This window comes from Hypomesus transpacificus, unplaced genomic scaffold, assembly GCF_021917145.1.
Source record: "Hypomesus transpacificus isolate Combined female unplaced genomic scaffold, fHypTra1 scaffold_472, whole genome shotgun sequence".
Lineage (NCBI taxonomy): Eukaryota > Metazoa > Chordata > Actinopteri > Osmeriformes > Osmeridae > Hypomesus > Hypomesus transpacificus.
The window spans coordinates 1-52807 of record NW_025813988.1 but is presented as its reverse complement, the minus strand read 5'-3'; the positions used below and the strand labels follow the sequence as shown (position 1 = coordinate 52807).

At 49.8% G+C, this 52807-nt stretch overlaps 4 protein-coding genes across 7 annotated transcripts; 1 reads left to right on the top strand and 3 right to left on the bottom strand.

Moving 5' to 3' along the window:
* Positions 1–3121: 3121 nt before the first annotated feature.
* On the bottom strand, positions 3122–8180 carry sirt5 (sirtuin 5). 2 transcript variants are annotated; one of them, XM_047017048.1, is made up of 10 exons: positions 7958–8180; positions 7286–7405; positions 7159–7186; positions 5090–5195; positions 4769–4994; positions 4434–4521; positions 3911–3964; positions 3678–3801; positions 3321–3436; positions 3122–3208 (listed from the first exon to the last, which is right to left on the bottom strand). In XM_047017048.1, the coding sequence occupies exons 2-10, from the start codon at positions 7383–7385 to the stop codon at positions 3136–3138; spliced, it is 915 nt and encodes a 304-aa protein (XP_046873004.1). In that variant the 5' UTR covers positions 7386–7405; positions 7958–8180; the 3' UTR covers positions 3122–3135. The 2 variants fall into 2 exon arrangements, with proteins under 2 accessions (XP_046873004.1, XP_046873003.1); XM_047017047.1 differs by having other exon boundaries at positions 8017–8180.
* A 716-nt stretch (positions 8181–8896) lies between these two features.
* Positions 8897–27068, top strand: LOC124465327 (phosphatase and actin regulator 1-like). The gene is made up of 13 exons (XM_047017049.1): positions 8897–9047; positions 18476–18640; positions 19319–19399; positions 19735–19857; positions 19952–20155; positions 20351–20612; positions 23370–23569; positions 24057–24213; positions 25259–25314; positions 25640–25701; positions 26438–26578; positions 26788–26864; positions 26968–27068. The coding sequence occupies exons 1-13, from the start codon at positions 8936–8938 to the stop codon at positions 26981–26983; spliced, it is 1656 nt and encodes a 551-aa protein (XP_046873005.1). The 5' UTR covers positions 8897–8935; the 3' UTR covers positions 26984–27068.
* Positions 27069–29157: 2089 nt separating this feature from the next.
* tbc1d7 (TBC1 domain family, member 7) lies at positions 29158–31528 on the bottom strand. Its single transcript, XM_047017051.1, has 8 exons — positions 31414–31528; positions 31159–31281; positions 30986–31066; positions 30613–30803; positions 29975–30112; positions 29730–29875; positions 29438–29567; positions 29158–29326 (listed from the first exon to the last, which is right to left on the bottom strand). The coding sequence occupies exons 2-8, from the start codon at positions 31271–31273 to the stop codon at positions 29240–29242; spliced, it is 888 nt and encodes a 295-aa protein (XP_046873007.1). The 5' UTR covers positions 31274–31281; positions 31414–31528; the 3' UTR covers positions 29158–29239.
* Positions 31529–31996: 468 nt separating this feature from the next.
* wu:fi04e12 (desmoplakin) lies at positions 31997–48535 on the bottom strand. 3 transcript variants are annotated; one of them, XM_047017044.1, is made up of 24 exons: positions 48149–48535; positions 47220–47313; positions 46471–46589; positions 45818–45971; positions 44963–45088; positions 44723–44782; positions 44274–44441; positions 43839–43943; positions 43395–43490; positions 43058–43183; positions 42782–42934; positions 42503–42657; positions 42204–42330; positions 41913–42099; positions 41480–41742; positions 41040–41218; positions 40711–40849; positions 39968–40161; positions 39477–39639; positions 39134–39217; positions 38879–38986; positions 38674–38772; positions 36658–38484; positions 31997–35897 (listed from the first exon to the last, which is right to left on the bottom strand). In XM_047017044.1, the coding sequence occupies exons 1-24, from the start codon at positions 48352–48354 to the stop codon at positions 32580–32582; spliced, it is 8250 nt and encodes a 2749-aa protein (XP_046873000.1). In that variant the 5' UTR covers positions 48355–48535; the 3' UTR covers positions 31997–32579. The 3 variants fall into 3 exon arrangements, with proteins under 3 accessions (XP_046873000.1, XP_046873002.1, XP_046873001.1); XM_047017046.1 differs by having other exon boundaries at positions 37987–38484; XM_047017045.1 differs by having other exon boundaries at positions 48167–48535.
* Positions 48536–52807: the final 4272 nt, after the last annotated feature.

Here is a 52807-nt window from a genome sequence, read left to right as displayed (position 1 = left end):
AATACCCTGATCCGCTGTCTCTTCCTCTCCTAGCCTAGGTCTGAATTATCAATCGATAAAAGTGAGAATTGCAGGTATCCTGGAGTTCTGTGAGAAGGTATACGGGCCGCGAGGAGAGGTGTCAGTGGAATCAGGACTGCAAGGCAATTCACTTTCAGACTTTGCCGTCTTGATGAATAAAATATGACGATCTACAATTCCAAGAAGTCGAACGATTCTCTAATTGGGAGCAGAAAAGGGAAGCTTCTGGGTCGGTCGGATGTATAACCATAGACCGTGGGGGGGTTGCTGGTTCGAACATCAACAGAATCGGAAAAAGTAAAAATTATGTTATTATAACAGGGGACTGGAGGGCAAAATCTTACCAATGTCTTAAAAACCCATTCTGGTTGCACCTTTGGAAACAGCTGTTTTCATTCCGAATATATATCTCCTTTATGACACTGGCCACCAGGAAGAAAACAACAAGCCAAACATGGGAGTCGAGGTGATAATTGTCAGCAAATATTGTAGAAATATTTTGAAATGTTTGCGCACAATAAAACGGACGGGCCCTTTCCAGTAAACCAGCTATAATGCGCACAACAAGCACTGTCTGTATGTCATTCATAAGGTCACTTATGGACACGACCGTCGTAAAATCCGAGGGAGGAGGGACTTCCTGGTTTGGGACGAGGGAGGCGCTCAAATTTGACGTGACTCGATGACATTGACTGCTATTTTACAGCTACTTAAGGCAAACCTTGTCTTTGGATTCAAACGGAGTTTGTGGTACTTCTTTTCTGAAACGGGCCTAGGCCTACTTCTGCCAGCCCTAGTACCAGTCTCCCATTTAAGGCCAAATCAGGGCGATCTAATTTAGGCTGCCACCGCATGGGTGTTTATTACTGACTACCTGTCAGCTTGCTTACATTGCATGCCCATTAGCTGATTGACGGGCCAAAGGGCTGAGTGTTCACGAAGAGGAAGGCCAAGCGGGAATGGGATTTCAAAATGCGGACAATCTGATCAGATGCGAGCAGCACTTTCCTGTAACGTTTATCTCGCACTCGTTCCCTCTCACACATGGCGCCCTCATAGATGCCTACCGCCTACACGTCAGCACTCAGAAGCGAAGCACGCACACAAACACGCACACACCGGTATTTCAGCAGAACCTCACGGAGAAAAGCTGCCATGCAGAAAATGACCCTGATCACTGTCACCCATTGCTCTCGACCCTCTTCTCTCTCTCTGTTTCCTCTTCACCTCATATCTCTCTCTCCCTCTCTCTCCCTCTCTCTCTGTGTCTCTCTCTCTCTCAATGACAGGCCCAAGCAGCGCCCCTCAAGATTGGTGTGAAATCGTCGCTTAACAGGCGGGAAATGGGCTCTGTTATTTTTGGAGCAGAGTCACGGGGGGCCCGTCGCCCTCTCCCTCATGAGCAGGTGATGGAGGAAGGGGGGGGGTGGGGGGGGGGGGGGAGGGGGCACGCCGGAGCCCTCAGACAGACACACACTCGCACGCCGACACACACTCGCCCACTCGCCGGAAAGCGGGAGGGGGATAATAAGAGCGAGGTCGAGTGGAATAGAGGGGAGTCAGAGGAGGACAGACGGGGAGGGGGGGGGGGGGGGGGGGGGGTGGGGGGGCAGTTGAGGGCTCCTTCCGGTTACTAAGCAAATCTCAATTAGCCGATCTCCATGTCATTAACCTCATTCGAATCCGCGCAGCTCAAACACCTGCGAGATGAGCGTGACAGGGATAGGGCCGGGCAATGCAGAGGGAGGGCAGCCGTCAGCTACAAGAATAAGCCTGGGAATACAGGTGTGGTGCGGTGCGTGCGTGTGTGAGAGAGTCTGGAGACGGGGGCTGGGTGGAAGCGTCAAATACGATCCTATCTTCTCCCGGAGCAGTGTATCGCCTCTGACAAGAAGCTTTAGCCGACTAACGCACACAGCCTCTCCAGCCACACGCGCAGTCTCACTCTGGGTCAAACTGTACTCACACATGCGGTACCCAAACTGCAATCGAGTGCACATTGTATGGGGGGGGGGGGGGGGGGGGGGGGGGGGGGGGGGGGGGGGGGGGGGGGGGGGGGGGGAGAGAAAAAAGACTCAAAGGCGTTTCTCAGAACACAAGTTTTATTTTGTCGGATGAAACGGCTGTTCGCCCAACCAGCCGCCATTTTGCCCGCGCTCACCGCACAACAACACCTTTTTTGGTACGGCAACACAGTTGCTCGTTGCCTTTTAAGAGAGTCATCTCATCGACCAAACGATCCCAATGCGTCTCACCAAGTAGCCATGGGTTCACTTGTTCATGTACAACGTCAACCGTGAAGTATCGGTTTCGGGGGCGGTGGGTAGGCGATGTGGGACGAACCCTGGTCTTAACCCGCAGGGCCCGAAACGAGAGCGCACCGTCCAAACCCACAGTGCCTTCCAACCCTCCGAGACAACACCGTCCTCTGGAGTTAAGCTTGAACTCAAGTCTAGAGACGGAGAAGACAGCTAAGCACTGCCCCCTACTGCCGGGAAAGAACACCTGCTCCTCCAACTTGTAAACCCATCCAGCTAAGTCACGTGCAAATGGTGCTGGAATCGTGCTGATTAGGACCCTGGGGCCCTTCGTGTAACTAGTTCATTGGCCTTGTAAATGATGCACCATTGATTGGAATCTATTTCGAAGTGCACCACTCTAAGGGGAGTGTTTCGACTGACAAATGTGTTTGGCTCGGGCATACATTCACAGCGGTGCGTCCCATTGAAGGAAGTGCATCAGAGCAAAGTCTGGTCTGTGGAGAAGTGCGCTGTGCCTGACGATAGGAGACACACGGGGCTTCTGTGGGGAGGGAAGTCACTCTCTCTCTCACCCCCCTCCCTCCCTCTCCCCTCTCCCCTCCCTCCCTCTCTCTCTCCCTCCCTCCCTCCCTCCCTCCCTCCCTCCCTCCCTCCCTCCCTCCCTCCCTCCCTCCCTCCCTCCCTCCCTCCCTCCCTCCCTCCTCCCTCCCTCCCTCCCTCCCTCCCTCCCTCCCTCCCTCTCCCCTCCCTCTCCCTCCCTCCCTCCCTCCCTCCCTCCCTCCCTCCCTCCCTCCCTCCCTCCCTCCCCTCCCCTCCCTCCCTCTCCCTCCCTCCCTCCCTCCCTCCCCCTCCCTCAGATGAGCTCCGTCTCGTGTCGCTCCAGTGCCGGAGGCAGGGTGATCCCGCAGGGGCCGTGGAAGTGGAACCTGCAACCCCCCCCCAAAAACAACACACACCCCCATACTGCACGTTGCGTAGGCATTCAAATTTGTGTATTCGCTCGGGGCGGAACAACATGAGGATGTGCACGTGTCTCACTTGAAGCGCATGGTGGCGGGGGTGTTCTCCATGTTGAACTCGGCCACGGGAACGCCCCGGTGGGCCACCTGGGGGGCAAACATGGCGGCTGGATACACGACGGAGGAGGTGCCCACCTGCAGGACACAGACGGCACCACACGCTGTGTATCAGGGAGGGAGGGAGGGAGGGAGGGAGGGAGGGAGGGAGGGAGGGAGGGAGGGAGGGAGGGAGGGAGGGAGGGAGGGAGGGAGGTGAAGAGGTGGGGGCGAGAGAGAGGGGCAGAGAGGGATAAAGAGAGGGGGAAGAGAGAGGGAGGGACAGAAAGAGATAAAGGGGGGAGGGGGAAGAGATGAACACTCCTGACAGCACCCTCACCACCATGCAGAGGTCACAGCTCTCCAGCTCCTCCTCCACCTGCGTCAGGATGCTCGAATCCAGCGTCTCTCCGAACCAAACCACCGCCGGCCTGAGAAGACCACGACAGCCCTCCTGCTCACACCTGGTTTCCACACACGCCCGCAAACACACACAAACACACCCGCACACACGCTGGTATCTCTCCTGTCAACAGCAGTACTGATGATGTGTCGGTAAGATACTTGTCCCACCTGGGAAGGTCATTCACAGGAATTTGAGCGTCACTGGCGTCCGGGTCAGGAGCACTAAAGGGAAAAACACCAAATGAAGCCATGGCACAAAACATTGTGGTATTAAAATAGTTATTGTTCACCAACATATCGGGGGGGGGGGGGGGGGGGGGGTATTGTGCTATTAGAGGGGCCAGTTACAGGACATAAAAAAATGATCAGCTTATTTCGCCAAGTAAGTTTACACAAACAAGGAATTTACTGTGGCAGGATGGTGCATACAATAAACATATGAGAATCGTAAATATGAATATAGCAGCAATGAGGAGGCCAACGGTTTCGAAAATCAAAAAAACAATGTGATAACTTTAGTTATTTAATGTTGTCATATCGTCGACTTCACTGCTTTGCAGGCAAAAGACCATGTTTGTAACGATACAAACTCTACATTTAGGGGGCCACAAGGGGTTCCACGCTTGTTCTCACAGGGAAACTGCAAAATACAAGACAAATGATGTTCAAACCCCTGAGTTTGAACCCTCACCCCTTGCCCTCCAGGGCAGCACAGATTGGGCTCTTGTGATTGGCTCCTTCATGGCCACAGCTCATACAGCGGGTTCGAAACAGGCTGCCTGCAGACGGGCCAATCAGAGGACAGAAACAGGCATGGCGTGACCAAAACATACAGACACATCGACAACTAGCAAGGAAGAACTCCTGGAAACACAAAAGGAAGAATACGAGTCCTCGTGTCAAATGTTAATTCAGTCTAAAGTCTATTAAACCGAACAGTCTACAAAATAATAAACCCACAGAACGGGAAAAATAACGATAAAAGAAAAGAACAGAAAAAAAGTTGAAAGTATGAGGTCCGGTGACCGTGGATCTCGAGGACGGGGCTGGAACCGGCGCGGCGGTGAAGCTCGTCAATGTTCTGGGTGATGACGGTGACCTTCCGATCCTGCTTGCTGAGACGGGCCTGGCATTCGGCGATGGCTAAGTGGGCCGGGTTGGGGCTCTTCGTCAGCATCACTTCTCGTCGGTAGTGATAGAACTCCCAGACTCTGGACGGGTTCCGAGAGAAGGCCTCCGGAGTGGCCAGGTCCTGTCGGAGAGAGAGGAGAAAGAGATGGAAGCGCGAGGACACGTTTGAGGAGACATCCAGCTAGCGAAGGGAGAAAACCATTTGTGTTTGTTTACCTGTGCTTGCCATTTTCGCCAGTAGCCCCCCTCCCCTCTGAATGTGGGCACGCCACTCTCTGCACTGACCCCCGCGCCGGTCAGGATTGCTACATGCTTGGCTTTGCAGTAGGAGCTAAATCTTTTTTTGCGTTTTGGACGTCCATATGGACGTCCATAGACTGACGGCGATGGCTGCTGATCTTTGCATGGATGGACGGACGGCGATGCTGTTCAGAGTGCCGTCCATAGAGGGAGCATATATTTTGGACGGCGTCATAGCCGTCCATACGGACGGCGATGCTGTTCAGAGTGCCGTCCATAGAGGGAGCAGATATTTTGGACGGCGATGGATTAGCAGGGACGTCCCTCGTGCCGTCCATAGAGGGAGCAGATATTTTGGACGGCATCATAGCCGTCCATATGGACGGCGATGCTGTTCAGAGTGCTGTCCATAGAGGGAGCATATATTTTGGACGGCGATGGATTGAATGTTTAGCAGGCTGTTGAGCTAACAGAACTGCCGAAGGCTACCATAGCATGTAGCTAGCTACATTAACTTTGGATGACTCAATCTTTTGTCAAGTTAATTTGTATGAATTGCATGTTAGTGCAATATTTACGCCTTTATTCTGTTTTTTTTACATAATCAGCAGTATGATCTCATGACAATATAGACTTGAAAAACAATATGTTATGGTTTGGGTTTGCCTATAGGCTACATTTATTTTAATTATTTCGAGAATTGTTAATAAAGACTCATTTAAAATGTTAACATTGTGTTATGACCCTATGAAATACATTGCCATTTAGGTATTTTAAACCGTCAGTTTAAAGTGTTTTATGGGTGGATTTGAAGCCACCAGTCAGTAGCTCCAATCTTGCGCACGAACTTTGCGCACGGAGACAAACGCAAAACAACAAACACTCGCTTGGAGCGGAGACCAATGCAAAACACAATACGATGTGTTGAGCCAAACCAAAGCCGTCAAAGGCTACCATAAATGTAGCTACAGCAACCGTGGATGACTCAATAAGTTTTGTCACGTTATTTTGTATTAATTGCATTTAAGTGAAGGCTATATATTTACGCCTTTATTTTATTTTTAACATACAAAAGTAGGCCAATCAACAATATAATCTCATGACAATACAGACTTGAAAAACAATATGTTATGGTTAGGGTTTGCCTAGATATAGGCTACATATATTTTAAATATTTCGAGAATTGTTAATAAAGACTCAATTAAGATTTTAACATTGTGTTATGACCCTATGAAATACATTGCCCTTTAGGTCTTTGAAGCCGTCAGTTTAAAGTGTTTTATGGGTGGATTTGGAGCCACCAGTCAGTAGCTCCAATGTTGCGCACGAACCACTTTGAGCGGAGACAAATGCAAAACATAATAGCCTATGGGCCTAACACTCCAAATTTTAAAATTTTAAATGAGTCTTTATTAACAATTCTCGAAATAATTAAAATATATGTAGCCTATAGGCAAACCCAAACCATAACATATTGTTTTTCAAGTCTATATTGTCATGAGATCATACTGCTGATTATGTAAAAAAAACAGAATAAAGGCGTAAATATTGCACTAACATGCAATTCATACAAATTAACTTGACAAAAGATTGAGTCATCCAAAGTTAATGTAGCTAGCTACATGCTATGGTAGCCTTCGGCAGTTCTGTTAGCTCAACAGCCTGCTAAACATTCAATCCATCGCCGTCCAAAATATATGCTCCCTCTATGGACGGCACTCTGAACAGCATCGCCGTCCATATGGACGGCTATGATGCCGTCCAAAATATCTGCTCCCTCTATGGACGGCACGAGGGACGTCCCTGCTAATCCATCGCCGTCCAAAATATCTGCTTCCTCTATGGACGGCACTCTGAACAGCATCGCCGTCCATATGGACGGCTATGACGCCGTCCAAAATATATGCTCCCTCTATGGACGGCACTCTGAACAGCATCGCCGTCCGTCCATCCATGCAAAGATCAGCAGCCATCGCCGTCAGTCTATGGACGTCCATATGGACGTCCAAAACGCAAAAAAAGATTTAGCTGCCTCTCTGGCTTTGGAGAAAATCTCTCGAAAGGCAGCCAGATCTGTAAGCACATACACCAATACCATTTATCCAAAAATGCCTATTGGGTCACACTACAGAACAAAATGTTTCTTGACAGTGTGTGTGTGTGTGTCCGTACCTGAGCTGGGCCGAGCCATGTCTTGTGGGCTTGGTGCTCTGAGACGGGCAAATAACAGGTGTGACGTTATGCCCCTGCAGGTGAACTGGCGAACAATCATTAGGGTTAACTCAGTCAGGGCTGCATGAGAGAAAGGGCGAAAAATAACGACTTTTAATCCGTGGTGAGACATTGAATACATTATAAAATGTCTAAGATGCTACAAAAATAACGACGCTTCTTAACAGATAATAGCTATTTAGTTAGCTTTCTGGCCAACCATAGCCTACATTGTCATTGAACCCCTGAACGCGAATGGCTCTCCTGACACCAGGAATAATGATTAATAGACACTTGGGCATACATTAAAATGCGAACGCATATATTGTAATATGCGCACCAAAAACATGTGAATGTATTGTCTAGCTACGGATAGCAGTGTTAGCTAATACTACTACCTTAGAACATAAATTGGATATAGGCTACCACTGCCAGCTGCTAGTCTGTAGCTTTCTAGCTAACTTAGAGCAGTCCGTTCTTTAAGATCGCACCTAACTCCAATAACAAGCTTGCAACAATAAGCATACAGTAGGCTACACTATTGCACGTAGATCAGAATCTAGATATGTATGTTTGGTAGGTGATTCACTTTATGAGTTGCTAGCCAAATGCTGAAGCCTTACTGTGCCGTACCCTGTAAGGAAACAGAAACCACTAAAAAGTAGAGGAGGGTATTTTGAAAGATTCCACACCGTTGGGTCAGCCGAAAGAGTAGTCCAACTTGACGTTCACCTTGTGTTACTACTTTGAATTACTACCTGTCAATGACTATTTATATCGCTAGTACCGTAGTATGAAGGAACTAGCCAACCAAATGAGTGCGCTGCAAAGGGCAACATGCTAAATACTAGCTAAATTAATCGTGTTGGCCACCAGATGGAGTGGTTGGGTAATATTTTGAACCTACAGTAGGTAAGATTTAGATATTTAGAGAAAGAGATAGATCTTTTCCTTTTGGTTTTCATTTAGTAAGTCGGTAGTTCATGTCGTTCCTCAAATGTTGTCCATGTAGGCCTAATGTTAAACTTAATGTAGTTGACCTACCTTCCAAGTCAAAGTATGAAGATCTTAGCTTAGATCTAGACAGCGGCCAACAATATCTGCTAGCAAACCTGTAGTTGCATAAAATTACAAAGGCCTATTTTGAATACCAGCGTCCCACCTGAGTAAATAGGCAACTTGAAATTAAAATAGCCTACGTGATAGTATAGGTGCCAGGAGACGTAGAAAGCTGAAATATGCCTTTGGCCTACAGTACTGACTGTTTTAACTGGAGTGGAATGGGCCATACAATTTGTGTGCGCATTAGTGTCAGAGAGAAATAAAGATCGAGAAATACTCAGTTTAGTCTCTCTCCCTCTCTCTCCCCCCCCCCCCCTCTCTCTCTCTCTCTCTCTCTCTCTCTCTCTCTTTCTCTGTCTCTCTCCTCTCTCTCTGTCTCTCTCTCTCTGTCTCTCTCTGTCTCTCTCTCTCTCACACACACACTCTCTTTTCATCATCTCCCTGTCATGACCGCCCGCCCCTCCTACGCTGTCTGACCGTGCATGAGCGGCGGCGCCGAGTCTCGCGCAGTCCCGCCGGTCGCCAGTGGACTACCCGGGCGAAATATAGATGGCTGCGGCTCCAGAGAGTGAGATAGACCGTCGGCCGATCCGGAGAGCCCGGTCCAAGAGCGACACCCCTTACATAAACGAGGCACGGCTCTCTCTGCACCTGGAAACAGGTAGGCATCACGTAGCCTATTGACTCCGACATGTCTGCGTTGTCCGCTAAATGTGGATCTGCTTTGACCTGTAATGAGGCGTTTGATGGCAAATCTATATCTTGCAGAGGAAAATGGTCATTATGATTAACAGTTTAAAATAGTGCTTGCCTTATTCAAAAATGTTGCCTAGCTGACGTGATTTGGTGACCAGGATATGTATAGTGACTCATGCATTGTAACATGAGCATATCCTCAGTTCAGTGAATGGCTGTACCCTTTGGGGAATATGCGTAACTATTGAGAATGAGGTTATCTTCTTGAGTTGTAGGCTGTGACAAAGCACGTCTTTTCTGGATCTATACTGGGTCTACGACACAGCCGAGCAATCAGCGTTGCATTATATTTTGGGTTGCACATTTTTCCTGCGATTGCTTTCACCTATAGGCTGCTCACTTGTAAGGAAATACAGTTGGACTTGTTCTACGAATAGTTTTTGCATGCAGTACAGTGCTCCTGCAAGCCTACTTGGGCAAGATGGAAACAGGAAAGATAAGTTCGCCATCAGGCTTGTCGGAGAACCATGTTTCTATAGTTACCATGGTGATTTTCCCTTTTAATGATGGAAGCGAGTACGTACAACCGTTCCTTTGCCTGTCTTCGGGCTACTTGTAAATGCAAACTACGGATATTGTCACGGTGCAATTTCAATGTTTTAAACCCACGCGTTTCTATGCAGCCTAAAACCTGACAAATGCAAAGCCGCGTCCCATGCGGAGCTGTCCACCATCGAGGTGCTGAATTTGCCACTGACCAGGAACGCAGTCAGTTCAATCGCAGCAGATTTACGTGGAATTCTAGGCTGCAATCGATCGTCACATTGCTCCACACGCGTCTAATGTGTATCTATATTTGATGGTCTACATACAGGCAAGCTGTATAGCGTCTGTATCATATCCCCCACCCCGACGTGACAAATCCTAGTCACATGGTGTTGAGGGTAGACCTTATTTTCCATCTCGGACTGATGCCAACTCCGAGTCTAGAGACCTTACGCCTCCATTGTTCTGTGCCTGCACCGTCCAGGCATTTTAATGACGGATTTTATTATAATGACATCTGCATTGCTGAAGACATGGAGCTAACAGCCAGGTATATGTTTCTCATGGACATGTTCATGGACTCGGTCTTTCCGTGTAGCTTTAGAGATCGCTTCTTTTTCATGGTTAAGAGCCGTTAATTACCGGCGGTCGGCGGGCCCACTGTCTGGATCTTGTTCGTATGTTTATGTTTCCTTTTGCCTGAACCCACATCTTCCTTTGATGTCCCAGTGCACGGTTAGCTCTAATGACCGTGCAATCCCCCACACTAAGCGTGTTTGTGTGTGTGCGGGTTTGGGATTGGTCGCATCAAGAAGCAAAGCAAATCTCAATACGGTTTGGCCATCTGATCATCTTTGTCCATGGTGAATTTCATACTTACGTATGGCATTGACTCTCTTCTTTTTTTTTTTTTACTCTCCAGCTCAATGTTGAACGCAGCTGGAAACAAGGTCAATTGGGTGAGAGCTTAGCATTGTCCCCGAAGACCAATATCTCTCAACACAGTCATTATCCTCCTCTCAGAGTAAACAGAATGAGACTTCAATAAGAGCAGGAGAGAAGGAAAGAGAGAGAGAGTGTCTTAGTTAAATAAGCCTCTCAAACAGCATCGTGAGATGGTGATAATGAAATGAAAACGGCAGCCTCTTTTCTACGATATTGATAGTCGACCAGAGCTGATGTTATTAGGAAACCACAACATGAGACGAGCAGTGATCTGTTGAGCGTGCTTGCTTTGTGGGGGACGTCCAGACTGTTTTGTTTTCCGGCTTCTTGAACATTCTATTTGAGAGGGAGTTGCTGCGTTTGAACACAAGGGCCACTCCAGCAAGCACCTCACACAACTGGCACGCGCACGCAAACACACACACACCTATTGTCCCGTCGACACGTCGACAATTTGCCCGACTTTGAGGCGCATGCATCGACTGTGTCGACCTGGGCCGAATATAATAGCAAAAAACAGGAAGTGCAACTCTCGCCCGCAAGGCATAGGAACACGTCCACCGCTCCGATCGCCACTCCTTCCCAGAACCTAAAAAGACCCCCCTCTCTCCAAACTCCGAGACCCCCATCTCACAGAACACACCCAGACCCCCAAAACCATCGCTGAGACAAACGCTTCACCGATACAGGATTTATGAACCCCGCACACCCAAAATTCGACTCGTGGATGTCATGTCATGACATGGATGTCATGGCTTCTGCCACCGTCTGGAGCAGATGCCATCGACCCTGGGAGGACAGACAGGGAGCGGAGCCGGAGGTTCCACTGTAGATTGATGCTCCGCGCCGTTTGTCCACACGCACACACACAAACACACTCCGGCATACACACACACACACGTCCACGCGTAGGCATACACACGCACAGACACGTACACACACGCAGACACACACGCAGACACACACATTCAGTGCCGGCTGTGTCCCTGCCACTTTGCATTCAGCTCAACAGAAGCCTGAGAGCGTGTCGTGACGGAGGAAAGCGAGGGCGTAGGGGGAACAAAGTCTCCGTATCGCTCCCTCCCTTCATCTCTATTGTCCTTTCGAAGAGCATTGTGTCCTGGCACAGCCCCAGAGTGTCTGGGAGATGTAGTCCAGGCTGCCCATGTACGCAGTCAGAAAAGGAAGACGGCGGGACTTCAAAGCCGCGTGTGCTTACGATGTGGCCGCGTGGCCGCTGCCATGCATTGCCGACGGAAGACCGTGTCCGCACTCAACGAAAAGGGGATCAAATGAGAGCCCTTTGTACGAGTCCATAACCTTCAGAAGGGTCGCGTCGAAAACCTTTGTGGAAACAAGAGTCACCCGCGATGGAACGGCGTTGGGGGGTCGCGGAGGAAGGGAGGGGGGGAGGGAAGGAGGAGGGAAGGAGGAGGGAAGGAGGGGTGCGGGGAGTGGTATCACTAAGAGTGAAGAGATCCCCCCCACAATTTGGATGTTGGGTGGTGCCCATGCTGTTAGATGTTAGCAGTTCCCCCCAACCCAACCCGCCATCCATCCTGCGACCCAACGCCGTCTAGAACGCCCGAAAAGCCTTGCGCGAGACGCCCCCCGATGCTCATCTTTTCCGTTGGGAAACGAACGACTGCAGGACTTAAACGACACCTTCGCAGAGCTGGCCTAATCCATCTACATGCCCAACTTGTCTACCCGCCTGTTCCTGCCAATCCAGCCAGAGGAATAACTCAGCACGTTCACATAGCACTCGAGAACCAGACGCCTTCCCTCCCCCGCTCGCGCCGAGACGATGATCCAACGAGGATCTGCGCGTTTGGTCGAGTCGCAGAAGCACGCAGGTGGCCTGAATCTTCGAATCGTCAGACGAGGGGGCTGAGAGAGGTGGAGAAGGGGCTCCGCCCGACCCGCTTCTTACGCCTCCGACGGGGCGGCGTCTCTGCGTATCCGTCGCCGAGATCAAGAGCGCCACGTCATCGTCATCGCCCCCCCCCCCCCCCCCCCCGTCTGGCGCGCGCTCTCGGCTCCGAGACGAAATGAGCTTCGCCGCGGACCACTACTGCGGGGGTTATTCATCTCTCGGGGCGCTTCGTGCAGACGGGTGAGGAACAGGACGTGTGCGTCGTCGAAGCCGGATGGACAGCCGTGGTGGACTTGGGTCGAGGAACAGGGGGAGAGAGTAGGCTGGGCACTGGCTGTCGGATGTTGGGTTTGCAGGCTGGGAGGGGACGATGCTGGCTTCCAGGAAGCCATGACTCAGACGAAGTGGCTCTGGCATCATAGCTACAGCTATGTTCAAATCACAGAGACCCGTCCTCATGTTGCATGCGAACAGCCTGGCCCGACTGTAAACACACACACACACTCACACACAAACACCTCACGCGCATGTGAGAGGTCGCTCGAGGGTCACTCTCGCTCTCACACACGCTCTCGCTTGATGTTCTTGTTTCATGTTATCGGAATGCTCAGTAGTAATCATAGTTGGTCTTTACAAACCCTGTGCGTCTCACCTTACATAACAATGCTCATATTCCATACTGACATACACATTTCGACACCAATCCGAGCCCGCATTGGAATCTGAATCAAATCCATTTGGAAAAGATGAGGGAACAAACTCCAATGTCGTTCCAGCCTGCCTACCGCACCTCGTCCCGTATGTTTGTTTTCAAATATACTATTTCATTTGTAGACGTCAAATATACAGCAAGTCAATGTCGATTCACGGTTGCACCACGGTCACATTGCACTCGTACGGAGATGGGATCGGGTTCATGTACACGGTGGGTATGGACTACATGGCTAGACCTAGTCTAGTGCAGTAAGCATGCCTGTATCAACGAATACTGTGCCGTGCCCTCGAGCGCCAACGCTGTCTGCTATCTCTGACCCAGCGCGTCTGCACTGAAGTGACAGGCACACCTGTTGAGTCGGGGGGGGGGGGGGGCGTGGGCGGTGGGTATGCGTGCGCGCGCCCCGTGACGAGATCGGACCTGTCTTCCCGTTCGTGTTGCCGTGTGTGTGTGTGGGTGTGTGTGTGTGCACCCGTGTGCCTCCAGGTTTGGACCCCCCGCTCCGCGGTGCGTGTCGGAGAGACCCCGACGTGACAGACACGCTCAGGCACGAGGCCTCTCCTTCTCCCCGCGGCACCCGGAGCGAGCCCCTGCCAAAGCCCCTCAGCACCCCCTCCGTGCTCGTCACACGGGCCGGGTGTGTTCGCACCGCGCGTGCCGTTTCTGCTTGTGGCATGTGGGCTCGCGCCAAAGTATGCTTCCAGGTACGCTTTCTTGTCATGCGCGCGTGCGTGCCGTGCGTGCGTGCGTTTTTACTGGACGTACGCACACGCGCAACCCCCTACATTGCTGTACCTCTCAGCTGTGTGTTTTTTCTTCTTCTTCTTCTTCTCTCCACAGGCGTGACGGAAGTACTGCATGAGTCATTGCGGCAGTCTGAGCAGAGCCGGGGGTCAAAACACACAACGGAGCGACGGAGCCGTCTCACTGGTATCTCACTTGACAGACTATTTGCAGGGTGCTGTGCCTTAGCGCACATTTGGCACCTACGCCCACACACACACAGAGAGAGAGAGACGCGGACCACACACACACACGTTCCGAGGCCGTTCTCTCCTCTCGAGCACCGTATCCAACGTGTAAATAAAGGGTTTGAGGTTCAATAGGTACCGCGTGCTGTCAGCGTTCGACGGACTCGGCCGGTTCGACCGAAGTTCTTTGTTGTTTACAGAGCACGTTATTGCTGATTGTGGCCACTCGATAGCTGGTCTGTCTGTGTTCGATTCTGTTTGTCTAGGCTCCAGGTTCCCTTGGTCCCCCTGTTGGTTTAAATGCTGTGTGTTGCAGAGGAAACATCCCCATACTGTCTTCCCAGAACTGGGAAGAGAGTGTCTCTGTGTAGCCCTGCCTCTCTCTGTTTCTGTATGTCTCTCTCTCTCTCTCTCTCTCTCTCTCTCTCTCTCTGTGTCTCTCTATGTCTCTCTATCCATCTGTCTCTCTGTCTCTCCCTCTCTCTCTGTGCGTCTCTATGTCTCTCTATCCATCTGTCTCTCTGTCTCTCCCTCTCTCTCTGTGCGTCTCTCTATGTCTCTCTATCTATCTGTCTCTCCCTGTCTCTCTCTCTCTCTCTCTCTCTGTATGTCTCTCTATGTCTCTCTAAACATCTGTCTCTCTCCGTCTCTCTGTCAGTGTCTCTCTCGCTCTGTATGTCTCTGTATGTCTCTGTCTGTCTCTATCTGTCTCTGTCTCTGTCTCCCCCCCCCCTCTCTCTCTCTCTCTCTCTTTCTCTCTCAGTGCTACACAGTCCTGGCACAGTGCAGGAGCGAAGCATCAGCTAAATTTAGACTCCTGTATTGTAATACTCTGGCTGGCTTACCACCCCTAAGACCTCTGCGAAGCCGAACAACAACAGACGCCACGACTGTTGGGTTCGCCGGTTTCGCGGAATTGGGGCAACATTGCTAATCCCAGGTGTGAAATGGATACGTGCGCTTTGCGCTTTTTGCCGCTCTATTCACTGAGTGCTATCGATCAGAGTCAAACCCGTTTTTTGAATTGGGAGGGGGGCTAGTAAAAGTTAGGGGACCCCCCTCCACACACTATTGGGGACCCCTCCCCCCCAGACATTACACAATTTGAACATTGTGCACCCCCCCCCCCCCCCCACCCACACACACACCCCAAGCGTGGGAAGAGAAACCAGTGTGTCTCCGTGTGGGGCCCGGCGCCTCGCAGATTGTGCTTGTTCTCTCCGCAGAGGGAATCTAAGGGAGCCGTGAGTCATTGTCTGTTTCACAGTCAGCATGTGGAGGTGGGGGGTGGAGGGGGGGGGGGGGGGGTCGGTAGGGGGCTTTGTTCCACGCCGTTGTGTAACATTGTAGCCTACACATGTAAAAGCTCACACAAACACACTTGCACGGAACATGTGTAAAATACTGTACATGTTATGCCTGCATATACGATTCATCGACACAAACGCACTTTGCGCACGTGTATGCACTCACCCCAGACACACGCTGCACGCGCTCACACAGGTTGCTCGGGTTCACCATGCGGTCCACCATCTGACCTAATACACGATGGGGGGGGGGGGGGGATTACACAATGAGTCAGCTTTGATAAAGGCTGCGTGTGTTGGTGTGTGTGTGTGTGTGTGTGTGTGGAGGCGGGGGGGGGGGGGGGGGTGCTCGCTTTGTGGGACAGTGTTGCTTTGGTTGCAATGCATTGCCTGCGGCTGCGTTCGCGAAAAGAGCTTCCCTTGAGCACAGTCACAGATGTTGTCGTCTATCCCCGCCTGCTGGTGACAGTGTGTAACTAACTACAGATCGTAGCTGCGGCATATAAAATATTTGAGATTACCTCTCATTTTGATTGCTGTTTTGCGTGTGTAGCATTTCTGGCGGTTCCAGAGCGTGTCTATGACTTTTGTGTATTGTATAATTATAATATATAAATGTGATCTTAAATGGTTGTGATACATTGTGATTTTGGATGTGGCCTGCATTTGGCCACCGCTGTATTTAAAGAGGTGCGCAAACCAGCCTTTAGGGGGCAGTAAAGGTCCATGATTTGGTTGGCCAGGGCTAATCTACTGTATGGGGCCCCCTAGGTTAAACTTTTAAAATCTGTTTCAAGGTTATACATGTGCCCAAATGCATACGTGTTTGGAGAAGGTAGGTAATTTGTGCCTTGTGTAGATCTACAAGTGCTTGTGAATAGACAGTCTCACCTTCTCCCTTGCATTAATTATCAACGTGTTGTTTACCCTTTCCAATAGCACGCGATTTTGCTCATGTGAGTTTAATTCATATAGCCTAACATGCTCTAAATAATGAAGAACTGTACAAGATGCGGCTGATATTCTACTTCTGGATCGTCGTTATATCCATGCGCAAAGTGCGCGATTTGCTTGTCCCGGATTGGCCAGTTTTACAGGTCTAGGGGGTCGCCACTACTAGTGTTGCGGACAGTTCCAAGCCCCTTCCATCGGAAAGGGATAAACACATTTCCGCAGTACTACCTCGCTATTGCCTGGAACCATGGCGGGTCGTGGAAACGCTGATTTCAGCTCATGGTACGACTCTGAATCTAGGGAAGAAACACCCTCTCCAGTCATGTCCGAGGAGAAGCCGAGAAAGAGGAGAGCATTCTGCTTGGTACGGATGAAGTCCCGCGGCAGAAGCCAAGAGCGGCAGCACCAACAATCCGCGGCAAACAACAACAACATTCCGTTCATAATCAATTGCCAAATTGGCAAAGAGATTAAGCATATTTGTAGCAACTGCCGAAGAATCGATCCTCAAGAAGGTAAGTAGGCACTCGTTGCCTACCAGGAGCTATGGAGAATATTTTGATCGCGTTTTATGTCATCCATCTCTTTCGACCGCTCCCTTGCTTCTGACTACCGTAGGCTGTATTCACATGGGCGGGATATGTGCAACGGCCTGACACATACGAATAATTAATACGAACTGAATGCAGGTTTTGGGGAAGGTTTACGGACCTTCGAATAAAGCATTTCCCTACAACTGTTTGGGGGTTATAGGTTAGATAGTCCATGCGTTGTTATTATGATAGACCACTGTGCATAACTGTGTTATGGACGAGGAACATTAAAATGTGACCGCTGGACCTTGGCTTTTTGCACACACGTTGTTCAACTTTTTGCTGGTGAATCTTTAAGTCCTAAATCCTTTCTATGGAGCCCCGCCGCGTCTTGACGGAGTTAAGCACACCTATATCCCTTTCTTGCATCAGTTCGGCTGCCTAATCGTATAGCCTATGCGAAGTCCAAAACCGTTACTTTAAAGCTGGATATGTTACTTTAAAAACGATCTAAATATTAGTGGACTTAAAATGCCACAATAACAAACATAAAGCCATTATTCCATAAAAGAATATAACCCCTCGGTGTTATCTGGTGATTCGTACATGAAGCGCCAACCCTGGGTGAGAATTTAAGTAGCCTTAAGGCACACCCTCTCTGTACACCATACTACTAAGGTGTAAGATTCTTTCACATTTTTATCACGATACTCATACTCACGATTTGTTAGAATTCTCTATTCATCATGATACTCTATAAATACACCTCGATTAACTACATGTTAAGACAGGTATCTTGCCAAGCGTATTTACATGTATTCGTTTGGAAGTATTCTGTGTAGCTAGTTTGATGGTGTGTGGTTTCATGCATTCTGTACTCTGGTTACTAGAATGTCTTTCTGATGTAATATTGGCTACTGCAATGTTATACTGGTTATTACAGTATAATGCAACTCGTTACTGCAGTTGAATTACATGTCCATACATTATAAAGCATATTACTGCAACGTGATACTAGGTAATCCTAAACGGGAACAACAGCTCAAGACTGTATGTCTCAGTGCCATGAAAAGACTACTGCTGAGGTGTGTGTGTGTTTGAGTGTGTGTGTGTTTGAGTGTGTGTGTGTTTGAGTGTGTGTGTGTTTGAGTGTGAGCATTTTTTTTTCACTGCCGTTGACATGGGCATCATGCCATTTTTCCACGGGCTTCTAAGGAGGAAAGCTCGTGTAATGGGAAAAGTGGAGTTTAAAATGGAATTCTAACACTAGGATGGCATGGGACCCAGTGCCGATGACGTGGTGACGAGATACCCTGGCATGCAGTTTAGAACAGATGAAATCTCATGACTGGGAGAGACTGTTTTGGATATGAATGATGAAGGGTCATCCACTGGCATCAGTCACATTGTGTTGCCTTAACCCTTCTTATTCAGGCCATCCTCATGTGATGTTCCCTGCCGGTAAAAGACCGATACACCGTTGTGTGACATTCTTCAGTGGTCCTTTTTTTAAGCCGTTTTCTTTTTCCTATCCTCTTTCTATAAGCTGAGGAGGTGGAACGTCTGGCAGCGATGCGCTCTGATTCGCTAGTGCCCGGCACACACACCCCTCCTATTCGCCGGCGGAGCAAGTTTGCCACTCTGGGGCGTATCTTCAAGCCCTGGAAGTGGAGGAAGAAGAAGAGCGAGAAGTTCAAGCAGACCTCTGCCGGTAAGACTCTAGAACATTCTCTGGAACCTGTGCACGGCTCTGTCTAAATGAACCTTCCTCCACTGTAAATTCAATTAGGGATGTACACCTGTGGCTTCCTTTTCAAATCAAACCGGAAATTGTTTTGTGGGGAGTTATCAAGCCTTTATAATGCTTTCCTTTTACGGCACACAGTAAAAAAGACACACACGCATAGGTCTGCGCACGCACACACTCACACACACACACACACACACATCAACCCCCCAGTGATCCTGTATTTTGAATTCAAGCTGGTTCCCCAGCTGCCAGTGCGTTTTTTTGCACCTCCTCTACATGCATCAATGTCACACACACACACACACAGTTTCTCACCCCGTGCATGTTACCACCATACTGGTCCTCCAACCATATGGTCTCCTTGGACCCTAGCCATAAATCTGTTATGATTCAGATTGTTTCATGAGCATTGTATGCATGACCCATCAAATCTGGCCAGTTTAATCAGCAAACATTTGGACCACGTATGACATAAGATATAAAGTTAAACCATTTAACACACCGGCCATGATTAATATGGTTATAGTGTCCCTGATACTGCTGTTGACTGTAGACATAGCCTTGATGAAAGTGGCCTATTGTAATCTAAAAGTATTTCATCCTCATATCCGGTTCATATCCCTGTGTGTTCATGTTCAGTTTTGGAGAGGAAGATGTCCACTCGCCAGAGCAGGGAGGAGCTGATCAAGAGGGGAGTGCTGAAGGAGGTCTACGACAAAGGTGAGAGGTCACCTGCTGTGGCTGCAACGAAGGGAGGGCTACGGAACGTTCTAGAGGTTCAAGACTCATCTTTATCTTTCTGTCTCTCTCTCTCTCTTTATCTCTCTGTCTCTCGTTCTGTCTCTCTCTTTATCTCTTTGTCTCTCTCTCTCTTTTTTCTCTCTGTTTATCTGTTTCTCTTTCTGTCTCTTTCTCGCTCTGTTTCTCTCTCTGTCTCTGTATGTCTCTCTCTCCTTCTCTCTCTCTCTGTGTCTCTGTATGTCTCTCTCTCCTCTCTCTCTCTGTCTCTGTATGTCTCTCTCTCCTTCTCTCTCTCTCTGTCTCTGGTGTGTCAGATGGGGCAGGGCAGGCCATGCGAGAGGAGGTGAAGTTAGAGAACGGCCGCTCTCCTGTAACGGGCTCTTACCCGTCCGACTGTGACGGAGCAGAGCTCATGGATGGAGCTACTTCCTCCTTAGGTATGACTCCAACCCCTTCCACCGAAAAGGCTACTCCCCGATTGGTTCATCCTCACCCTGAGACGATCTCCGATTGGTCGATTCCTTCCTCCAGGCTCCGTGGAGTTCCAGATGTGCGGCGAGGGGGCGCGCCCCTCGGACCTGACCCCGAAGACCAACCAGACACCCCCTGCTAAGAAGTTGGGGGCGTATCCAGGCAACGGCACCGAGTCGTCATATCCCAAACCACCCACGCTACACAAGCAACCGCCGGCCTTGCCCCCGAAACCTTTCAACAGGCTTCCCAACCTCATCTCAGGTCTGATCCAGCACTGTGGGTGTGTGTGTGTGCTTATGTATGCGTGTGTGTGTGTGCGTGTGCGTGTGTGTGTGTGCATTGGCGGGGGATCATGAGCAGGAGATGATGAAAAGAGTCTGTGTGTGCATACCCGCGCGCGTGTGTGTGTGCCCCTGGCCAACTAACCGGAACATGTTTTCTCTCATTTCTCTGAAGACGGAGGTCCGGTCAAGCTTCCCTGCATGGCAGTCAAGCTCTCCCCCCCCCTGCCTCCCAAGAAGCTCCTGATCTGCGTGCCTGCGGGGGGCGCCGAGCCCTCGCCCCTCGGCCCCTTCCAGAAGGGCCCCCCTCCCGCCCACGGCTCGCTGGGGGGCCACTCTCTGCAATACGGGACGCTGCCCGTCCCCCTGCACACCCCCAGTCGGATCATCGAGGAGCTCAACAAGACCCTGGCCCTCACCATGCAGAGGTTTGAGAGGTGAGCTAACGTGGGGAATACTATAGTATTATCATGATACTATATATACACATCTACTATACATGATATATAGACATTAAGTTATATATTCACATCTACTATACATGATGCTATATATACAGATCTACTATATATGATGCTATATATACAGATCTACTATACATAATACTATATATACAGATATACTATACATGATGCTATATATACAGATCTACTATACATAATACTATATATACAGATATACTATACATGATACTATATATACAGATCTACTATACATAATACTATATAATCGGATCTACTATACATAATACTATATATACAGATCTACTATACATAATACTATATAATCGGATCTACTATACATAATACTATATATACAGATCTACTATACATAATACTATAAAATCGGATCTACTATACATAATACTATATAATCGGATCTACTATACATAATACTATATATATACAGATCTACTATACATGATACTATATATACAGATCTACTATACATAATACTACATAATCGGATCTACTATACATAAGACTATATATATACAGATCTACTATACATGATACTATATATACAGATCTACTATACATAATACAATAATACGTATATATAGTATTATGTGTAGTCATATCTACTATACATAATACAATAATACGTATATATAGTATTATGTGTAGTCATATCTACTATACATAATACAATAATACGTATATATAGTATTATGTGTAGTCATATCTACTATACATAATAGTATTATGTGTAGTTGTATCTACTATTGTTTGTTTGTTTATTTGTATTTATACAATGATTAAAACAATATAAAGATACAAAAAAAGAGAAAAGAAAAACATGCAGGTAGGGCCAGAAACCTATGTGGTTTTTCGTGGGCCCCACCCCAGAAACGTATCAGTCAATATTACACATTAATCAAACTAAACAACATTTTCCAAGATAAACAAATGAAATAAGTCGAAATGTTAAATAAATAAATATATGAAATAAATTATCTATATGAATTATAAGTTCATTTCACGTGTGAAACAAAAGTAAATACAAAAGAGTAGTAATAGTATTATGTATAGTCCGTATTGATGTATAGATACGACTATTATAGTATTATGTATAGTCGTATCCACTATAGATAGTACTATAATATGTATATATAGTATTATGTAAAGTAGATACGTTTATAAAGTATCATGATAGTAGATCTGTATATATAGTATTATGTATAGTAGCTCTGTATATATAGTATTATGTATAGCAGATCTGTATATATAGCATTATGTATAGTAGATCTGTATATATAGTATTATGTATAGTAGATCTGTATATATAGTATTATGTATAGTAAATCTGTATATATAGTTTTATGTATAGTAGATCTGTATATATAGTATTATGTATAGTAGATCTGTATATATAGTATTATGTATAGTAGATCTGTATATATAGTTTTATGTATAGTAGATCTGTATATATAGTTTTATGTATAGTAGATCCAATGATCCTCATAGTCATCCTGTTGCCATTGTCTGGATCCCAGTGCCTGCATAGCATTGCAGTGGATTATGGGTAGTTGGAGAGAATTGTTCAATCCTCACTGGGCGAAGACCTCATCAGCAGAGTAAAATTAGGATGACAGTGTAGCCTAAGGCTGGATGGTTGTGTGTTTGGTCTTTGGCATGGTTATCTGTAGGTAGTAACCCGGAACACAGGAACACAAGAACACAGCACCAGGATGTGAACCCCCCCCCCCAGACATACAGAGATGTCGTATCAAGCGGCCTCCCCTTAAGCTTATTGTTACCAGGAGATAAACAGATGCCATGGTGACAATAGGGCGAGATACAGGGCTGTCGTATCTTCCTTCGTCAGTGTCGCCTCGGCATCACCTCCACTTCTTTCAAATGGCCCGGATCTTTCCATCGACACGTTTCAATAGCCCTGTAAAGAAAAAGAAAAAAAACACAAATACAACCTCAATCACATTTATCACATTTATTGTTTATTAAAAACAACCCTCTGTCCAGCGCTCCCCTCGCTCGCCAACCAATGGCTGTGCAATTTTTCTCTTCTTTTTCACTTTGGGCTCAGAGGACAGAGAGTAGGAAGGCAGGTCTGTGGTATGTCCTTTGTCGTCGAGTCGTTTTTTGGACACATTACATTCAGCCCCCCAACTTCCTGCTTGAAAAAAAGAATTGGATGACATGTCAAAATCAAAAACGTTTCGGTAGTATTTTTGTATTCACCCCTCTCCTGCGTTTCGATTGGTTAACGGCTATCACGTCGCTGTCAGATAGGCCTGCCGCTGTTTTTCCTGCACTGTGTCACTGAGACTCGGCCAGTGTGCTTTGGCTCCTGTAATAGGACTTATCCGTTGTCTTCACATCCTCCCTACCATGTTCCTGCGTCACTCCCTGCCAGCACTGGTTGAGTCTGAGGGGTTTGAACTGGTCACCGGGGTTACCGCGACTACCTCTGACACACTGAATGAACCTGTTTTTCTCAGGTTTAGTGGACCGTGTGTGTGTGTGTGTGCATAGGCCTACTGTGTATGCACTACGACAAGTAGTGTGTGTACACCGAGTATATGTGTATAGTATGTATATTGTGTACATTGTGTAGATTCCCTAGTTAGGCACTGGGAACGAGCCACTCCCCTGTAGAGAACATACGCTGCCTTCACGGCACGCTGAGCTTGTCATCCCTGCGTGACCTCTGACCTGTCTGATCGACTCCAGCACCATGATGCATGCCGTTCCCACGGTGATGGTCGACTGCGACGACAACAAAGAAAACCGACCCGGCGAGGCGGACTACGAAGACCTGCCCGGCATGTATAAGGACGAGGACGAGGAGGAGGAGGAAGAGGAAGAGGAGGATGATGACGAAGAGGAGGAGGAAGATGAGGATGAGGACGATGATGATTCACTGTTTACAAGTAGGTGTCTTTTCTGTGTTGTGTCTTGGGTGCATCCGGGTTGCACCGGGTTCATTGTTCCTGGAGAGACCCATTTCCTGTTCCTACAGTAGTCACAGTTGGGATCTGTAGTTTTATAGCTAAACCCAGTTCATGGGGTTCTTCAGTAAGGGCATTGTGTTCCATTCGCTGAACCTACTTAATTATTTTCCACCGACAACATGAAGATGAAAAGTAGCAATAATTTGGTTATTGAATAGCACCTACATATGTCATTTAACACACACACAAGTTGATCCACACCAACCCCAATCGCCCAGTGAAGCTCCATTCTCCCTGTTGCGTAATGAGAGGTGAATTATTCATCGCAGGCCCATAGCGCGTATGAAGTATTTAACAAACACACTTAGGGAACTGCTCACGAAATGATTCGCTTCGGTCGCAAAGTAAGCCCCCGGCTGAAACGTTGCTTTTGACTGTCCCGCGTTTCCCCGTGTGTCTTGTGCAGGCACTCTGGCGATGAAAGTGTTGAGGAAGGACTCACTGGCCATTAAACTGAGTAACCGTCCGTCTCTGCGAGAGCTGGAGGACAAAAACATCTTGCCCACGCTGTCTGACCAGGAGAGACTCGAGTCACGGCAGCAGATCGGCACCAAGCTGACACGGTGAGACACGCACACTCCCACACACACACGCTCCCACACACACACACACACACACACACACTCCCACACACACACACACCATCCCTAAAGCCGAGTCCAAATATGATGTCGCTTGTGAGGTACGCGGCCCCCCCCCTGCGGCCTGCGACGGACATGACCTGGCTACTTACGGCAGGGAGATGAGGAATGGGATCTCATGGGAGAGGAAGCAAGCAAGGCTGAGCCACCTCAGAGAGAGAGAGAGGGGGGGGGGGTGGAGAGAGAGAGAGAGAGGGCCGGGAATGGAGAGAGAAAGAGAGAGGGGGCGGGGTGGAGAGAGAAAGAAAGAGAGAGAGGGGGGGGTCGACAGAGAGAGAGAAAGAGAGAGAGAAAGAGAGATAGGGGGGGATGGAGAGAGAGAGAAAGAGACAGAGAGAGAGAGAGAGGGGGGGGGGTGGAGAGAGAAAGAAAGAGAGAATGGGGGGGTGGACAGAGAGAGAAAAAGAGAGAGAGAGAGGGGGGATGGAGAGAGAGAGAGAGAGAGGGGGGATGGAGAGAGAGAGAAAGAGACAGAGAGAGAGAGAGAGAGAGAGAGAGAGAGAGAGAGAGAGATGGAAAAAAGAGGGGGTGGACGAGCACACACACACTACCTCCAGCCCACATCCACCATGTCTTTCCATGCACCCTCCTTTTCTTCTCCCTCCATCGCCTCCCCCTTTCCTCTCCGTTCTCCAAACGTCTCCCGGACCCCACACACTTCCATGAATCACCGTGTCATTTACTGTGACGAGTAAATCTCAAACACTCACGGCCCCGCCGGCCGACAGAACTGTGCTCTGACGTCAGTGGAGCTGGATCTGTCCAGACCCTGCAGATATCAGATCCAACACGGCCCCGTCAGACAGGATGCTGTCTGACGCGCGTAGCTTTAGGGTGTTTTGTGGCTCGGTGTGTTTTGTTGCTTGGGGTGTTTTGTGGCTTGGTGTGTTTTGTTGCTTGGGGTGTTTTGTTGCTTGGGGTGTTTTGCCGGCGGATCCGCTCGCTGACTTCTGTTGTGTTCTCCCAGGAGGCTGAGTCAGCGTCCGACAGCAGAGGAGCTGGCGCAGAGGAACATACTCAAACGTAAGCTACTGACGCTGGCAGACAAACACACGCGCACACACATCAACACAGACACACACATACGCGTAGACATGCCGAGAAACACACACAGACGCACGCACAAACGTAAACACAGGCACACCCACCCATGCGCACAGACACAGACAAACACACAGACACGCACAAACGCACACCCTTGCCCGAAAACACGCGCAAAGCGCAACAAGGCCACCTTGGCGGCGCGTTCCAAGAAAACGGACGTGTCTGAGAAGGACTAATAAGTCCTTTTGTCCTTCGAGTAACGACGGCGTTCAGAGTGAACCAGCCCCTCTCTTTGTGTTCGCAGCGTGCACTGAACTGGAGGAGCTGGAGGAGAAGAGGGAGATCAAGAGACACTTGAGTAAAAAGGTGAGAGACATGAAGCAGAAAGGGAAACGCCCCTCATGACCGAGAGACACTTTGGAGTGTGAGCCGACCTGAGGGGTCGCGGGTGGACGACAGACCACAGCGGGAAATCGAACCCCGCCGCTACGGAGACCTGTATCCGTTAATCGGTTGGGGGGGGGTCGGGGGGTCATGAAATGGCAGACAAATAGGATATGTCATCACATTAGCTGTTATGAGGTCAGGTTGCGACATCCTCCACCACCGTTGCACGGCATGAACGGTTCGCATTTCGCTGTGTGGGCGTGCGTGTTTAAGTGCCTTTAACGGTCAAGTTGATGGGCGCGTGAGAGGCGCAATCTTTACGGTGTCGCACCGGAAAACAGCTGCCGCTGTAATCGATATCTCCCACCTCGGGAGGCTTGGATCGATACACACACTTAACGACAGCCCCCGCGGAGCACGGCTCATCGCCTTGTCTTTCTCTCCCCTCCCCACGCAGCGGAGATGTTGTAACCTGATGTCATAACAGGTCATGCGACGACACATCCCATTGTCTGCCATATGATGACCCCACCCCCCGACCCCTCAACCCACGAACGTATACAGGTCTCCGTAGCGACGGGGTTCGATTTCCCGCTCTGGTCTGTCGTCGACCCCCGCCGTCCCTCTGGTCTGCTGAGACCAGGCTGTGGGCTAGTGTCGACTCTCTTTTCTCCCCCCTCCCCGATATCCTCCACCCCCTTTCCCTCCCCTCCAGCTGAGCCAGAGGCCCACAGTGGAGGAGCTGAGGGAGGCTAAGATCCTGATCCGCTTCAGCGACTACGTGGAGGTGGCCGACACCCAGGACTACGACCGGAGGGCGGACAAACCGTGGACGCGGCTGACTCCAGCCGACAAGGTCTTTGGGATGTTTAGCCTTTGCGCTCAGGGGGCGTGGGGAAAGCTCTAGAAGTCTTCTATGGGGGACTCACTGATTGCGTCCCAGACAATGACGAGGAGCTAATGAGTCGGCTGCAGGGATGTTTTTGAACAGCTTCGTTGGTCGGAGAGGGCTTTCGGTTTCTCCCAGTCCTCTTGCTGACAGCGGGTTCTGTTTGTCCCATGCAGGCTGCCATACGGAAGGAACTCAACGAATTCAAAAGCACAGAGATGGAGGTGCACGAGTCGAGTCGCCATCTAACCAGGTATCTCGTACGGATGGTTCACACACACGCGCACGCGCACACAGACGGACCTCAGCCCTAGAGAGAACCTGTAACTTTGTGCCTGTGTATATGTGCTCCACAGGTTTCACCGACCATAGGGTTCCTCAGTGAGCTCTCGACCATGTTTGACACCCCTGGGACAAGGACCCGTGGCTGGACTGTAATCCAACCCCCACCCATCCCCCCCCCCCCTCCCCCCCGGACCAGAACCCAACCACACCAGGTCTGGATCGCCCCCTGGAGGGCTGTAGTCACAGACACTACTCCCCCCCCCCCCTTCCCCCAGCTGGTCGTGGTCAAACGGGTCACTAGGTGCTCGTGTCGCAGTCTGTGGTCCTGGAGTAAAGCTGGACCACGCAGGAGGCAGGAGACGCTGACGGCCTCCGACTCCATCCTGGCTTTTCACCGTGTGGTGGGATTTTACGGACGACTCGTTCTTCGAAACAGCCTTTTGGTATCGTTTTTATTTGGATAACAAAAGAAAAAAAAGAGGCGGCCAATGTTTACTTTGTTGCACTTCTGTTAGCGGCAGTGCTTGGAGAAGGGTGTTGAAAGCCCTGCGTCGTTACGGCGTGCGTGCCAATGGGACTCGTGAGGGGAAACGTTTTGGGTGTTGTTTATCCCGAGGTGGCTGTACTGTACCTGTTTTTTGTGTGACCGTTCTTTTTTTCCTCCTCTCTCTCTCTCTCTCTCTTTCTGTAAGAGAGAGAGAGAGAGAGAGAGAGAGAGCTGAGGGAAACTGGTCCTACACTAAGCCAACCAAGGTCTTCAACACCCACATACTTTGTTTTATGCTGTCCAGTTTCATTCCGTCACATCTATTATATTCATATGAAATGTAATTGAATTTGTGAAAAGGCCTATTCCCCCCCCAAAACTGGATAAATACAGTTCTATGTAATGTTATCGATGGTGACTCATCACATTACAAATGTGAATCTACCTAGCAATAACAGCAACTTCAACCAACCCTTATATCCTGGGCTGCATGCAAGTGTTCCAACACTTCAAACATTTCAGACAGCTCCCCGCCCTAAACCAAAGTTATTTGCAACAGCGTGGAGTTGTCCATCTTGAATGCATCCCAGAGAATAATAATTGTAGAATTCTGCCACCCACTGTGTCACTGTGCCTACAGTGTTGTTTACAGGGAAGATGTTGCCAAATTTCTATTGCTTCAATGGTATTTTGATACAGCAGGCCATAGTATGTATGTTTTCTGTGGATAGTTGTGCAGAACTTTGTTTAATGACGGGACTTGACACAGACCCGTTGCGGTAAATGGACTGTTTGAAACTCACAATTAATTCGACATACTCGAGACAACCACTGGGAATTACGATTCAACTTGGCGTGTTGAATTTAGCTCCGTGCACCAGGCGAACAGGCTCATTTGATTGGTTTGTTAAGAGCAGACGTTGCCTGTCTGATGCGATGTGTAACAGACGGTGTGTACAATTTAAGGTTCGCGAGAAATGAGAAACCCAAACACGTTCATTGTTTACAACCTGCCCACAGTCAGTGCATCGATGGTCTTGATCCTGTATTCAGAGAGCCCTTTGACCTGTTTCTGTGTCATGGCCGTTTGTGTGTACAGGAACCAGTGATGTGATGGTGTCTATCTGTTCGGTAACTCTCCAGTGTTTACGCAGAAAAGAAAAGAAACATCCAATTATAAAAAGGTATGTACAGGTAAAATAGGGATTTCTTTTTTTTTTGCTCATCTTCATTTTGTAAGAAATGAGGGAAACTGCATGTGATTAACTTCTTGTGAATCTTCTATTATGTATGCAGTTTCTTACATAAAGGAAACTTAGGAGAGCATAACCCTTCGAAACCTCCTCGACTGTTTTTTGAAATCTAAATCAAAGAGTTCCGGCAGCAGTACAAGATACTTCAAGACTATAACACAGAAAACGTACAATTTCTTTTTTTTTTCTATTATTCATTTAACATTTTATTATTAAATAAACAAATCTATGGCGGGCCACAAGGTTCAGAGATATCTTCAATTGAATGGTGAAGCTGAACACAGATATTTATCAGCTCACGGTCCTTTAGGAGTGTCTCCTGTTAGATACTGAACAAGTATTACCATGACAAATATACTGTACAATCCATGTCATCCATCAGTCACTGGAGCAGTGAGTTCCATAAACATCCCACACACCTCAAAAGATACGGAACATTCTAGCCTGAAAACACGGAACAGGCGTCGAATGAAAAGCGGCGCTGTGAGCGGCCATTTTGAGCCGCGTCAAGACGTCGCGGACGTCGCGTCACCAAAGCGAGGAGGTCCTGGAGCGGAATCTCCGGGGAAGGGGGGGGGGGGTCGCCCTGGGGACCTCCCGGCGCTACACAGAGTGCATGGGTGTGCCGCAGTACTTGTGCCACAGGTCGATGGCCTTGGTCACGATGGCGTCTGTGTTCTCCTGGGGGATCTGGAAGGGGAAACCCAAACGGTTGGTGTGCGACTGGCTGGCGGGTTTACCCCCCACCCCCAGCCCCCACGGGGGACCGACATAGCCTTAACCGACAACGCCGTCACTCACTTTGCACAGGAAGCTGACCACGCCCTCCGGTCGATTCATACCCATCAGCATGATCTTGTAGCTGAGCAGAATCTCCACGGCGACAAACACCAGGATCTTGCAGGAGCCGCTGACCACCTTGTCCCACACCCTGACAACACAAGCGGTCGGTTTACACAGTCCCCCATCCACACCAGGCCGTGCATACATCACAATATCTGCCAAAGAGGATTGAGAGACAACCGTTTGTCTGTGTGTGCGTGTGTGTGTGTGTGTGTGTCGCCCAGCCTGCTCCGGTAGGCTGTGCTCTGACCTTTGCAGGCTGGATTCGGGCAGACAGCCAGCGAAGCAGCGACGGAACCACAGGTTGTAAGGAAGCTGCTCCAGGGCTCCCATGTTCTTCAGATGGTTCAGCAGCCTGGATTCCTCCTGGCTGAGGTAGTGCTCCAGGCTCTTGGGCTGAACCATTCACACAGGTAGGACGGGGGGGGGAAAGGTCAGTCAGAAAGGAGGAGATCCTTTTTTCCCCTCTACCGTACGTTCACTCCCGTTACTCACCAAGTGGGGGATGGAGTCCCCGAACTTGTTGTTGAACTGATTGACGAAGCACTTGATCAGCCAATAGCAGTCTACGGGGTCGTCGACGATCTCCTCCATGGCTCTGCCGACGGCCAGGAAGTCCTCATCCTCCTGGTCCTGGAAGACATGCACGTGGCTCCAACTCAAAAAAAACGGGCCACATCTCCTCACACGGATCCCGACATCTCACATTTCCTTCCCCTGCATAAATACAGTCCCCCTCCCTCCCCCACCCACACACACACCAGCGAAATGCTAGCTTTTCATGGGCGTAGCTGGTTAGTGGTCGTTGCTTGCATGTTCGAGTAGCAGCGCGGGGAAAGACTGGGACAAGCGAACTGACGAGCAGCGTGACATTTATTCCCATCTCTCTGTGCTCTGCTTCCTGTCTACTTTGAACAGTCTCTATTTTCATGCTTTTTTGATAGGATAGATACATCAGCTTTTTTTTTTTGTATATTAGAGATGACCATTTTCATGGGATTGAGACATGAGCATTTTGGTGCTTTTGTTGTTGTTGTTGGATCGAATTGAGGCAGTTCAAGTTAGACAGTTCAAGCTCAGCTCCTCATCCTATCCCCCCCCCCCCCCCCCCCCCCCCCCCCCCCCTCACTCACCGGGTCTGTGGTGTCGCAGCGCCGGGGAAGTGTCCGGCTCTCCAGCTGGAACATGCGCAGGTAAACGTGGGTCGGAGGCGTGGCCGAGTGGACGAACCTCATCACCTCCAGCGCCTCCAGGATATCAAGGTACTGCTCGCGGCGGTACCCTGCCACCAGCGTGTGAGAATCACTGTGTGGCGGTAGGATGCCTAGAGAGTAAACACGCGCGCGCACACACGGTGACTTTGTCAGTGTAAGACATGAGGAAGAGAGGTGGTTTTATATGTAGGCTATATGTTTGTTTTTCTCTCCTTTTCCCAGGTGTGGCTTAATAGGTAAGGTTTCTGATTAGAAGGTTAAAAGTGCCCTTAATGTGTTAGCAATGTGTTACCTAAAAGTACCTTCCACACGTGTATTCTGTACATGGAGGGTAGAGGGAATCTCTGACTGAATGTACTCAGCTTCTCCACGTCTGAAGAACAAACGTGCATGTCAACAGTGATTAAATAAGGAAAATGGAACGTCAGACTTGAGACACAATGCTAAATAAGGTACGGTACCTACCCAATGGGTTATCTTTCAGCAGTATCTCCAATGACTTCTTCTCCTCCACTCCTCGGAATCCCACTTTCTCGTAATAGGCAGAGCGGAAGTTTCTCTGGGGGTCCGGCTCAGCCATACTGTCACCTAAAAGGCAGGACACATTCGCTATCTTGCACTGTAGCAGGTTCATAAGCGAGATCAGTTTTTGGTAGCTGGCATCAGTAAACGGACGGTTGACATCTTGGACAAAGCACCTTGTTTACCGTTAATTGTTACCTTTTGGTTGCACCAGTAGGCCTCACGACACCCACGATCTTCACAGGTTTCAGTCGGTTGAATAGTTTTGATCAGTGCCATAGAGAGACATGAACTACACTTCCGCCTTCACTTCTTCTTTGGAAAGGACATGCTGCAGCTGAGCAAATGTTGAATACCTTCTGCCATCTAGCGGGGATTTTTGCGTGCTCATTTTGCTTGCATTATTTTAGTATTTTATAATTTTTTGAAGAAAATAAAAACTATTAGGCCATATGTGATTTTCAATTAAATTGTCACGTATTTATATGCAGATTCGCTGTCAGTACATAATGCTAGTGTGGTATAGCATTTTATTTTTCCACTGGAAAAGTGGAAAATGTGTAATGCATTAACTTTCGAATTAAGCTTTACGGTTTCATAGTAACTATACTTTTACTTCTACACAAAGGAGAAAGATAATTGAGGATCATCTCCAAATAGTAAACAGACAAGCATGTAGTCTTGTGTTCATAACTCTTTCAAACCCATTTGACTTCTTCTGGAAATCTTTAGTTCTCAGTATTGCAGTAGCCATCAACTACTAAATGATTAAACAACAATGTGGAAGGATGTAACAATTTTATTTTGAGAAATAGAAAAATAGTTACAAAGTGTTAAAGAAAACTGTTAGCAGACACCACCATACAGCAGAAATACTACATGAACGATAAGGAATGTTATTTATGACAAACTGTTATCCCACACAAGCTCAAGAAAAAAGTAGTATATGTAACTTGTATGTATTTCAAAAACACATACATTTGATTTCTCTTTCCTAAACATCTCTTACCTAAAAGCAATTATGTTTGCAGTGCAATATGTTTGACTGGGGTGTATATATATATATATATATATATATATGTATATATATAGTAGACTGACAACAGGTTTATCATATGCCAAACAAAGCCAATACATTTTAAAACCAAACCTTATTAGCGTCCCTTTTTCTTCATTATCTTTATACATTTTCATTCACTTTCACTCAAACTGTTATACTGCATTTCATGGGGCTTTTTTCTTTTTAAGTTTGCCAGAAAATATGCATATTGCAAATCTTTACTCCATGAATAGACACCATTTAGTTAAGAAGTTAAGGCAAAGACTAACTTAAGGATGAACTCATTCCTCCCCCCCCCACCATCTTACATCTTGGATATGGATGTGTGGCTGTAGCTACTGTAGCTGTAGGAGGAGGCCAGATCAACGCTGCCCCTACGCGAGCCCGACCTGGAGCCAGAGGCGGAGCCAGGGGCGGAGGACACATTGTAGGGGCTGCTGATGCCTCTGGACGAGATCGTGGAAGCTTGGAGCATCCTCACCCCGGTGTTTTCCTCCAGCAGGCTGTTATCCATGGCCTCCTTGAAGGAGATCTTGAGCTTGCTCTTGGGGCAAGTCAGGTTCTTGGCATGGTGACGGGTCTCCTGGAGCTTCTGCGCCGCCCTCGCATCCAGCCAGCCCATCTGCAGCGCCTCCTCGATGGTTCTTCGGCGGCCCAGCTCCGGGTCAAACAGCCCCCCCGTCACGTACTGGAACTCCATGAACCTGTGGCCTGCCTCGTACGGCAACCATTTCTCCTTCATGGCCTCGGCTGCAGACATCTTCCTCTTGGACTTGACATCCTCAAAGCCAATATAGGCCTTCTGGGCAGCCTTCAGCTTGGTGGCCATATCGGCCTCTATGATGCCCTGGTGGGTGGCCTCTTGGATGCCCATCCTGCGGCCGGTGGCTGGGTTGACGATGCCCCCAGTGCAGGCCTGGGCCTCCAGGAGCCTCTGAGCAGTGATGGAGTCCATCAGGCCTCTTTTCAGAGCCTGAGTGATGGAGATTTTCTCCAAGGTCTCCGTGTCAAAGATGGCCCCCACCGGGCTCTGTTCACTGAAGACCTCAGCCGGGTCGGCCAGGGTGATGGAGACGCTGGCGATGTGCTTCAGGTAGTTTTGGGGGTCGGAGGCAGTGGCCCAGGCTGCCGAGCCGTCGACTACGGTGGAGCGCTCGGATATGACGGACGAGGTCGTCGTCGTTCTCTGGGAGGACATGGTCGACGAGGAGAGAGAAGAGAAGGCTGTTGCTGTTGCCTTCTCTGCGGAAGCCGCTTTCGCCGACGCTGAGGCTGCCGTTGCTGCTGTGCTTACGGCTGATGATGAAGATGTTGATGAAGATGAGCTGGCTTTGATCTTGCTGGTGATGATATCCGCAAACTGCGTGAGAGTAATGGTATGGGCACGGTACTGGTCAAACACCGACTGGCTTATCACTCCATTCTTCAGAAGGTCCGTGACGTCGAACTTGGTTCCCGTCTGCCTGTCGATGAGGGCCAGCGAGGAGGAACCGTCGGAGTTAGTGACCACGATCTCCTCCCACTCACACTCTTGCCCGGAAAGCTCCAGAAAGGTCTCGTGGTCGATGAGCCCCTTGTCGTAGGCCTCCTTCACGCTCATCTCCTTGTTGGTGTCAGGGTCCACGATCACCACCCTCCTCTTTCTCAGAGTGTTCTTCTGAGTGGACTGCTGTTTATTCTTATCAATGATGGGGAGGAGAATGAGGCCCGTCTTCTCGTCCGTGATGCAGCGTTTCTTCAGCTGGAGGTAGGTCAGGTTCTCCTCGGTGTTGGGGTCGAAGAACCCCTTGGTGTCGTCCCCCTCGTCGGTCAGGATCTGGCTCATCTCCTTGCCGAAGTAGCCCTTCTTGTAGGCCACGTCCACGTCGATGCGGTGGCTGTGCTTGGGGTCGATGATGCCTCCGCTGGCGATCTGGGCCTCCAGCAGCCGGATACCATGGCCTTTCTCGATCAGGCCCCTCTCCAAGGCCTGGAACAGGGATAGGATCTTGTCGGTCCCGGGGTCTTGGTAGCCCGTGACGGCCCTCTCGGCTGACAGCAGCTTGTCCTTGAACTCCGGACCATGCAGGCCTTTGCTGTATGCCTCGCTGACGGTGAGGTAGAGGTTGTTGACCGGGTCGATCATGAAGCCAGACGCAGCCTGGGCTTCCAGGAGCTCCATGGTGGTCCCCGGTCGAAGCAGACCCTCCTTCATGGCCTGGTAGATGGGCATGGTTTTGCCGCTGGCCTCGTCGTACACTCCCGCGATGCAGGTGGACCCTCGCAGGTAGGAGCGCAGACGGGTCTCGATGTCCTGGCTCGTCAGCTTGCCCTCCCTCAGCTGGTCGACGTCGGTGCGCTCCAGCAGTTTAGCGTCTACCAGGTCCGACACCGAAACCTGGTCCCGGAGCCCCTGTACGGTCAGAGGCTTCTCAGGCGCAGGCAAGAGCAGCAGGCCCGTGCTGGGGTCGACTCTGCACTTCCTCTTCAGTGACACGTAGCTCGCCCCCAGCTGGGTGTCCGGGTCCAGGTAGCACTCGGGCGCTTGGTTCAGTGCCCGGTACAGGTCCTCGTTGATGAGGTCACGGTCCATGGCTACATCTTTGGGGAGGAACACACTGAGGACAGGGTCCAGGATGCCTCCCATGGACTCTTGGGCCTGAACGAAGCGCAGGGCCGTATCCCTGTCAATCAGGCCCTTCCTCATGGCCTGGCTCGCTGATAGGACCTTGCTGGTGTTGGGATCCCGGAAGCCCAGGGCTGCAGCCTCTGCCACCAACAGCCTCCCTCGGTCCTCTTCATCCACCACCCTATTGGCATACGCCTCATCCACCGTCAGTTTCCGATTGGCTCTGGGATCGATGATGTGGCCTGTGGCGGCCTGGGCCTCCAGTAGCAAGACGGAGCTTTCCGGAGACAGAAGTTTGGCCGTCCGGGCCTCAGTGAGGGACATTTTGCCCTGTGGTCCTGAGGCCACACCAGCGATGGCGCCGGTTCCCTTCAGATTCAGCTTGATGTCCACAGACACCTCAGGTACAGTCTTCTGGCCCTTGATCAGCTGCTTGAAGGTGGGCACGTCGAGGACACCACAGTCCAGCAGCTGCTGGGCGGTCACCGGCTTGCGGACGCCGTCGAAGACCAGCGTGGAGGGGTCCAGCAGGGTCTCCGTCTGGGTGTGTTTTGGCAAGGTGTCGGGGCGCTCCCTCACTTTCCTCAACTCCACCTCCAGCGAGTCTCTCACGGAGAACAGGGTGGACAGCTCTGTCTGGGTGCTCACAAGCTTTCTCTTGTAGGTCTCCTCCACCTCCCTCAGCTCCCTCATCAGTCTCTCCATCTCGCTCTTCATAGAGGCCCGGTCTCGCTCCAGCCTATCCCGCTCGGAGACAAACTGCTTGACCTGGACTTCCTTGGTCCCGGCCAGGTCCTTCCAGTACAGGAAGTCCTTCTTCACCTGTTCGCTCTCCTCCTGGAAACGCCGCTTCAGGCGCACTTCAGACTCCAGGGAGAGCTTGATGCGGCTCAGCTCCTCCTCCAGCCTGTGAGCCTTGTCCAGGTCTGTGGCTTTCAGCTTCAGCAGCAAGGCATCCCTCTCCTTCACCACGTCGCTGTACTGAAGTTGAGTACTCTGGATCATAGACGAGGTCTGCAGACAATGAGGAGAGAGGGAGAAGGGGAGGGGTTTCGTAAAAAGGTTACTTTAGCTGGCCAATCCATACAGCATCACGGAGTAACAGTGATTTTCTGAATTGTTAGCATGTGAAACATCTACCTTTTGACCTCTAAAATAAACCAGGTCCCCAAATGACTTACCCAAAGAGCAGTTGTAAGTGGTGAGGCAAAATGATACGCAATATGAGTGAAAGGATAGATTAACAAATTACCACTAGGATGACTTAATCAGCATGAATACATCCACAACATTTGCAACCACACAAAACAAACGGGATACACTGTACTTGCAATACAAAGTGACATTCAACACAAAATTAAATGAGAATTAGTAATTGTTTAGACCAGATGATCAGTTTTTCTGTAGACACTGTTGATCATTCTGGAAAAAAAAACAGGCAAAGGCAAAAAAGCATGCTGATTGATTAATCAAAGAGGAAGTGTTGGTAATGTGGACGGAGAAGGCAGGCAGAGAGAGAGGCAAAGACAGGATTTACCTCAGTGTTTTTCCAATCATGTAGAAATGATTGTCATGCAAACAGTTCAACACATACAGGATCGACTTGAGTGCGATCACAATCTAGCTAGCCAAAATTGGAGACATTCCAGCATGCAAGAGAAAGCATCGTCCACAGCCAGCTAAAAGCGTACTGCCCTGACAAACTAAAAGCCAAACGGTTCGATTGGAGAGAAAGAAAACTACGTCCGAGATGAACTCTCAAAGCTCCAAGTACCTCGATGGACTGCTTTTGGATTAGCTCTATCTCCAGCTTCAGCTTTTCCCTCTCGGAGGAGAGCTCGGACACCAGGTTCTGGTATTCCCGGCTGCTGCGCGCGCTGCTCTGAAGCTGCAGCTCCAGGGCTGTGATCTGGGAGGCCAGATCGTCGTCGGCCCCCCTCCTGGCTCTCACCAGCTCCTCCTTCTCCTGCCTGACCGCCCTCAGCTCCTCCTCCAGCCTCAACCTCTCCTTGGTGAGGGTCTCCGTGAGGCCCCGGAGCTTCTCCAGCGCCGCGGTGCTCTCGTTGAGCGCCCTGGTCTTCTCCTCCAGGGCCTTGTGGAGGCTCTCGTAGCGGTGGTTGCTGTCGCGGACGCGGCCCTGCTCCTGGAGGAGCTGCTGCTGCAGGGCCTTCAGCTGGGCGCTCAGCTGGGTGAGGCGCTCCGTCGAAGCCTTGTGCTCTCGGACGCTCCTCTCGAGCTCCTCCCTCAGCCTGCGCTGCTCCTCCTCCCCTCTCCGCCCGGCGGCGGTGTTTTCCTCCTGGCTCTGCCGGAGCGTGTTGATGGTGCCGGTGTACTCCCTCATGGTCATGGTGGTCCTCTCCAGCTCGAGCTCCACTCTCTTTCTCTTTGTCACGTCGTCCAGGTTGGTTTTCTTGAGCGCTTCCAACTCCAATTCCAGCTCATCTCTGGTGGCCTGCAGTTCCCGGACGCGTGCCTGGAGCCTGGTCAAGCTCTGCTCCAGCCTGCTCCTCTCGCTGGCCTCCTTCTCCAGCTGGGGCCTCAGCCTGTTCAGTTCAATTTCCACCTCCCCCAGCCTGGCTACCATCACCGTGGACGAGGACTGCTGGGCCTGGACCTTGATGAGGGTCTTATCCATCACGACCCTCTCTTCCTCCAGGACCGTCCTCCTGCGGCTCTCCTCCTCCAGGATGTGCGTGAGGTGAGCCAGCTGGCCGTTCTTGTCCTGGAGGACCTTGGTGACCTGGGCCAGCTCCTGGCTGTGCTGGCTGCTCTCCTCGGCCCTCTGCCTGAGCAGGGTCTCCACCTCCTCCTCCAGCTCCCTCCGCCTCCGGGCCTCCTCGGAGCCTGCAGCCTTCTGGCTGAAAGCCTCCTCGTCGGCCCTCCTCCTCTGCTCCTCCGCCTGGCTCAGGGAAAGACGGAGCCGCCTCAGCTCCTCCTCCAGGTCCCTGCGCTCGGCCTCCAGCATGTCGCACTGCAGCCTCAGGCCGGCGCTGTCTTCCTCGCGCTGGGTCGTCAGGCGCTGGATGTCCGTGTGGCTGATGTGGATCTGGGACTCGTAGGTTTGCTTTATGTTAGCGATCTCCGCACAGCACAGGCTCCTTACCTTGGAAAGCTCCAGCTCCAGCTCCTTGATCCTGGATGCGTCTTCGGCCAGCTGCCTCCTCAGCCTCTCCGCCTCCCTCTCCCGGTCGCCGACGCTCTTCTCCACCTCCATCTTGGCCCAGTTCACTTCCTCCAGCTCCTTCTGCCTCTTCCTCAGCATGGCCTCATACTCCTGCCTCTGCTCCCCGTAGCGCTCCTCCGCCAGGGTCCTCTTCCTCTTCTCCTCCTCGATGCTGTAGGTGAGGCGGGCCACCTGCTCGTTGAGGTCCTGCAGCTGGCTCTGGGTGGTGGCTAGGCTGTCCTTGGTGGTGTTGCACTGCAGGGCGGTGTCCCTCTTCACCTCCTCCACCGAGAGCAGGTGCTCCTGGGACTGGGCCAGCTCCAGGCGGTAGCGAGCAATGGCCTCCTCCAGGGAGCGGTTCTTCTCGTCGCCGTCCGCGATGTTCCCCTTCAGGAGACCGAGCTCTTCCTCCAGCAGGTCGATCCTGGTGTTCCTCATCTGGGGAACGAGGAAGAGATTCCTAAAACACTGAATACAAATCTAACGTAGGTTTGAATACGGGAGGCTGTACGTTTTATTCAGATTTTAACAGCAGATACTTGTGGCTGAGACTAATTCTCTTTCGGCACAGTAAAGTGTGCTTATCTTTTGCTCATGAGCGACGGAGGTCGATCTTGTGAGTCGTACCTTGAGTTCCTCCATGCTCTTGAGTAGCCCACCCAGGTATCTGTAGTGGTCACTCGAAAGGGTGAAAAGTTCGATATAGCGGGTCTGCAGCTGTGTAGCCTGTGTGAACAGACACCACCCCCCAAAACAAACATCAGAACATTACCACAACAAGACATGACCCACTCACATACAACTGACAAACAGTCCAAAACTCAGAATTTACCTCTTGGGTAAGCTCGTTGGCGGGGGATTGTAGCATGGTCCTCTTGATAGGGATGTTAAGGATGGTCTCCAAACCAGCACTGTACGAGGCCAACTCAAACTCGTAGTCCTAAAGACAGAATCATTTCAAAACAACAGAACTTCTTTCCAAACTCCTCTGTTTGATCGATAGAACCGCACACTTGAGGCACGACAACCAAGTCAAGTCTGCTGCACGCCGCGAAACAGACGGCCGGAACAGACGGAGCTCCATTACCTTGATGGAGTTCACGCAGGTCTCGTTGTCCCTCAGCACACTCTCCACGTTCTCCCTTCTCCCCTTGATCTCCGTGTTCAGAGCCTGCACACAGCAGAGGTTTCACCTCACTAGAACCCACAACATGGTAGGTGCGATCGAGCGCTGTCGCTTTGTGAGGTGTCGCTTTTCGTTCGATAAAAGCCATTTTAGAAAAGAGGTCTTCTGTTTTGTACAGTGGCATTTCTTTTATTGACTGTATTCGTCTTGGCCGTTCTCATGGTAGGGACCTAAGCAAAAGGAATTGCCTTTTGTGGACAATTAAAGAACATGTATCCATCTCAACTGGACGCTCCCAGGTTACCTTCTGTTGGCTGAGGTTCTCGTTCAGGCCACCGATGTCATCGATCTTGGCGCCCTGCAGTCCGTCCTGTGTCTTTCGCGTGGCGCCTATCCACTCCCCCAAGCTGGAGCCGGTGCCCCTGTAGTGCTGCAGCTGCTGCAGATACACCGCCTGCCCCTGGAGCCTGACAGAGACAACGGGACGCCAACCAGGTTAGACCCAGCCAATGTTATCGTCATCGCTTCGCGTGTTCCCCTGGTGGACGGTGAAGGAACCGCCAGGGAGACGACTGCCGTCGTGAGCTGCGGGGGCGGTTGCAAATAATTTACGTGGGGTGGCCAGACAAGTCGAGGGGTTATTGTGGGGTGGCACATTTATCAACCTTGTTCCTCCCATGCAATGCCACTCCGAGGCTACACCATGGTCATGAGGCAAATGTGAGCGTAGGGAAAAGGGGGGGGGATTAAAGCGGGAAAGGGAATGCGGAGGAAGAGGAATAGTAGGGGGTTTACCTGGAGTCGATCTGGTTCTGGATGCGGCGCCAGCGGTCGCTCAGCTGGCTCACCTGCTCGCCGTAGCGAGACAGGTCCACGTCGCACCTGTGGAAGGACCCGCCCACCTGGTCGTTCCAATGGACCGCCTTGCCCAGCTCGGTTTCCATGGAGACCAGGACGTCCCTCTTTTGCTCCAACTCCGCCCTCATACTCTGCTCAGACCCCCAAATAAGTGAAAACTCCAGCAGATGAGAAAGATTCCAGAACAATCTTCAAACATCCAATTCTTACACCTCATCACTTTAAGGGCAATACCTTCCCGGAATGTCTTTGAAGTCCTTCCAGTTTCACAAAGCTAAGCTGAACTGACCTCCAGCATTAACAAACCCTTCCTAGACCTTTAGATGAGTGAGTTCTAAATCTTTCCGACGGTCCCAACAGTGCAAGTTTTTTTTTCCGAAACAGCTAGCTAGCTTTAGTTAGCTTCCAGGCTAAGTTACCTAGCATAATACTTGTAGCAATGCTACTACCATGCTAGTGTTACTTGTTAGCCTTCTCATTAGTACATTTTGAAGCCATAATAAAGCGTTTGTCCCATATTTTTCCGAAGAAAATATTCAATTGGAATGTTCGAATCACATATATGAGTCGTTACGCTGTGGGACCCGTATTCGAACGATAACATATGTGACGCTACTCTATAAAGGGTTCAAGTGCTGGTATGTTGTCCTTCTATGGTCTGGCCCGGTGAGCTACTGTACCTTCAGGGTGGACATATAGTCTTCCACCTCGGCCGGGTCCAGTGAGGTGGTCTCCTTCTCGGTCAGCCTGGCCTCGTGGACTTTCACGATGTCCTCACACCGGGCCACGCTCTCCAGGAGAGCCCTGAGAGCCCGCAGCCTGGGGGACAGGGAGAAAGACAGGAAGGAAGGAGAGAGGAAGAGAGAGAGGGAGAGGAGCATGTTACTAACAACACCATTTCCTCCCCAAAAAATTATCAATATTGGGTTGAGTCGCTTCATGGCATGTGCTCGATTCCTTGTCAGGCTGTGAATTCGAGCGTTGTGTGTTTGTGTGTGTCTGTGCGCACCTCTGTAGGTAGGCCGCAGACCAACCCTCCAGGGTGCCCAGTCTCTGGTTGACAAGGCTGAGCTCACTGCGCAGGAACTGGGCTTTATCAGCATCGCTCATGTCCTCTAGCTCCTTCTGGATGCGTTCCTTCAGCCGCAGGTACTCGGCACGGCTGGACTCAATATCACGCTGCACCGCCTTGAGTAAGTAAGTAACACCCCCCCCCCAAAAAAAAAACAAGGATTTTTTTTTTTTTTCATTCAAAGTTTTTATGAACTTCACTGTAAATGTGCCAGAATGAGCCAAAACGGCTATTTTTCATCTTGCCAGAATGTTAAAAACAATGCATCTTAAATGAATACGATAACACAAATGAACAAATTACATTGGCCTCAATTGGATATTTCTTGGTCTGTGGATTCAACGTGTGTGTATGTGTGTGTGTGTGTGTGTGTGTACCTCCACCCTGGTGATCCTCAGGCCACAGTCGTGCGCCCCGTCCTCTCCCAGACAGACGTGGATGTGCTGGGTTAGCCCCGCCTCCGCGCCGTCCAGCCTCACCCTGAGCGCGTGCAGCTCCGTCAGGCTCTGGGAAGTCACCACCACCTTCTTCTTGACCTTCTTCACCTCCTCCTTCTTCACCACCACTTTCTTAGTCTCTTCCACCCTGGTGGCCTGCTGCTGTTGCACCTGCTGCTGCTGAATTTGTTGCTGTTGTGCGGCTGAGGGGGGGGAAACGAACAAGGGCCGGTCAGTCGTTTGCGATCCACAAAGTCGAAAAGATAAAAAAAGGCTCTTTCGTCCTCAGAGGAGGACTGAGGTGAGCCCACGGGTCAGCGCTTCTAAAACCCAAGGCAGGCCCTCGTACTGTGCACGGTGCCTTCCTACTCACAGTAGGCCGGCAGTTGGACCACGAGCTGGTCGTAGTGTGCCTGGGCACCGGTATACTGGCTTTCGATGCTTCTCTTGTCCTCGTCCCCAAACATCTGGGAGCCATGGCTACAGGTTTTGAACTCGTCATAGTGAGACTCCAGGCTCTTGACGATGCTGCGGTATTCCTCTGGACGCATGCGAGCCAGCTGTGGAGACACACACACACACACACACGGTGGGATTGGAAAAACGGGTTCTCCCAAAACATGAGTCAGACCGTGTTGGCTGAAGCCCGTCTGGTTGGGGTTACCATGGTGAGAGTAAGGGAGTTTATGTGGGTGATGTCTTGGACACAGTACTGCCAGGAGATGAGACTCTTGATGTTGATGTAGAACTGGTTCCACATGGTCAAGATGGCCTCGTAATACTGCTCATTTCTGGAGAGATACACACACACACACACACACACACAGACATAAATGTTAACTGATTTGATCAAAAATAAAAAAATAAATCTTGTATGACGTTGTGGCTGGAGTAGTTAATCAAGCATAGAAATGGTCTTGTCAAGGATAGAAATCGTGTGCATGCGCGAGTGTGTGTTCTTACTTGGTGGCCAGGTTGATGCCGAGGGGGTTGGGCGGTGGCACGAGCAGACATACCGAGGGCACCATCATATCCATGCCTCCAGGGCCTGTCACCTGCCACTTACTGCGCTGGCTGTTGTCCTTCAAGATGGCTTCATTCCCCTTGCAGATCACTCTCTGTGAAACGTGACATACTGGACTTGAAAAGATAGAAAGACCTGTTTGCGTGTGTGCTTGTAAATGGATGTGCGTATTTGTCTGTGACCCCTTTTACGTGCGTGTGGGCGTGTTGGAATCTCACCTGGTCTTGTTTGAAGTCACACAGAGCCGACACGATGACCGTGCCGGTGGTTTTGTTGTCCGGGTTACGTGGTTTCAGCCTCACGATGCTCTTGGACTTGCTGACCAGGTGCTGCACCTGCCTCTTGTTCTCCATGATCTTCCCTTTCTCCCTCTGGGGACACGCAGGAAGACACACACCGCGGCAGCCTCAAAAGGACGGACTCTCTTTCACGCTTCAAACCTCGGTTGTCCGACGAACGGCGTCTCCGGAGTTTAACAGCGGGAGCCGGCTTACCTCCAAGCTCTGTAGTAGTTCCTGCAGGTTGTCCAGGGGTGTAGTCTTGTCGCAGGTGAAGTTTGTGCGGATGGTCTCGTGCTCCTTCTGCAGCTTGCTGTAGGTCTCGTTGGCCTCCTTAAAGAACTGAACGGCGCACGCACGTTACTGTCGACTCCGGAAGCGAAAGTAGCCGTTTCGTGATGTGAGGTTTCCCTTTGGGATCTCTGTTGGAGATCGGTGTACCGCGCGCGTCTGTGCCTCCGCGTCGCGGGTATGCGTGTGTGCGAATGTCAGTGCCCACTCGGACCCCCATGTCGTTCTGTGCATCTGACGATAAAAGACTCGGACGTTTTACCTGGCTGTAGGCTGCGTTCTCCTTCAGGTGCACGTCGATGCACTTGACGATCTGAAGGAGCCAGCTCCACTGGGTCTGCAGGGTGTCCATGTAGGCCTGAGAGACGCGGGGAGATGAACGAGCCACAGAGGGATGAGCGACAGAGCGACGAAGAGGAACCGATGGCTTACTGACACGGACCACACGGCTCTTTTCCCTGTTCTCGTTTCAGAAGCTCACAGACACAGTACTGTGCAAAAGTCGTATACGTAAGTCTTGTACACACACTAAAGACAATATTCATGGGAAAAATCTTGGGTGCCTAAGGCTTTTGCACAGTACTGTCGAATATTTGTTTACTGCCTTACCAACGGGGTGGTTAAGAGTGAGCTTCGGTGCGCTCCCAACAAAACAAGAACCATCACAGCGCTACGTCAAAATCGACCCAGACAAAGGCGTCCTTACTTGGATCTTGTCTGCGGCTGGGTGGCCATCCTTCAGCATGTTGTCCACCTTCAGTTTGAGCTTGTTCAGGTCTTTCTCCTTCAGCTCCAGATTACTCATCAGTTTCTGATAGACGGAGGACAACAGAGTTAGGACACAGCCCTGGGAGGGGGGGGTCGGGGGCTTCTGGAAAGTTCCTTCTTTATGGCCCAACTCTTAGTGTTTTGGCAGCACCATTGCCTATGTATAATGTGAGACAGATGAACCGTCGAACGAAACGTCATTTCATTCAGATGAACTGAGGGCTTGTTCATTTACATACATGACCTCGTATCTCAACCAACAGGAATGAAGGCCTGTGAGAGTTTAGATGGAGAGAGCCCCTCCCCCCCCCCCCCGTGGCCCCCCGTGACCTTTGCCCTCTCCCCCGTCGACCTCTGCTGCCCCCGTCCTCACCGAGTAGCTCTCCTGCTTCTGGGGGATGTAGGCCTCGATGTTGCGGTCGCCCCAGTCGAACACCAGCTCCTCCTCCTCCCTCTCGTTCACCCACATGATCTCCTGGGAGATCTCCTCGACGATGCCCTGCAGCTCTCGCAGGCGGTCTGTCCGGCCGAACGATATTTTCTGAGGCGATCAAGAAAAAGTGTGCATGCGTAGGTTTCTCGGAATGACAATCATTCACCGTTCACATAATACCCCAGGTTTACCAGTGTTTGTATTCACAGGCAGGAGCCAGTGTGGTCGTGTGTGTGTGTGTGTGTGTGTGGGGGGGGTAAATACAAATTAGGTGACCCCCCACCCCCCATATGAGAGACTAGTTCTAACTTGGGGTCTTGTGCCTATAATATGACCCCTTACCCACCAGACCTCGAGAATGTGACCAGTGAATATTCCAGTCCTCTCACCTGTAGACTGTCCCATTCCTGTTCCAGAGAGTGCAGCTTGGCCTTGTCACCCTTAGCCATCTGCAGACAAAGAGGGAGATGCACTTAATGGGTGTGTGTGTGTGTGTACATGTATGTATGCCTGTGTATATATGTGACAGTTATGTGTACCTCTTCTAATACAGGTCCAGCACTTGAATGTGCCGCGTGCGTGTGTGCGCGTGTAGCCACTCGTGCGTTCGCGGGCGGGCACCCCCTTACCAGTTCGTCCCTGGCGCGCTGCACCTCCACGCTGCGCATGACGGAGCTGTGGAACCGCGCGTGGCTGACGAGCTGCTGGTCGATGGCGGCCGGGTCGTCCCCCCAGATGGAGGTCTCGATCAGGCGCTGGGGACACAAGGCGCAGGGGAGTCACGCACAGGCACGCGGGCAGCACAGCGCCAACACAGACACCTCCGCTCCGACCGGTAGGGCAGTCTGTCGGGCGGTACAATGTGAGAGAGAGCCGAGGGCAATTGACGGATGTCACCTCAAGTGCAGTTGGAGCGCAGGCGACCTTTTGAGGCGGATGTCGGACGCGAGTGCACTACTTTACCACTAGGGGGTGGCAGACACTAATGGAGATGGACTATTCCCTCTGACACAAAAGAAACGTCTGGTATTCACCCGGAGACACTGAGTCTGATCCTTTCAGACAAGAACATAGCCTTGGTTTAACCCCGGCCACTCAACCGTGGGTTTCTGCACACAGTACACACTCTGTGTTTTACAGAGGCAGATCCACTCAAGCACAAAAGCATTCCGTATGTCCGCAAACCTCCCTCTCTTCTGGCACTCTTTGATACATAACAGTAATATAATCTATAGGTGTGCGTGTGAGACGCGAGTATGTTTACATGTGCGTGTGTGTCAAATGTCCGGTGTAGGCACATCCAAATAAGGCTGATAACGTTCCAAGGTTCTGGGCAGTGTGTCTGATAAGTCAATGTTCACAGGTTTAACAACAGGGGGGGCGGGGGGGGAGACAACCTAAAAAAACACGTTTGTGCATGTGAGGTTCGCTCAAAACAAGGCCTCCATCTCTGGCAGGGCACAGTCACGGGCAGCCCCGCCTACCTTCTGTTGATTAATCCAAGCCACGGCCTCTTGGTAGTTCCTCCCAGGCTCCTCCCATCCGCCGGCGCTGCCCCTGCTCCCGCGACTCCGCCTCTGCATGGTCCCGTTGAAGACCATGTGGACCCCCTTGAGCAGTTCCAGGCACATGTCCACGCTGTGCCGGGCGAGAGACAACAGGAAGAGGTGGTGGGGGAGGTTAGGGGTGTCGGGGGTGGGGAAGGAAAAGGATGTGTGTGTTCCAGTGTAGTCTACATGATTTCCTGTATGCACGCCGCCACAAAATGGTCAGTGATATGTGGGTGGACACCATTGTCCATTGATAGTATGCCAGTATTAGACTGTACCACCGTTTGATTCAATATGGTATGAAATTGTACTCTTCTTACATGTAGGCATTAAAACGTGGGTGCTTTGTGGTCATGAGTGAGAACCGTGACCTGTATAACTTGATCAATACTGGGAGAGAAACTGTTAGAAATGAGCCCTTCCAGTCCCCTGCTATACTTGCGTACACCCTCCGTGTGTCTATTAGGTTCAAAGCGACTGCTAAGAGAGTCAAACGTGGACAGACACGTGACCCGTATAGCTGGCACAGGAGGAAGGGTGTTTGCTGTTCAGGTGAGAAGCCCCCCTCCCCCCCCCCCCCCCCTCACCTCTCGACCACGCCGTCGTTCGGCTGACCCATCTTACGCAGCTCGACGGCACACCCCTTCAGCTGCTCGACCGTCTCCCTCGCCATCCCCATGTAGCGTTCCCCCTCCGCGGCGCCGCCCTGCGGGAAAGCCGTGGGGAAAGACATCACAGAGGGCTCCACCCCCCTTGCAAACTGTTCTGCGCTCTCTATCTGGCCCAGATACATCTCCTCCCTGTTTTAAGACCATTTACAAACCCCACATGCAGTGTCTTTTACAGTTAAAGGAGCCATTGTGCCCGGTCAAAGGAAAACGTCAATCTTTGTTGGGAAACTGAAGTTAATTCCAGGATTTAGTGCAGCTAGCAGAAAGCCAGGCGGTAAATACAAGCATCGTACGTGCAGGGAATGCCTCTGCTTCTCATTAAAATGTGATTAAAAAAAAGAATGATGTACAGTTGGGTTTTTTTTTGTCGTTGATTGCGCGTATTAAGCAATAGAAAGTATGGGTTGCATTTAACCGAGCATATTTCACATGACTTTATCAGGTGTTGAAATCACGCTCAAAATCAACAGTCAATGAGTAATCCAGACAACTACACTATTAAATGGTGGAATTATGTTGCTCACTGGGTGGGGTGATGGAGTGGGTGTGTTGGAGATGTGTGGGTGTGGGTGTGTGTGGGTGTGTGCACCATGCAATGTGCAAGCTCTGCATAACAAGTTGACTGGATAGTATCCTGGAAGAGGGAGAGGGAGGGCGTCACTCACTGACTGCAGACAGTGCTCTGCTTTTCTCAGGTATTCCTGGCACTGGGACTGCAGGAGGTAGGCCTTCTGGTGGATGGCACTGTGGGGGGATTGGCTGGAGAGAGGAGGAGCAGGGCATCATTATCGTAATCACAGGCAATCAGCTGCAGTCGTAAATATCATCACTAACTAGAATGGCGTAAACACAATTTGTTTGGTGTGTGTTACGTTCCAAAAGGGGCAACTGGTCTTCAGTAAATGTTCGGCAGTCACAGACATTTTTTTCATGCTGTCGAGAACAATGACCCTTAAGCTGGAAGTGTTTGGGTTCCCTTCTAGCTCTCTAAAATGGAGCCTGTGTGCTAGAGATGATGTGGCTGACAAAAATACCCAACACTTATGTGAGTAATAAATCAAGCTGACAAAACAGTGTGGTCAACACACCAATAGTGTTGGTGTGTTGACTGTTCTCACAGAGGAACCTACTAAAGTAATTCTGATTCCGTGTAGGACTATAGCCTAAATTAAGAAATGATCATATTTGCAAGTTTGATTTGCGTTGTACATTTCCCTATTTTTTTCTTTTTTTTTTTGACAAATACTTCTCATTGCTAAATGAGCAGCACACATTTTAATTATTAACTCTCTGTACAAACAAAAAACGAGTCCTGCAAATAGTCTGGTGACTAGACTGTAGTCTTCAGGAGGTGAGTACGCTACATGCCATTTCATTCTTCCCCAGACATTACACAGAAAGTACAATCTATATTTCCTAGGCTTTGGACGCAAAAACGTTCTATTTGCAACTGTTTCTTTCCCCCTCTGGAAAGGGAAATAAATAATATGTTGGGGGGGGGGGGGGGGGGGGGGGGGGGGGGGGGCACCAACAGTTGGTTGTTGGTCATCGAAACTAAACAAACTACAACAAAAAACTAACAAATCGACCATACCCTTGTCCGCCTCCATACCCTTGTCCGCCTCCCATGGAACCCTTTGAGAAGCCATACGTATTGTATCCGTCCATGTATTCCTGTCTGTATCCATTACCGCTATGTACAACTTCACTCCGGGCATAGTGGGTCCCTGCCGACAAATCTTGCCTCGAACCGGCTCGACGTTGAGTATTGAGCGCTCTTTGAGATCCGTACTGGCTCATCCTCGTCTCCAGAAGGTTAGAAACTCCGATGAACTTGGTACTGGTAAATGCTGAACTTTATTTATGTGGCAGAAACTGCAAGCGGACGGGACGGTGGGGAGAGGGGCGATTTTTAGCGTTGTTCATACACCTGTTTGCCAGGCGTCTCATCGGTGCAGACTGCAACGTGAAGGCGGAAGACTATTGGTTTTGACGACACAAGACCACACCTACAGGAGCTATCACGGCCTGTTTTGCTATCCAAATGATTTTCGATGTTAACCCCTACATGGGGCAAGACGCATGTAAGAGATATACACCGACAAAGTGTTTTTCCCACTATGTGTTGTGTGTGTGGGTGGGTGGGTGCGGGGTGTGCATGCATATTTGTGTGTCTGCTTGTGTGCTGGATCTATGGAAAAATGTATTTGTTATTGTACTAGTTTGTAGTTAAACATCAAGTGTTCTTGAAATTATAGAAATAAGTAACTCCATAACATCCCATACAAACCCCTCTGCCCCTTAATTCGGTCTAACCATCACTTGGAATAAGTTACTATAATTACTGCACTCACTCTTACAAACACACACACACACAAAATAACACAATCACACAAACATGCCTTTGGTAAACTTGTGGGCGGGGTTCACCCGGAAAACAAGTTTGACAGAAATGTGTCAGTGGTACTCTAGCAAATTATTTTGTACACGTTTTGTACAAGCTCAGTGTTCAAGGCTGGATGTTTAAGACACGTGTTTTCGCAAGATCCACACCTTCTAAAAGCCTTGGTTCCTTGTCCAGGACTAAATTAGTGAGGATCCACTGTCATGAACTCTGCAGTCCCTATCTCTATAGTGTGTGTGTGTGTTTGTGTGTGTGCGTGTGGGTATGTGTGGGTATGCGTGGGTATGCGTGTATGCATGTGTGTTAGAAAAAGGGAGACTTATGATTGATTTATACTCAATTTGTATCAAGGATTTGCTAAAACATGTAGCCTTGGTGCCGAATTTTGGTTAGAAACAGTGAGGTCATTATACTTATGGAGGAGGTATAATCAATCTCTGACCATAATCTTAGACAGTGGAACTCCATCCAATCCTTAATGCAAACCCTAAGGCCCAGTTTACTAGACATGGATCAAGCCTAGTCCTAGCCTCAAAAAAAAAGTTTTAATGGAGATCTTCATTGAATTTTTCACTTACTCAGAACTAGGCTTAATCCATGTCTGGGAAACTGGGCCTAAGCCCTAAACCTAAAACAGCTAACCTGTCTGTAACCAGCCTTGACATGACAAAACCGAAAATCATTTCTCAGACGGATGGAACAATTCGACCACACCCTTATTATGACTATTCACCTGATGGTGAGATGAGCCCCATAATCTCTGTGCCTGTTCACACAGGGGTTGTCCCTACTATCTGCCAAACCAACATTCCAATACATGTCCTCGTTCCCAAACGACCACAGAAGAGCAAACGAGTTCACTTCAGACTCGTAACTCGTCTTCTACGCCATGCGTGTTTGCAATATATTGTGGAGAGCGCGGTATTTCACACAAATTCTTGTCGTTTTGACGACTGGCGTTTTGACGACGAGGAAGGCGATTGCGGGTGCTCGCATGCCTCAGGTTCTCTTCACCCAGTTGTCCGAGGTTTTGACTCTCGCTGGGGTCGTTTCAAAGTCGCCATCCCAGCCCCAACCACTCTGAAGCGGGATGGCAATTTTAATCCCCACCACGTGGAGTCATTTCTGTGTGTCAAGTGCGGTTCTGGGGGTGGGGTGGCTGGGGGTGGGGTGGGTGGTTTGGAGTGGGTGGTTTGGGGTGGGGAGGCCGTGCCCCTGTGATAACCCCCCTAAATGTATGATTCAGAGCCTCCCCCTGAATAATTATAAACATGGGATTTTGCTTGTTAATGCCTGCAATACAGTGAAGAAAACTACCTGACAACAATAATGTTTATTGGGGTGTGCTTGCCTTTCGGCGAGCACAAACCATTGTTATCTCACATATATATTATTGGGGTGTGCTTGCCTTTCGGCGAGCACAAACCATTGTTATCTCACATATTATTATTATTATTATTGTTTATTTTCGCGCCCCTAAGGCTCAGTCAATATTTGGACTACATAGACAACGTCGATGTCAAAAGGTTTGTCTTGGTCGCGATTGCGTTGGTTCTATTGGGATTTATGTTCCGTTGCACGGTTTAGGTTTTAACTGAGTTTTTGTGGCAAAAGTGTAGCTAACGGTGGCTAACTTGCTAGCCACTGACGCTACTGACGTCACTAACGTCACGAAATATCGCGTGACTACCTCTAGCAGAACATTAGTTTAGCAGCTCGTTAACTTCTGGGAGATAGCTAGGCTAACTGCTTTACTGCAAGGGAGGAGCAGAAACGCCACAAGCAAATAAGCCAGGGTGATAACTATTTACTCATTTTACTTTGAGATATGTTAAGGATAGTGTAAACTGGGTGTTGAGAGGGAGAATGATACACGGTTAAGCATCGGACCAAGTTATTTGTAGTTTAATTAGTAATGATGCAATCACAAGATACATAATGAAAACAACACACCAAGATGTCCGTAGTCTAGTACAATGAATCAGTCGATGATGCAAAAGCAGTCGTCCCACCAAAACAGAGTATAAGATTAGAACGAACGAAGGCCTTCGTTGAGAAAGTGGTCGTGACAGAATATCCGAGAAAGTTCTGCCCCTCCCAAGTTCTGTCTCCCCGCCCTTGGGAGACAGATCTTGTACTCCCCAGAGAGGGAGGTCTGGTGAGTGGCCATTGGTCAGGAGACCTTGGGGTGGCTATTGTTAACCAATTAAATGTCCAGGGCGTTCATGCTGGCGCAAGGTGGGCAGTCCACGGACCTGGTGATGTTAGGAGAGGGAGGGGGCAGAGAAGACCCACAGGTCTGGTGTTGTTCAGGGAGGGGGGTGGACAAGACCCACAGGTCTGATGCAATCCAAGGGGGGGGGGGGTTTGAGTTCTCCAGAGTTGAGAGCAGGTCATCTCGAGGTCCTGATGATATACGGGGTGGGGTCTTCAAGGGGAAGGGGAGAGGGTAAGACCACTCCTAGGTCAGATGATGTAAAGGGGCAGATGGGCTCCAAGGAGAAGGGGAGCATCCAGTGAGAAGGGGGGGGGGGGGGCAGGGTCTCCAGGGGAAGGGGGCATATTATCCATAGTAAGAACTGTCCGGTCTGACTCGTCCTGAAGCAGAGAAGAGTTATGTTCCCAGCATCACCTTATCTCCCAAGTTGACACTTTTACTCCCATGAGCTGACTAGCTCATTGTGCTCACACCAGTCCCTGAGCGTCACGAACTCGCCTCCCAAGTCAGTTTGCCTGACATCTGCATTCTTGTCCACACACCAAAGTTACATTTCAATGTTTCTTATCTGTTACTTTATTAAATCAATTGATCACATTCAATATTTGTATCTTAGTTATTAGCATTACAAAACATGTGTGTTTACATATTCATATTAGATATTGATTGGTATAGCAGCATTGATCAGCAGTATAATGCTATCATTCCCTCACAGATACTTTTACTTTGTGATATGAAACACAATTGTGGAGTGTAATGTACAATATAAGCTGATATAAGGAAGCAGTTACGTCTACTTTCGGAAACAGTAGTCTACTATTTCACTGAAGCATTAGCATCATGACATTAGCCTATGTTGCCCGGGCAACACATACTACAGCGGTCTATGATGCATCTGTTTTCAATCGTTAAAATAAACATTCTTCTCCAATACATTTTCGTTGTAGGATTTATTATGACATTATATTACAAGTAAACGATTTTTGGGTGAAATTATCATTACCTGTGGTTTCAAACTAGTGTAGCTCACTGCAACACTATACAGTAGCCTAGTAGGCTACTTACAAAACAGCGTTAGCGGCTAGATAAAGACTAGTACTAACAGAACAGCGCTAGCGGCTAGGTAAAGACTACTAACAGAACAGTGCTACAGTAGCGGCTAGGTAGCCTAGTAGGCTACTGTAGCCAACAAAAACATCTCCACAGCTGTTTACAGTACTGTAGGAAGTCAAACGGCGGCACATGTTTTTGGTAAAACTATCTGACTAGTGACTACTAACCTGAACTCCATTGCCACAGCCTAAACGTTGTCAATCTGTTCATGAAAATAATTCATTTCAGCCTAGACCGTACAATGGAAGTAACGTTAAATCGAATTCAACCAACGCAATCGCTACCAAGACAGTCTAGTAGTAGTTGTAGCCTACAATCTACCGGGGCAGCTTCTCCACACAGCAGGGCTATATCGCATTTTGCCTTGTTACTGACAATGATCGCTACCACTGACATTCTTATGAATGAGTGATTTTCCCCTAAATAAATGTCAAGCTTATTTACGTTTTTATGGGCATACTTTCAGTTAGCAGATAATACTATTTGAATCGCGATTCCATCTGAGATAGTTAGCTACT

Coding starts and splice junctions, on each gene's coding strand:
- sirt5 (XM_047017048.1), bottom strand. CDS start 7,385: ATGATTGTTCGCCAGTTCACCTGCAGGGGCATAACGTCACACCTGTTA. Junction 3,802..3,910: donor CCTGTGAATGACCTTCCCAG/GTGGGACAAGTA, acceptor TGTGGAAACCAG/GTGTGAGCAGGAGGGCTGTC. Junction 3,209..3,320: donor CCCGCCACCATGCGCTTCAA/GTGAGACACGTG, acceptor GGGGGGTTGCAG/GTTCCACTTCCACGGCCCCT.
- LOC124465327 (XM_047017049.1), top strand. CDS start 8,936: ATGGCTGCGGCTCCAGAGAGTGAGATAGACCGTCGGCCGATCCGGAGA. Junction 24,214..25,258: donor ATCGGCACCAAGCTGACACG/GTGAGACACGCA, acceptor GTGTTCTCCCAG/GAGGCTGAGTCAGCGTCCGA. Junction 25,702..26,437: donor AGAGACACTTGAGTAAAAAG/GTGAGAGACATG, acceptor CCTCCCCTCCAG/CTGAGCCAGAGGCCCACAGT.
- tbc1d7 (XM_047017051.1), bottom strand. CDS start 31,273: ATGGCTGAGCCGGACCCCCAGAGAAACTTCCGCTCTGCCTATTACGAG. Junction 30,804..30,985: donor CGTGTGGAAGGTACTTTTAG/GTAACACATTGC, acceptor TTTACTCTCTAG/GCATCCTACCGCCACACAGT. Junction 29,876..29,974: donor GGGACTCCATCCCCCACTTG/GTGAGTAACGGG, acceptor TGAATGGTTCAG/CCCAAGAGCCTGGAGCACTA.
- wu:fi04e12 (XM_047017044.1), bottom strand. CDS start 48,354: ATGAGCCAGTACGGATCTCAAAGAGCGCTCAATACTCAACGTCGAGCC. Junction 47,314..48,148: donor GGGTATGGAGGCGGACAAGG/GTATGGTCGATT, acceptor TCCTCTCTCCAG/CCAATCCCCCCACAGTGCCA. Junction 45,972..46,470: donor AACGACGGCGTGGTCGAGAG/GTGAGGGGGGGG, acceptor CGCCCGGCACAG/CGTGGACATGTGCCTGGAAC.